General features: G+C 42.4%; 4 protein-coding genes across 4 annotated transcripts in view; all 4 read left to right on the top strand.

Annotated features, from left to right (window-relative positions):
* The window catches only part of slc12a6 (solute carrier family 12 member 6), a 54,060-nt gene extending 39,083 nt beyond the window's left edge, over nt 1-14,977 (top strand). Inside the window, exons 17-26 of the mRNA XM_083788742.1 lie at nt 1,981-2,085; nt 3,119-3,287; nt 4,009-4,204; nt 5,415-5,584; nt 6,772-6,903; nt 7,727-7,834; nt 11,964-12,087; nt 12,186-12,330; nt 12,886-13,019; nt 14,506-14,977. Of these exons, the coding sequence (XP_083644868.1) occupies nt 1,981-2,085; nt 3,119-3,287; nt 4,009-4,204; nt 5,415-5,584; nt 6,772-6,903; nt 7,727-7,834; nt 11,964-12,087; nt 12,186-12,330; nt 12,886-13,019; nt 14,506-14,597 (1,375 nt within the window). The 3' untranslated portion in view covers nt 14,598-14,977. The remainder of the gene's footprint in view (nt 1-1,980; nt 2,086-3,118; nt 3,288-4,008; nt 4,205-5,414; nt 5,585-6,771; nt 6,904-7,726; nt 7,835-11,963; nt 12,088-12,185; nt 12,331-12,885; nt 13,020-14,505) is intronic.
* Nucleotides 14,978-22,314: 7,337 nt separating this feature from the next.
* LOC310875252 (E3 ubiquitin-protein ligase TRIM39-like) lies at nt 22,315-35,860 on the top strand. The gene is made up of 7 exons (XM_083788433.1): nt 22,315-22,679; nt 28,969-29,184; nt 30,627-30,722; nt 33,493-33,726; nt 34,335-34,485; nt 34,728-34,787; nt 34,873-35,860. The coding sequence occupies exons 1-7, from the start codon at nt 22,458-22,460 to the stop codon at nt 35,487-35,489; spliced, it is 1,596 nt and encodes a 531-aa protein (XP_083644559.1). The 5' UTR covers nt 22,315-22,457; the 3' UTR covers nt 35,490-35,860.
* Nucleotides 35,861-41,138: 5,278 nt separating this feature from the next.
* On the top strand, nt 41,139-46,883 carry LOC310875979 (tripartite motif-containing protein 16-like; the record flags this gene model as incomplete). Its single annotated transcript, XM_083789428.1, has 6 exons — nt 41,139-41,150; nt 42,080-42,175; nt 44,925-45,158; nt 45,765-45,915; nt 46,137-46,196; nt 46,282-46,883. Exons 2-6 carry the CDS (start codon nt 42,161-42,163, stop codon nt 46,881-46,883), a joined length of 1,062 nt encoding a protein of 353 aa, XP_083645554.1. The 5' UTR covers nt 41,139-41,150; nt 42,080-42,160.
* Nucleotides 46,884-47,909: 1,026 nt separating this feature from the next.
* LOC310875796 (E3 ubiquitin-protein ligase TRIM47-like) lies at nt 47,910-57,442 on the top strand. The gene is made up of 7 exons (XM_083789169.1): nt 47,910-48,180; nt 50,644-51,036; nt 51,820-51,915; nt 54,995-55,228; nt 55,556-55,706; nt 56,161-56,220; nt 56,306-57,442. The coding sequence occupies exons 1-7, from the start codon at nt 47,959-47,961 to the stop codon at nt 56,989-56,991; spliced, it is 1,842 nt and encodes a 613-aa protein (XP_083645295.1). The 5' UTR covers nt 47,910-47,958; the 3' UTR covers nt 56,992-57,442.
* Nucleotides 57,443-66,438: the final 8,996 nt, after the last annotated feature.

The following is a 66,438-nucleotide window of genomic DNA, read 5'->3' as shown; positions in this document are numbered from 1 at the left end:
CCTTGGTTGAAAAAAACTAAAGTTGTCCAAATTATTATTATTATTATTAGTTGTCAAAATATTCTTTCGTTTTGGGTTCTGAGAGACTAGATCAACCCATTTTGGGCGGGAACCCCTTTTGGTGTTTTAAACATTATCCATCTTATCACGGACGTGAGCGGCATCTGGAGCGCTGCCACAGAGCTGTCTGCTAATCTCATCTGGAGCACTGCCACCAAGCTGTCTGTAATAGAAAAATACACAACCACTTAAACCCTGTATTCTTTAGTTGACCAGAGTCAGCTGGACTCTATATTTGGTCGTCTCCCCCCCCCTCCCCCTCTAATCGCGTAGCCGAAAATAGCCGAAAATAGCTCAGTTGTAGACTTTCGTCCCCAGAACGAACAGCCAGTGTCGACGTGCTGAATGTCATTTGGAGCTATCTGTTAATCTACTCCTCTCGGCTGGGACAGATGGATGTTCTCTCCTCTTCTCATACAGAAGAACCTGTTGGCCTTTCAGCTGGCAAAGTGTTGGAGGAGGGACTTTTGAGGAAAATCGGCTACTGATTCCTTTTTTTATGCAGAGACAATCATGGCAGCAAGACCATTTTTTCAGGAGGAGAAAAACTGATTTTTATTTCATCTGGAATGAGTTCATAACACTTCATAACACATACTGTACTAGAGCATGTCAGAGCTGAAATTGACATATATAATATGAAATAAATCCTTAAACATGTAGCTAGGTGTAATGTTAGAGTCCACAGAAGTGAACCTTTAAAGCCTGTTTTCTCAACTCGCTGTTTCTCTGCAAGACATTACTCTATAAGCCATATCTCCAAAACCGGTGGGTCAAACTGAACAACCAATATGTCGATTTGAAGCTATGATTCCCTAAAATAAACGAATAAACTGAAATTAAAAGAAAATCAATGACAGCCTCGGTATTAGAAACTGTCACATATGACGCTGGCATTACAGCATGTGGGAAAGAGGTTAGACACTTTAAGTAGCAGGTGACATGTCAAACTAGGGGGTTTTCATGATTCTGGATCCATTGCAAGCATTAGTTTTGCACAATAAATGTCCTTAGCCGTCATCACAAAGGTGATGAGGCCAGCACATTTTGGGCACATATTGGGCAAGTGGCTATGGCGACTTTTAATTGTTTTTTGTTTTGTTGTTGTCATAAGAGCTTTAATGATTTTACAATAAAGCATACAAAATACACATGACTTACACAAAAGAAAAGGACAAGAAAGCAGGCAAAAACTATCAACTACCAAATGGACAATTGATTGATTGATTGAAATATTTATTAACAGTTTGCAGAATTACAGTACATTTCAAGCACAAACTCAATACAAAAACTGTTAACTGTGAGTGGACGACCCAATTAAGCATTACACTTGTTTACAAGAGGGTCCACCATGTTCAATTCATCAAAACATTTAGAGACGTACAAATAGACACTTCTATGTAGTTAAAGAACAGAACAGGAATTCATCATAAAGGAAGCAAAAAGGGAAAAGAAACATATACAGTGAGGGGGAAAAAAGGGGGGGCTTGTAGATCTGCTATTTTTCAATAGCTAAATTATAACATGATGTTTAAAACACCAAAAGGGGTTCCCGCCCAAAATGGGTTAAGTGGTTGTGTATTTTTTTATTACAGACAGCTTAGTGGCAGCGCTCCAGACTCAAATGGGTCTGAGAGGCTAAATGTCATCAAACGGTGGTTCCGTGGCTCAAATGGGTCTGAGAGGCTAAATGTCATCAAACGGTGGTTCCGTGGCTCAAATGGGTCTGAGAGGCTAAATGTCATCAAACGGTGGTTCCGTGGCTCAAATGGGTCTGAGAGGCTAAATGTCATCAAACGGTGGTTCCGTGGCTCAGATGCAGGATAAATAATGGGCCTTGATGTGAAAAAGATTGAAAAGCACAGATCTGTAAATTGTTGAAAAGCACAGATCTATAAATGCGTGCTTGTTGTGTTTCAGGGCAGAGAAGGAGTGGGGAGATGGCATCCGTGGTCTGTCCCTCAGCGCTGCTCGCTACGCCCTCTTGAGGCTGGAGGAGGGATTACCACACACCAAGAACTGGAGGTATGGATTGGTACCTATACATGCAATTTACTCACGCACGCATGCACACTAGTGTGAGAAGGGGTGGGCACGTATAAGCTTTTAGCTTCAGCCTATGCCTTTTGATCACCTTCATGTGGCTGTTTTCTTTCTTTCTTTTTTGATGTATAATTTGTACTTGATACTGTGAAGATGATCAAATAAACTAAACACACACACACTCACTCACCACTGAGACGCATTGTAGATCTGCTCTTTTTGAGGAGTGCTAGCCCCTCAGTCTGTCCGTTTGAGCACGGAATGTGACGTTACGTATGATGATAAGAGCACCCCCTCACTTCACACAAGTGTGATTGTTAAAAGATCTTTATTATACATTTGAAAAGTACTCATTCTGAATAATGAGTACTTTCTTGGTACTTTAACCCATTCTGGGCAGGAACGCCTTTTGGTGTTCTAAGCATTATTTTATTTTGGCTATTGAAAAATAGCAGATCTACAAGCTCATAGCGCGGCACCGAGTGCCGTTCTACGAGCTTGTAGATCTGCTATCTTTTGAAAAATCATGAAAATGTGCCACACATCATTTTCTTTCAGAGTGAATGTTGTTAACTCATATCTTTGCTTCTGGGGGGTCCCTGGAACAACATATTTTCAGATAGGGGTAGATAGATAGATAGGTAGATAGATTTTTGGGGGTCCTTGACATGAAAATGTTTGAGAACAACTGACATAGAAACATAGGTTTTTAAACATAGGTTTTTTTCAGAAAACCCTATGTTTTGACTGATTTAGAAGACATTTTGTAGAATCTGCCTCAGGTTTAAATGGATTAAGTACAGTTTGATATACCAAGTACCGGTAGTTTTACAATAACAGAACAATGTAACAGACGCAATTTCAGTATTGAGCACTTTTCCCCACCACTTATCTTCCTTTCCTCTCTCTCTCTCTCTCTCTCTCTCTCTCTCTCTCTCTCTCTCTCTCTCTCTCTCTCTCTCTCTCCCCCTCCCCCCCCTCTCTCTCTCTCTGCCCCCCCCCCTACCCCCCCCAGACCTCAGCTGCTGGTGTTGCTGAAGCTGGATGAAGACGCTCACGTGAAGAACCCTCACCTGCTGACGTTCTCCAGCCAGCTGAAGGCGGGGAAGGGTCTGACCATCGTGGGGACGGTCATCCCCGGGAACTTCCTCCAGAGCTACGGAGAGGCCCTGGCAGCCGAACAGGTATAAACTACAGTTGTTGTAGTTTTATGTAGACAAAATGCACTCCCAGCCTGTGTAAGTAAGTACTGCTGTGGAGCGGTGCGATCGGTTTTGATATCAATAATCTCCGTCCTACTAATTGATTGCCTCGGAACACCCAGACGTTTTTATTTCCAGGGAGAAAAAAAAAGAAGTCTGGGTCTGAGTCCACTTCAATTCGGCATAGAGTAGCGCAAACGTCCATCACTCTCTGCTGATTTCTGATCATCTGCACCTTTGTTAAATTGACACACACACGCACACACGTACACACACACACGTACACACACACACACACACACACACACACACACACCTCCCTCTCTCTCTCTCTCTCTCTTTCTCTCTCTCTCACTCTAATTAATTAGTCTCATGTCGCGCAGCTGTGTCTAGATTCTCCCGGGCCGGGACAGGATAGGTGGACCCCAGGCTACTATTGATAGTGCGGAGAACATGGCTTCACTCGCATGTATGTCTCAAAAGTCCATAGACCACTCAAAGTTCAGGTTGTGTGGGTGTAATTGAGATCTTAAAACCTAAAAGAAAAACGAAAGATAAATGAAAATATATGTCATGAAACCTTTACCTGTTAACCGAACTAAACTGAACTGAGCTAAAGTGCTCCTGGTCTCCTCCGCCAGACCATGAAGCTGTTAACTGTTTAACTGAACTGAGCTAAAAGGTTCTCCTCTCCCTCCCCCAGACCATGAAGCTGCTGATGGACAAGGAGCGCGTGAAGGGCTTCTGCCAGTGCATCGTGGCCCAGAAGCCTCGCGACGGCATCAGCCACATGATCCAGTCCAGCGGCCTGGGGGGCATGAGGCCCAACACGGTGGTGATGGGCTGGCCGCACGCCTGGCGGCAGAGCGAGGACCCCCAGTCCTGGAAGACCTTCATCAGTGAGTAGTAGTGATTATAGTGAGAGTCGTGCAGAGGGTGTTAGAGGGGCAGGGGCTGAAATCCCCCTAAGAGGGCACTGTTGGACAAAAATAGTGAAAATAGCATATCTACAAGCTCACAATGTCCAATGTTTGGAACTATAGCCCATACCGTAGCACCCCGCTTTGTCTCAATGGGATAGTTCCAGTGTTTGGAACTATAGCCCATACCGTAGCACCCCGCTTTGTCTCAATGGGATAGTTCCAGTGTTTGGAACTATAGCCCATAGCACCCCGCTTTGTCTCAATGGGATAGTTCCAATGTGTGGAACTATAGCCCATACCGTAGCACCCCGCTTTGTCTCAATGGGATAGTTCCAGTGTTTGGAACTATAGCCCATAGCACCCCGCTTTGTCTCAATGGGATAGTTCCAATGTTTGGAACTATAGCCCATACCGTAGCACCCCGCTTTGTCTCAATGGGATAGTTCCAATGTTTGGAACTATAGCCCATACCGTAGCACCCCGCTTTGCGGCGAGATGAAAGCGTGTGGCCACTCTCTTCTTCTACGGCTAGGGTGACCAGTTCCAAACTGTTCATTTGAGGGACGCTTGTGTGGGACAAGTGATACACAAGCGATACTTGAGTACCGGGTTAGCAACTTAGTACTTCAGTTGCTATTTGAGTTCTATATTAAATGCCTTGATATCATATTCGACCGTAGGCCTATTGGCTATCATTAATAAACTCCTCTGGTGTCTCACATTTTGTTGTAAAATCATGCTTTATTTTTAATTTAATGCTATTTTAACAGGCTTAAAAACACATCTTGCAGGAAGAGTCAATGAGAGAGCTTTACAACAGAAGGCCAACTATTAGGGGACTAAACTATTAGGGTATTTGAACAATTGCCTGTCAGTCACAATGTGGGACAGGGTCTCAATTTGTGGGACGCCTGAAAAGTCTTGGAAATGAGGGACTGTCCCACGCAAAGAGGGACATCCGGTCACACTATCTACGGCTCTGCATGTGCCGTGGTAACCAACAGCGTCCGTCCGTCCGTCCGTCTGTCTGTCTGTCTGTCTGTCTGTCTGTCTGTCTGTCTGTCTGTCTGTCTGTCTGTCTGTCTGTCTGTCTGTCTGTCTGTCTGTCTGTCTGTCTGTCTGTCTGTCTGTCTGTCTGTCTGTCTGTCTGTCTGTCTGTCTGTCTGTCCGTCCGTCCGTCCTCCAGACACTGTGAGGGTGACCACGGCGGCCCACCTGGCTCTGCTGGTGCCCAAGAACATCTCCCTGTTCCCGGGGAACAGCGAGCCGTGCACCGAGGGCTACATCGACGTGTGGTGGATCGTCCACGACGGAGGCATGCTGATGCTGCTGCCCTTCCTGCTCAAACAGCACAAGGTACGGAGGAGTGTGGATGTCGTCGACTGATAATACCTCTTTCAGCGCCACCTGGTGGTCACCAGTTTAGGCTCTGAGTGCCAATTCTCCCATTATAAAGAAAGAAAGAATTTGTAATTCTATTATGCATGTAATGTGCATGTCATCACCTGTACACCAGATTAGAGGAATTTTCAAAATATGGATGAAAATAAAATAAAAAAATATTTTAAGATTTTTTTTTAATTCCCAAGGGAGAGACGTCTTGACGCCCGTGGCATCCATTACAAAGACGTCAATTAGACGTCTTGACGTTTTTGGCTACTAAACAGTTTTAATATGATGAAATATGTCCGTCGGCTGCCCTTTTTTTTAACGAAAACTAAATGGAAATTGGAAACGAAATGAAAATTAAGCTACGGCGACTAAAACTAAGTTTAACCCATTTTGGGGCGGGAACTCCTTTTGGTCTTAGCATTATGTTATGCTTTAGCTATTGAAAAATAGCAGACCTACAAGCTCGTAGCGCGCCACTCGGTGGCGCGCTACGAGCTTGTAGGTCTGCTATTTTTGAAAAGTCGAAGAACGACTGACATAGAAACATAGCTTTTTCAGAAAACTGTCAGGATGTATAGAAGACATTTTTTTAATCTGATCTCAGGTCAAAATGGGTTAAGTATAATTGACAATTTTGTCAACAAATTAGTTGGAACTAACCTTACCTTTAATATGAATACATATTTATTATGGTATTATTATGGTATTATTAAAACACCCTGAATGCCCGGCGTCATTTGAACCATTTAATCAGCGCGCCCTGCAGCGATTTGCAGGGCGCCCTTTCAAGGTGGAACGACGGCCATCTTGGAAAGTGCTAGAAGTAGCTAGATATAGCTAGAAAGACCCTTTGGAGGATCGCCAACCAACGCAGGTATGATTACTTCTAACGCGACTAGCGACGGGACCGCCATGGGCCGTCAAAAACACAATCTTTGGCTAGAATTGGAATCATCAATCGACGCTCCCAGCCTGTTAGAGTAGAGGTGCGCTTCTGTTGCTATGACGCTAATGTTCCGTCTTTTGATTAATCTCCGTCCCTGGCAATGAGCTAGGGACCTCCGTCTAGGGGCGATATGAGTGTTAAAAACGTGAGCTTTGGGGCTGTTTCTTTATGAAGCCGTGTTAACTCTATCCTCCTCCCTCCTCAGGTGTGGCGTAAGTGCAGCATGCGTATCTTCACCGTGGCCCAGCTGGAGGACAACTCCATCCAGATGAAGAAGGACCTGGCAACCTTCCTCTACCACCTGCGCATCGAGGCCGACGTGGAGGTGGTGGAGATGGTACGCTTGGCTGCTGCTTTTAGTCAACCGTTTATATTCAATGTCTGCTTTTGACGGAATTCAGAGGACAAACAAAATAAATGAACCTGAACCTGAACAAAACAACAAGAGAAGAGTGTTTACTAGCGATGCGTGGGCCGGCCCGTTGCCCGCAGGCAACCCCGCGGGACAAGGTTTTCAGCGCAAATATCGCCGGTCACCCCCCCCCCCCCCCTGGCCGTCATCAGCGCAATGAGCGCATCTGCATTAAATCCTTGCCTGCATTAACGTGCAGACGTGGAAAGTACGCACACACAGAATGATAGGATCTACAAGCTCACAACGCGTCGTCTTCTCTCTCTCTCTCTCTCTCTCTCTCTCTCTGTCACTTCTAGGGCAGGCAATCAAGCAAATGCGATTATGCATGCGAATGATGCGATACTTAAAAAGCGGCAAAGCAAGCAACTGCTCATTTTACTTTGATAACCAGTAATGAGGGCTGCAGCAGGGCAGACTGGTTGGTTTCGTTTCGTAGTGTTTAAAAGTAGATATCCCTCTTATCTAAATCTGGGTAGAAATGTAAAGGAAAAATCAAGGTGCCTCCTCTCCTCTCTCTCTCGAAAAGCAACTGAACTTTCTGTTGAAAAGCCGGTCGTTTTTTTGGTTTTTTGCGGGCAGCGGGGCGGGCGGGTTGTTGATTAATATATTGTTTTGCGGGGCGGGCGGGTTGTTGATTAATATATTGTTTTGCGGGGCGGGCGGGTTGTTGATTAATATATTGTTTTGCGGGGCTAGGTTGGTGTTCACCATTCTCTCCTCTCTCTCTCCTCTCCTCTCCCGACAGCATGACAGTGACATCAGTGCCTACACCTACGAGAGGACCCTGATGATGGAACAGAGGTCTCAGATGCTTCGTCAGATGAGACTCTCCAAGTCAGACCGAGAGAAAGAGGTGAGCCTGAAAGGCGTGCATGCGTGTGTGTGTGCGTGCGTGCGCAACACTGTGGCTTCTACGTATATCATGTCTATGACCATTCATCACCTCACCGGTTAAGTGCACCTTACTATACCCAGAGCCATTGAAATACGACAGAGTTGCGACAACTCCGTTCACTTCATGGGGCTTCAGTCCAATGGCGGCTCTCCTACATAGACTCCTATTGGCTTCAGTCCAACGGCGGCTCTCCTACATAGACTTCTATTGGCTTCAGTCCAACGGCGGCTCTCCTACATAGACTCCTATTGGACCGGAAAGTTGGCAGAATTCACTGGACTCAGTGAATTTTAGTAATGGTTAGCGTTGGGTGACGATACGAATACATCGTCAATCGCGAATATACGAATCCAATCGCCGAATATTTTTATTAGGCGATTTCTCTGGACGATTTAGCCCTGATAACCTGTAAAGTGTGAGCAACATGTGAATCAATTTGGCCCAGCAAAGTAGTAACAGCGGCCGGGTGGAAATCCGTCATAATGGTATGCTCCCACAGTCCCCGCACTCAGCACTGTCAGCAGCATCGGGCACCGCGGCACGGCACTTACGGCAGCCGCCAGCCAGAGTAAAGGCTGGGAGCCGAGGGAGGCTGTAGCCTACATGTTGTTTAAGCTCCATCACAATCCCAATGCGCCACCCGTGAGTGGCGGGGGGGGAAAATAAAAAAACTGTCTACTAGTGTTAGTGTATAGGCACGGGGATCATTCATTAGCTTAGCGTTAGCTTAGCGTGTAGCCAATACTGGTGCAACCCACTGATTGAACTTCATCTCCGCCTGTAATCTAAGTTATTTTTATTGACAACGTGAACGAACCCCGACACCAGTGCTGCAAAAATAGACAGATCTACAAGCTCTCAACGCGTAGCGAACAGCACTTCAAATACAGGCAGGACGCGATGCCTTGAGAGCCTGTGTGGATCAGCCCGGCCGCAGCAGCTTGTGGGCTCCGCTGCTCCGCTCCGAGCCTCCGACGACCGGTGCGGGGAGGGAAGGGAGCAAGTTACCCTGGCTGCGCAGCCTGCAGAAACAGACTGATCTACAAGCTCTCAACGCCTAGCGAACGGAGCTGCGAAAACAGGCAGGACGCGGCGCCTTGAGAGCTTGTAGATCTGGCATTTTTTTTGGTCCCTGTGCAATACTTTAAAACAGCTGTCATGTTGCACACACATGCCTAAAAATGCTGATATTTGTGCCGCCCATCGTCGGAAACAATGTATTTCCAACTCCAGCTTGTCCCTCTCCATCCAGGCTGCATGAACAGCGCTCTGTTTTTCTGCCCCCTCAATGACGCAGCTCTCTGAGCTACATGAATCTGACCTTACCCTGCTCTATACCTTTGGTTCCCATAGCAAGTGCACCTCCGAGATCGCTGGAGTTTTGACGAAGTAAGTCCACTGAGTCCACGACACGTCAAGGGCGTTGTTGAGTAGAACACCTTAGGCGTTAGCAGTAGCACCTGTCCAGTCTCAGATAGATACTGATGTGGTATTGTATGTATCTTAGGGCTTTAAGCAACTAGTCTAGACTATTCAACTAGTCGACCTAGTAAATCCACTAGTCGACCTTGCTGGTATTGGTTGACTAGTTGATGAGAAAAGAAAAAAGGCGTTTTTCGTTTTTGTAGGCCTCGAGATCAGCTATAATGCTAGATTATAGTCACCAATGTACACAGTTTTAAAATGTACAAATATCATAAAACGTTTTTTTTTTTTTTTTACAATAGGTAGTTAAACAACTAGTCGACTAGTAAACTAGGCAACTAGTAAAAATCCCTAGAAGTCCCGTTTTGAGCCCCTCCTATAATTATGCAGCTATTAGTGTAGATTTTCATCGTACACAAACATTACATTCCGATTGACAATGAATGGAAAATCATATGTGGACGAGCACATTTTATGTCTTACACAAAATGTATGTCTTACACAAAATTCCCATTGACAATGAATGGAGAATTTACGTCATGATGTTGTTGCCGAGCAAATCGACATGTTACGATATGATGATGTACGATGATAAGAGCGCCCCTCACTTCACAGGGGTGTGATTTTTTTAAATTCATGTTTTTTGCTCAACCTTGACCTCCAAGAGTGTATTTGTTTACGAGTCAAATGTCGGTGCAATAGCATGTGCAAATATGTCTTGGGGTTTGTTTTATTTTAACCTCCTCAAGTAACAGGCGGGTGGGGCTTTGATCTGTTCTGCACGATTCAACCAAAATAAAAAACCCACCCATCTATGACTTTATTTTGATAAAACAAAACCATTTAAATTGTCTCTGTCTCACCGGTGCTCCGTAAAACCTTGACGATGTTGTCGTTAGTTAGTTCCTGTGTGTTGAATAGACCGTTTATTTTGTACGTCGTGCTTTCTGTAGGTATGTAGAATGACTTGTGCTTCGGCGAGAAGGTGTGACGTGTGACGCGATGTCGCTGAACAAAAATTACCCATTTTCAACTGAAGAAAAGAAATGCATTATAAGGATTTACAATTACGACAACTTAAAATTTAGCCATTCATGAAATTACGTTCAAAATGCTACAACTAAACTAGCCTCTGTATATCCACCTTTTTCCTATAACCCATAAGTCTTTGCGTTTGTGTGTGCATAAGTTCCTCTTTCTCTTGCTGTGTTGCCAGTTTTGCAAGAGAAACAAGTGGCCAGGTCTATGAAAACAAGCACAAATGTAAATAGCTGATCTACAGGATCACAGCGACACATTGTGAGGTTGTACATCTGTTATTTAAAATCATAATATTCTTTTAAACATTTATAATAAAAAAGGCACAATATTTTCAGGTGGATGCAGTCTGTGGACAATTACATGTTAATCTGGGGTTCCTTGACGTGAATAAATGTTGGAACCAATATGGTTTAAACAACATTAAGAAGCAAGCCCAAATAAGCAACTACTGTACACTTTAGAAAAATAAAATAACATCAACCAGCAACTACCAATAACTTATTTGCAAGTGACTTTACAGAAAAGAAAAGTCAAAGATTGCTTATAATAAGCAGACATGGCAACACTGCATGAAGGAAGCAAAAGCACACACATAAGGAGCCCCAGTGCCTTGGCAGGGAAAAGGTGAATAACCAGGCTTTCATTTCCGTTTGCTAAAAAAAAGTTTTCTCTGCTGTTTTCTACCAGGGAGGGGAGGGGCCTGTTGGGAAAAAGTGCTGATATTTGCGCCGCCCTCGTTGAAATCAAACTCCAGCTTGTCACTCTCCAGCGCTGCGTGAACAGCGGCGCTCGAGCGCTCGTTTTTTCTCAACCCCTTCAATGTCGTGTAAAGGCTCATACATAGTCTGGATTTTCGGTGGTGAGGTGACCACCGAACTACGTCACTGAGCCGCGGTGAAGAGCAAACCACCGCCACCGTTCCAGCCCTTCTCTCTGTTTTTACTCACCACCGCTCAACGTTGTTTCAGCTCCGGTGGTCACCTCACCACCGGAGTGGTGGTCACCTCACCACCGGAGTGGTGGTCACCTCACCACCGGAGAGGTGGTCACCTCACCACCGGAGCGGTGGTCACCTCACCACCGGAGCGGTGGTCAGCTCACCACCGGAGCGGTGGTCAGCTCACCACCGGAGCGGTGGTCAGCTCACCACCGGAGCGGTGGTCAGCTCACCACCGGAGCGGTGGTCAGCTCACCACCGGAGCGGTGGTCACCTCCCCACCGGAGCGGTGGTCACCTCCCCACCGGAGCGGTGGTCACCTCCCCACCGGAGCGGTGGTCACCTCCCCACCGGAGCGGTGGTCACCTCACCACCGGAGCGGTGGTCAGCTCACCACCGTAGCGGTGGTCACCTCACCACCGGAGCGGTGGTCACCTCACCACCGGAGCGGTGGTCAGCTCACCACCGGAGCGGTGGTCACCTCACCACCGGAGCGGTGGTCACCTCACCAGCGGAGCGGTGGTCAGCTCACCAGCGGAGCGGTGGTCAGCTCACCACCGGAGCGGTGGTCAGCTCACCACCGGAGCGGTGGTCACCTCACCACCGGAGCGGTGGTCACCTCACCACCGAAAGTCCAGACTATGAATAGGCCTTAACTCTGTCTCACTCTGTGGCTCTGTTCAGGCCCAGCTGGTGAAGGACCGTAACTCCATGCTGCGTCTGACGAGCATCGGCTCCGATGACGACGACGACACTGACGGCGACCGGGAAAAGACGTCGAGCCTGGGAGGAGGAGGAGGAGGGGGAGGTGGAGGAGGAGGGGGAGGCGGTGGAGGAGGGGGAGGTGGAGGAGGAGGAGGGGGAGGTGGAGGAGGAGGAGGAGGAGGAGGGGAGGGGGAGGTGGAGGGTCCGCCTCGACGGAGCATCAGCGGCGGGTCCAGATGACGTGGACGAGGGACAAGACGCTGCAGCATCGCGCGGCGGCGGCCGCGGCGGCGCACTCCGGCTGCTCGACCCCCGAGGGCTTCAGGGACATGCTGAGCATCCGGCCGTGAGTATAGGAGCGCCGTACGGACGGACGTACGGACGTATGTACCGTACGTACGTCCGTTGTTTGTCCTCCATTGTGTGTGTGTGGGGGAGCGCTATAGCAATTTTTTAAATGTCAATGTTTAAACAGGCATAATTCATACTGTAACTCGTTTGGCCAAAAGTCATGGCAGTAGCCTCGATACCCAGGCTTTCATTTCGTCTGCGCGAAAAATTAAAGCCTGGATTTACACATAGGCTGCACTGGCCTAAAAGTGGGAGTCAACCCTTCCGCGTATGCGTCGCTCCAAATGATGTGACGTCAGGGCTCTGAGCGGTGTGCACACCTCACAATAACACCGTGAGGAAATCATTACCAGTGGAACTTCAAACGAGGCTATGCGAGGGAAATGAGGAGAATGGCCGAATAACCCACCACACCGTCTAAGATAAAAACACAACGTGTGCCGACTCTGTGGAAATAGCTTTGACAGTCCGTTAGAATGGTATACTCCAGCAACCACGTGGTTTCTGCTTCTGGCTCGTCAACTGTCCTAATTATCTCCTGCCTCGTCAGGGACCACTCCAACGTGAGGCGGATGCACACGGCCGTGCGGCTCAACGAGGTCATCGTTAACAAGTCTCACGACGCTCGCCTGGTCCTGCTCAACATGCCCGGACCGCCGCGGAACCAGGAGGGAGACGAGAACTGTATCCTTTAACCCATTCTGACCTGAGATCAGATTCATACGAGGTTTCCACTGGACACACACTGGTCTGATGGACCCATTCTGACCTGAGATCAGATTCTAAAAATGTCAGTCGTTCTTCGATAAAAAAATAAATAGCAGACCTACAAGCTCGTATCGCGCCACTCGGTGGCGCGATATGAGCTTGTAGATCTGCTATTTTTTTCAACCCTTTTCACATCAAGGTCCATCATTTATTTATTCTGCATTTGAGCCACGGAACCACCATTTGATGGCATTTAGCCTCTAAATATATTTAAAGATGGGGTGCCAAAGATGGTTTTTCCCACCCTAAAACATGATCATCAGGTCTTATTGTTATATAAGGAGGAAGACTTTTTTTTCCAAAAACGTGTACAGTATTTGTTAAAATGTTGTATGCCTGATTTGCCTGGTGGGTGGTGATGGGTGGTGATCCACCTGAACTGAAGCCGCACCCACTACAGCTGTAGTTGTATGATAAAGGGGGAGGGGTTAGGGGAGGGGCTGATTGTGTGATGTCACTATATTACTGTTTTTTTGCATTGGCCCGTTTGACTGTCAAGGGTTCAGCCTCCAGGAAGAAACCCTAAATACAAAGGGAAGACATCATTGTACATAAAAAACGACTCCAGGGTGTCTAATGAAGTCATAGACACATGAAAAACTGGAAAAATAAATAAAATGTGGCACTCCATCTTTAATAAACTGTGAAACATGCACCTGCATTAAAGATGGAGTGCCGTGATTTTAGTATATTTTTTTCTTCAGTATTTCATGTGTTTATGAGGTGACAGTACTTCATTAGACCCCTCAGGTCTAAATGGTGCATAAGATAATCTTTCCCCGAAGCTGCGCGGGTCCTTAATTACCGCCGTGGGTCCTTAATAACCGCTGTAGAGACCTTTTGTCCTTGTGGTGGTTGATTGAGAGTACCTTTTTCTAACTGACTGGCTTTGTGCAGCAAACTTGACCAAAAAAGGGAAAATGAGGAATGTCCAGACGAAGAGTTAAAGTTGAACTCAAAAGGTTTATTTCATCCAAGTTGAAAACAAAAATAAAGATAAAGTTAAAGTTGAACTCAAAAGGTTTATTTGATCCAAGTTGAAAACAAAAATAAAGATACTTTTAGCATATAAACTGTAACTGAGAATAGAAGGAGGTGTAGAACAAAAACCAGACGTAAAAAATTGTGACCCTCCAATCAACAACACCTGGCCCTCTGATGGCCAGGTAATTCATGTCCTCTCTGCCATGTCTGTAGGGGGCGACAAAGCACACTAACAGGAATGTTAGACATGGCATGATGGCACATACATGATGTGATGGCCTATTGTAGATCGGCTCCTACAGTACAACCGCCGCGGGTCCTTAACAACCGCTGTGGGTCCTTAATAACCGCCGTGGGTCCTTAATAACCGCCGCGGGTCCTTAATAACCGCCGTGGGTCCTTAATTACCGCCGTCCAGATATGGAGTTCCTGGAAGTCCTGACGGAGGGCCTGGAGCGCGTCCTATTGGTCAGAGGAGGAGGCAGTGAGGTCATCACCATCTACTCCTGATTGGAGAAAAAGAAAAAGAAGCTAACCTTCCAGAACAGCCAATCAAACATGAAAGGGAGCAGAGTGGGAGTGTGCAGACAGACAGACGGACGGACGGACGGACGGACGGAGGCAGTTTGAGCTCCTCTTAAAACCTCTCCACAAATCGCCACATAAATACTAAAGAGTGATTGGCTGCAGCTGAGCTAGCCCCTCCCCCTCCCAGCGCCTGCTACCACTGTATGCCGTATAGCGTCGGCTCCCATTCCACGTCGCGATGAGCTGCGACTATACACCAACGATGCCAACGCACTGTCCTTGAATGAGAATAAAGAATGCTCAGCTAGTGTGTGTGTGTGTGTGTGTGTGTGTGTGTGCGTGCGTGTGTGTGTGTGTGTGTGTGTGTGTTTGTGGGGGGAGGGGAGGGGGGGGGGGGGGGGGGTTGGAGGGGGGCGGTGGCAGGGCTGGGCGACATGGACAAAAATCAAATATCAACAAACACTCTTGACCAAATACCTCAATGTCGATATTCTGATGATTATGTCAATTTTTCTTTTTGCGTTTTTTAAAAGAAATAGCGGATTATTATTATTTTTTTGCCAAATCAGCCATATCGTATTACGACGTGCAAAAAATCCCAGACGATGTACCTTTTAGCCTCATATCACTTAAGTCAATATACTATCTATATATTGCCCGGCCTCTAGTGTGGGGTGTGTGTGCGCGTGTGTGTGTGCGTGCGTGCGTGCGTGTGTGTGCAATAGAATGTGGCTCAGTGTATGAGAGAATATAGTTTGGAAAGCAGGTGTGAATTCTCAACGTGTAGAATTGTGTTTGTTTTGTTTGTGTTATTTTTTCTTCTCTTTTTTTTTTTACACAAACATCCTCAGTTTTAGTTTCCTGACTTGTCTTGTGTGTATACAGTAGGTGACGGCAGAGAATCACATACTTCCATTAGCTAACCGTCGGGACGTATGAAGTGGGGGCTATGGTCATGTAGGGTATATGGTCATATAGGGTACTATGGTCATGTAGGGTACTATGGTCTGTGGTCATGTAGGGCACTGTGGTCAAGTAGGGTATATGGTCATGTAGGGTACTATGGTCATGTTGGGTATATGGTCATGTAGGGTATATGGTCATGCAGGGTACATGGTTGCCCTGTTCCCTAAGAAGGGAGATGCCAGGCAGCCTCCGAACCTGAGAGAACTCATTTCAGACTGAGTGTATGTCTGCAATCTTGTTATTTCGGTCATCATGACCCCCGCCCCCCAAAAAAATGCACCCATACTGTAGGTCCAAAAACTAACACTGAGGATGCTGTTGTCTTCTATCACTATACAGTGGCAATCCAGTTCATACTTTATTCGGCATTTGGAACAACATATTTTTGGGGTCCTTTTTACGTGAAAAGACGTTGAGCACCACTGATGCAGAAACATGAGGTATTTCAGAAACCTGTCAGAGAAAGAAAGAAAAAACAACTAGATAAAAAGTCAGTGTTTTGGCGAGGATTGAAGCCAACGATTCTCCCTGATTGGCTTCATAATGACGTCTAAAACCTCAGATTATGTCCAACACTGTTGTTACTCTTCAGGATTCAAATTCAAAACTATCAAAAATAGCAGATCGACAAGCCCATATGTCTGCTGTCGGGAGGAAACTCCAAAATGTAATTTTTTAAGGAAAATGAAAAATATACATTTTTCAGGAAATAAAGAAAACCTTATATATTCTTTAAATAAAGCAATACAGCCTCATCAAAGTTGGTGTTGTGACTTTAGATATTGTCAATTACTTCCATGAGAGGTGGGAGAGGTGGTGGAGTTAGTTGCTTTAGCAGACATTTTGAGGGGTCCAATGGAGTTAAGAGGTTTCGTCCAAAGCACTTTTTACTACTTTCCATTGGATCCATTTTTCCCCCGAAACAACACTGATTAATGTATAAGAAATCACACCCGTGTGAACTGAGTGGTGCAACTCCCCCCCCCCCCTCTCTCTCTTGACTCTCTCTCTCATTAGCAGGCAACAGTGCAGCACTCTCTCTCTCTCTGTTTCTGGCACAACAGCGCCCCTACTGGTACTATGTTCCGGTGCTCCTTAACGTCACACGGACACATAGGTGAACACGGACATTGCTGTTCCTTGGAGTGGTTTTGCACCACTCAAAAATGGAGTTAAGAGGTTTCCTCCCGACAGCAACAACGGGGTTGTTTGTGACGCTGTGGTGTGATCAAGTAGGGTGTTCATTTGTGACAAAAAAAACACAAAAACGTTGAAATATGGACATTTTTGGACATTTTTCTTCCTGACAGCGTTGTTACAAACTGGCTGCATGTTTTCTGTAGTGTGTGTGTGTGTGTGTGTGTGTGTGTGTGTGTGTGTGTGTGTGTGTGTGTGTGTGTGTGTGTGTGTGTGTGTGTGTGTGTGTGTGTGTGTGTGTGTGTGTGTGTGTGTGTGTGTGTGTGTGTGTGTGTGTGAATTAAAGAGAGAGAGAGAGCGAGGTACAGAACTATGTAATAATAGCAGTATAGACTGACACCACAGCGCGTATTCAGGGCGGAGTCACCACCCCCGGGGGAAGTTGTGGTTTGCTCTCGTTCACTGCAATGCAATTAGCGGCATTTCCAAAACAATATTGCGCAGAGTAGCGATTATCAAACGTATTTGCAATGCCATAGGTTGAAAGATCTGTTTCCCGTGGACAAGGCACGCTACCTCCGCAAGTTAGATATTATCGGCATAGATGTTTGTCCTTATGTGATTAAGGATTGGAAAAAGTTGCATTGGCAGCCATAGAAAATTCTTACCCTGGGCTAAAACCGGATGTGACGTTTTTGGGCGTTCCTGTCTTATGTGGTGTCAGTCTATGGTATAGTGTGTGACTGTGGGCAAAAATGAAAGCCTCTGAAAGTGGACAATGAAGTATTTAAAAAAAGAAAGAAAAAAAGGATAACAGTGTTTTAGCAAATAGTCAAATAGTGTGTTGGCAATAGTGTTTGTTGGCACAAAGAACCGTCGTCGTCCATGAGGGGGACCACTGCACTGACTGCATGTCGTCACAAGTTCTCTGTTTTTATTTTTGCTGTGCGTGTGTCTGTGTGTGTGCGTGTGTCTGTGTGTGCGACTGTGCGTGTGTGTGTGTCTGTGTGTGTGTGGCACAATGTGTAATTGATTATATGTGGTTCATTTGGCTCCGTTGCACTCATTAAAGGACCACTTCACCACTTTTCAACCTATCTTCATATAATAGGTCCTCACTAATAATCATGAAAAAATGGCGCAATTGTTTTCTACTCGGTCTGTAGGACATAAGGCACTTCAGAAAACGTCTTCCAGTGACATCATCGATGGGGAATACAAGCTAATAATAACTGCAGGCTTTCTAGTCCTGAAAAGTTGCAATGCGAAAATGGAAGCCATCGTTCTAACGATAATGAAAATCTAAACATTTCTGTAAAAAATATATTGTTTAAAAAAAACTGCCTAATGATGATGTCACTGGAAGACGGTTTCTAAACTGCCCATAGCCGTCCTATGAGACACAGACTGAGTAGAAAAAGATCGTGCCATATTTTCATGATTTTTAGTGAGGACCTATTATATGAAGATAGGTTGAAAAGTGGTGAAGTGGTCCTTTAAGTTGTTTTATATAATGCCACTCCACCCTATACTTCTGTCTGTTCCATGAATATCCTCCCAGTGTGTACTGTACTAGGGATTCACCGGAAGGGAAATTCTTTGGCCCGAAACCTAATACCGAATATAGGAAACAGTTGGCCCGAAAACCAAATACCCCAATATCTTTTTTTTCCTACCATTGCTGTCTTGGCCGTACCTTAAAGCTATAGGCCTACCTGATTTATGGCAAAATAAATGGTTATGGCAAAACGTAACTTAAATAATAATCACCATTATGGGTCCATAAAATATTTATTCAGCTCTTTTCGAATGCATTAATTGCATACACTATTCGGTGATATATTTTCTGCCTATTCGGGGACGAAACCGAATAGGCCGAAAATGCATTTTTACTAGCCATTTTCTGCCGAATATTTTCTGCGGCCGAATATTCGGTGCATCACTAGTGTGTACCATCTCTCAGCTACACAACCTGAACCTTTTGGCATCTCCGGGTGTGTGTGTGTGTGTGTGTGTGTCTGTGTGTGTGTGTGTGTGTGCCTGTGTGTGTGGGCGTGCGTGCGTGATTCTTGGCTCCTACCGTGCTTGTGAGTTCATGGCGGAGCTACGCTATGAATCCCATTCAGAAGCTTCTAGATCCTCCCATATTCAATGTATTGTTGCAGGGATTGTTTTAAAGTTCTCGTTTTTATAGTTTTTATTTGTTTTGTTTTTTTAATTTCATATGGGTTTGTTTTGCTTGTATATAAAAGACAGAAAAATTCCAAGTTTTATCTTTTTTTAATTACATTAATATAAAATTAATAATAATGAAAAAAAAAAACTTTGCTTGAGAAATATGGAAGTAAATAAACCAACTTTGAAAAGAAAAGAGGAAAAAAACCCTCAAGACTACCTGGGTTGTTATTTCATATTGCAATGTTTAGTTTAATTTATATGAAAAGGCTGTTGACATGAAATATGATTAAATGTATTGCTATTTAAGACTACTGTAGGACAGGTCTTCAGGCAGATATTATGACACAAAACAGAACAACAATTAGGGATGTCCCTAATTTTCATTTCCGATCCGATTACCACAATTTCTGTGTTAGCCAATACGGATACCGAAGACCGATACCAAAGAATTTTTTTTTCATATAATTTTTATCCCACGATTTTGTAACCCATTTTTCACCCCTGTGTCAATCATCTAATGTGATCCTGGGCTCTACACACCCTCCACCAACCTAGTCCCCATATATGGGGGACAAGGGGAGAGCAACGGACTTGAACTCATGCTTCCTTCATGCCTGAGTGTCCAAGTTGCTCCTTTACACCTGGTTGGACATAGCGCGTGGAAGGAACAACCAGTTCCTTTCCCCTCCATCAGGCGCCCCGGCTGGCCAGGGGGAGGCAGTTTAGAGACCAGTTCCTTTCCCCTCCATCAGGCGCGCCGGCTGGCCAGGGAGAGGCAGTTTAGAGACCAGTTCCTTTCCCCTCCATCAGGCGCCCCGGCTGGCCAGGGGGAGGCAGTTTAGAGACCAGTTCCTTTCCCCTCCATCAGGCTATATATCTCGTGTTGTTTATAGCACTCAAATGTGCGCTTGCAGTTTGGGGCAACTAAAAAACGAACTCCACATGCCCCAACATTTCATTTACCTGCCATAGTGTCAACCCCTTCCTTACCCCTGTGTCGGATCTGTGGTTAGACTGGCATATTCACCGATACCGACATGACCCGATATGACAAATATGGGCCGATCCGATACTTTACCGAATCTACCGATACAGTACCGAGACATCTCTAACAAAAATCATTGATTATTAATTAACGAAATAGTGTAACGTGTAACGATATAGTAACTGCATCGGAAAAATCGCCAGAGAGCCGGCGCCGGACTCCCGTCCCGCCTCCACCACCACGGCGGTGGGCCCGGTGCAGGGCGTCGGAAAATGAACCAGCAGCTCCATGTCTCGGTCCAACCCGTGTCCCGCGGACAGCCTGACCGTGGCCCGGGTCCGCTCGGCGCCGTCCACGTACCGGGACGGGCTCCAGGGAACAGTTGGACTCCACCCTGGAGACGGGCCGAGGAGAGCTCAGTCGGGGCAACGAAGGACAGAGCGTACAGCGGCACCAGAGAGGCCGGGACGGAGTTCGCCTGAGGCTGACCGCCGTCGCCCCCTTGAGGCCGGTAGCGGGGGTTGAGCACGGTCGTCGGCCTCTTCCAGGGCCAGCTCGGTGACGTATACTCCAGCCTGACGGTGGCGCTCTCTCCCCCCGGAGGCAGGCTGCCCACGCTCAGGGAGAACCACCTGAGCGGCCACCACCTCGCCACGGCGGCCCAGCGCCGGCCAGGGGGAAGACAGAACACGGCCTCCAGGGGGGGCGCTCCTCGCCGTTCTCGTAGCGCAGGGTGGAGGTGACGGTGGCCACGTGGTCCCTCACCTCCACCTCCACGGCTTTCAGAGGAACCGGCTCCTTCTGTGAGGAGAGCAGACCACAGCACTTCACCCTCGCACTATTACACATTCGACTGATATGTATTACAGTATAATTAAATATACTAGAATATACTTATATATAATATACTATACTTATACTGTATAATATACTAGAATATACATATATATAATATACATACAGTATAATATACTAGAATATACATATATAATATAATATATACTTATACTGCCTCCTGCATTATGTGAAAATTCAAAACAGGTGGTACACATGGGCTGTTGAGTGATATTCAATGAGCACTTCACTTCCAAACTATAGCCTGGCTAATAAGCCAGACCGAATCAGCCGTTGGCAAAAAGAAATGGCCATATCCTGCGACAGTGTTGTGTGATATTAGTCTGGCTTATTAGCCAGGCTACTTCCAAACTCCAACACTTGGAACCCCCCCCCCATTCTGTAAACTCATATTGTATGTTATATAGCCTACTATTGATTGTTCACATAACACAACTGTTTATCCTTTTTTATTGTGTACTGTAGAGTAGAGTTTATTTATTTTGGTCATTATAACAAATCAATACAGTGCCTGCTTTTTTTTTGCAAAAGAAACAGACCAAAAAGGTGTAGGCTGACGCCTAAACTTATAGTGCCTACCCTAAAAAACAAGAAAACAAAACAAAAACAGACAAACATAACATAAAACAAAAACAAAGACAGAGAGGACAATACAGTTAACAGGAACAAGACAAAAAAGAACAAAAACAACAAAACAAAACGAGAAAACAAAACATCATATCAATCTATATATATCTATTATAGAACATTGATATGTTTTGTTTTCTCGTTTTGTATGTATCTGTATGACTCCATATTATTATTATTACCATTTTATCTTGTTGAATGACTATTACTCATAGTGCTACAGTGTCTGAGGAGGTCTTGTGGACACAAGATGTAACAATAATAATAATAATAAACCTTGAATTATTGCTGCCATCATCATTAGTTATTACTTATTAGGTGTATATTTGTACATCTCTAAATGTTATGATGAATTGAAAATAGTGGACCCTGTTGTAAACAAGTGTAATGCTTCATGGTGTCGTCCACAGTTAACAGTATTTGTATTGAGTTGTGCTTGAAATGTGCCTGTTTGCCCTGTTATTCTGCATGCTGTTAATTAATACTTCAATCAATCAAAAGTCACCATTCATGCACACAGCTGGCATGCTGTGGCTGCGTGGCACCACACCGCCCTCTAGTGGTGGCACAGAGGAGTTGTGGTTATACAGCTTTAATGTAAGAGGAGGAGGAAGAAGTCATTTTCTGCTGATATGAAAAGGAAATGAACTTTCTGGATATATTATTATAGATAAGATAGTTGAAAGAATAACAACGCTCTCATTACAAAAAAATAAGCAACCCAGCCTTCTTTTGGGTTTGTTTTCATAGACCTGACCGCTTACTCAATACTAGTATAACATAACATGTAACTATGTAAGGAATAAGGTGCATGGAGTCGAACTATACACTCCGGTACAGTAACAGTAGGTGGCGGTATATACCTGAAAGAAATTGGTTGCAACCCGCCAGTGAACCCAAAGAAGAAGACCTACAACAACACACTGGTTAGGAGTTCAGAGGAAACGAAACCTAAATGTGTTGACTTTGTTTCTGTTTCAGCCTCGCCCAGAGTCAGACCTCCTGTTTTTATGAGAGAACTTCTAGTTCTGGGAACTCACGTTAGTCTCAGTCATCAGTCATTCTCCACAGAGAGGTGACCATCAGTCAGTAAAATGTCTCTAGTCGTGGACCAGGACCAGTTGTTCAGTTGTTCTCTGTGCGTGGAGGTGCTGAAGGAGCCAGTGACTCTGCCCTGCGGACACAACTACTGCTTTGGCTGCATCGAAGGAGCCTGGGACCAGGAGGCCGAGGAGAAGAGACTGTCCAGCTGTCCCCAGTGTGGAGAGAGCTTCTGTCCACGGCCTGCTCTGAGGAGGAACCACATGCTGGCTGAGGTGATCATTCTGATGAACTAGAATGACTAGAGAGAGATATATGAAGTAGACTTGGATTAACCTCGCCCAGAGTCTTGGAGTTTAGTTAAAATAGTCTTTGTACTTTCGCACATGAGGTCCGTATATCTACATAAACGTTCATATTTCAAATGTAAAGTGCTTAATCTATGGCCACGGATGTCTTAATTATGTACGGTCGATCAGAAGTACCGGTATATTATTTATTGTTCAATAACAAGGCGTTTAATCCGATCGGTGGCCATTTTCTCTGTATACTTTCAACTGCGCGACCCTATCGCTTGGGAGGTGTATTGCACTTCTGATATGATGTTACTCTTTGAGGAAAAATAGCCACCGATGGGATTAAAATGCTTTTTATTGAACAATACAGACTATACGGGTACTTCTGATCAGCCGTACATGATTGTAACATCCGTGGCCATTGGGTAATCTTTTTATATTTTAAATATGAGCGTTTTGTAGATGTACGTAGCCCAAGTGCGAAAGTACAAAGGCTATTATGAACTCCAAATACTTTAAATTGAAAATAGAGGGTATGCGCATGCTTAAAGTGAATGGCACATCGAGTGGTAGCCCTCCAAGCAGAACCCAAATGCTACTGAAGTTTCTGACATTTGTTCGACCCAGTGCATTGGGTCCTGTTCCACGTCGTCCATGCCACCTGATTAAAACATTTACTGGCTCATGTTTACATGTTAAAACGCCTCCCCGCGCTCTTTGACGATATTCTTCAGTATGAGGCTTTCTGAATATGTAAAGTATAAGTACACATACATACCTTTGCGAATATCTCCTGTGGCGCGGAAGCCGTTAAGTATTTTTAATATATGTTTGCCCGATTTGGAAGCTTGGATTCTTCTTTTCCTTCCTTGTTTATTGACACCTCATTGTACCGCCTATCTGGCTAGCTAGTGGCGCTATAGCTATGACACAGCAGATCAGAGGCAGGGACGTAGCCTCACAAGCCAACTGCACACCGGGAGGCGGTACAATAAACGGTAAACAAACAAGAAGAAATAAAGCGACCAAATCGGTCAAACAAAGATTAAAAATACTTAACGGCTTCCGCGCCACAGGAGATATTCGCAGCTGGATGTATAGCTACTTAAAGTTACCGAATTCAGAATAACTCAAGGAAAATAATGGCGTCACATGCCGCGGGTCCTATTTTAGAGAGAATCTCCATATCCGCATATAGGAATTTCCATACGAAAGTACAGTAGCGAGCAGGGACCCAACGTAAAACTCAACAAAATATCAGAAAAGTTTTACGTAGGGTCCCGAAAGGGGCTAATCGAGTGGCAAAGTGAGACTTTAGTATATTATATGAAAGCTATTATAAGTCTTGTATTAATGCTAGAGCTGAATAATAACATGACTTTACTGATCACTTGGAATGTTATCATGAATGGTGGAGTAAGTAAATGTTTCTATTTTTATTTATTTTTATTTTTCCTTTTTTTAAATGTATCTTTAAGTTGTCAGTCTATTGTAAACAATGAATCTAGCGTCTGTTTAATTACATGCTAGCTAACTCCAAAGATGACGAAAAATCACAGGATGGTTGTCAAAACTAGGTCAAGTGCTACAGGCTGATCTGAAATCAGTACTAGTCTGAACCAGTGTCATGTTCAGGAAGTGAACTTGTACCAAGCTGCCTGACGCATTCAATAATCACTCATATTTGTGGCTTTTGGCTCTGAAGACGTATTAGGCTATGTACTGTTAGTTTACACGTTGGAAAGAATGTATAGCATCATTTATACTGCAGAAATAACTGATATATATATTTTTAAAGAACTCTGAATACTTATGCAAGATGTTGTAAAACAACGTGAGCAGAGGTCAAAGGTCAGAGCAGACACAGTGTTCAGATAACATTATGATCCTGTGACGTGTCTGTCTTATCATTTCTTAATCAGTGTCTACACTACATTAACGGTGGTAGTTACAACGACACACACACACACACACACACAGTGGCGGCAGTGGCTCAGGGGTAGAGTGGCCGGTAGAGCAGCTGGGTGAGAACCGTGAGGTTCCCAGTCCCATCCCTGTGGGATCCCCCAGAGTTACTGTCGAGGTCCTTGAGCAAGACTCTGAACCCCCTAATTGCTCCTGATGTGCAGGTTGCAATGGTTTCCTCTGCCATCGGTGTGTGAATGGGTGAATGCAATGCACAATCTATGTAAAGCGCCTTGGATAAAGGCACTCTATAAAGGTATGGAGTTCATTTAGTGCCATAAATATTTGCACTCGTGTTTCTTAACTTGTATTTATTTTGCGCACCACAAAACATTAACTCACACGTGTTTCATGATTTGTAGATTTTCTTTGCGCCACAAAAAATAAAGTCACGCGTTTTTCATAACTAATGTTTTTTGTGCACCACAAAAATATAATTCACATTATTTTACGAATTGTAAAAATGCAAATGGTGTTTTACAAATCTAAAATTTCTACAAATCTCGTGTGTGGATCACAAATTAATTTGCAAAGTTGCAAAGTTACAAGCTGTGGGTGGTACAAACTACAAAGTGTCAGCTGTGTGACTTCCTCTTGGCTGTGACTTCTCATACCTGTGAATCTTCAAAACACGAATCTCTACTTGCGAATCTCTAGAACCTCATTGGCTAGTGTCAACCAATCAGGGGGTGGGGGGGGGGCGGAGCACAGGGAATTCTCTCAACTACAGCTCACATCTTTGGAGAGTAATAATGGGAGAATAAAATATACTCATGGCTTTAATGATTAGACTATACATATCAGTAGTCAATCGCATAAAGATATACCTTTTAATGAGTGATAGTTGTTTGAGAGTGATAAGCTCTTATAGGACAAACTATAAAAAGTTAATGAAAAGCCACATATAGACTAGTTTAATTCATATGGGTTATCGCTCCCTCATTTTTGTTTTTTACTTACTACCGATTTATCTTGCACGGCCACATTTTAAGTATTTTTTTGTATTTTGTTTGTTTTTAACTGGCTGTTATAGAGCACGGACACGATGAAACAGCATCTATTTGGAATTTATATGGCAGTATGCATCAAAATCATTTCATTTGTTAGGTTATTAGGTATTTGTGTGTACACAATGCACCAGGATACAATTAAATTTAGACCATTGGTTCTCAAAGTGTGGTCTGCGAACCCCCAGGGGTTCTTGAGGGGGTTGCAGAAAGTCCAGAGATAAATTATCAATATAGAAACCAAATGGAAACTTATGTGGTTGACTTGAGTCAAGTGTACTGGAACCAAATGGTCCCTATACACTATACGGGTTCATTTGAGTGTACAAATGGACCCTTGGTTTCATGTGTACTATGAGTTATGGTTGTCTGTGCTCTAATGCAAGGGTTCTCAGCTGTTTTCAGAACATCTTGCCATTCTTTTGAAATGTCTGCATATTTTTTGAAAATGTTACCACATTAATTTGAGGTATCCTTGACATGAAAGTTTGAGAACCACTGAATTAAGATTACATGTTAGACAGATGACAGGTTAATTTGTTTACGTTTCATCCTACATTTTATTACAGTAGGCTATATGAAATGCTACATGAATAACGAGGCGTATGCCCCGAAGGCTTGAAGAGGAGCTTGACAGACTTGTGACAGATCAAATCTGATAAGCCCCAAGCTGGTTACAGACAAGTTAGAGGATCTTTGATCGCTAAGGGATGTCAGGTACAGTGAGAGAGGGTTAGAGCATCTATGTACCTTGTACTGTAGATACGGAAGGCATCTACAGTTGCCAACAGTTAGTTGATGGATGGATGCATTCATTAAATCAACAGTTCATACTTAAATGAGATATACAGTAAGGCTGTTGGGTGTTCATGGTTTTATGTTACACTGAAAGCACTGAAAACACAGCTCTAATTATTAGTCATAGTAATATGTAAAAGAAAATACTTAATTCAACCAACATTAGTGAACATTGTGCAGCATAGATGGCACTACTCATGACTGAGGATGGGTAAAATGCTGAGTGCAAATTCCATAAAATATTTAGCTAAAATAAAAATATTACAGAGGCCTGTTACAATATACTGTAGTACAAAGTTATATTTGCACTCAATTACAATCTGTTACACAAAAGCCCCACTAAACACATTCAGCTTCAGCTGTTCAATAGCAAATAAACCCTATGCCATAGAAACCGGATGGAGTTGTATTTGGCCACTACCCCGTTAATACAGTATGTATTGTATGGGACTGAACTTTACAATACATTATATGCAGCATATTACTTAAGAGCAATCATTCACATTTTATACTTATTTGGTATCCGCTTGTCAAGGATACCTAAAATGAATGTGTGGTAACATTTTCAAAAAATATATTTCAAAAGAATGGCAAGATGTTCTGAAAACAGCTGAGAACCCTTGCATTAGAGCACAGACGACCATAACTCATAGTGTACACATGAAACCAAGGGTCCATTTGTACACTCAAATGACCAAAGACCATTTGGTTCCAGTACACTCAAGTCAACCACATAAGTTTCCATTTGGTTCCTATATTGATAATTTATCTCTGGACTTTCTGCAACCCCCTCAAGAACCCCTGGGGGTTCGCGGACCACACTTTGAGAACCAATGGTCTAAATTTAATTGTATCCTGGTGCATTGTGTACACACAAATACCTAATAACCTAACAAATGAAATGATTTTGATGCATACTGCCATATAAATTCCAAATAGATGCCGTTTCATCGTGTCCGTGCTCTATAACAGCCAGTTAAAAACAAACAAAATACAAAAAAATACTTAAAATGTGGCCGTGCAAGATAAATCGGTAGTAAGAAAAAACAAAAATGAGGGAGCGATAGCCCATATGAATTAAACTAGTCTATATGTTCCCAGGGCTTTTCATTAAATTGTTATAGTTTGTCCTATAAGAGCTTATCACTCTCAAACAACTATCACTCATTAAAAGGTATATCTTTATGCAATTGACTACTGATATGTATAGTCTAATCATTAAAGCCATGAGTATATTTTATTCTCCCATTATTACTCTCCAAAGATGTGAGCTGTAGTTGAGAGAATTCCCTGTGCTCCGCCCCCCCCCCCCACCCCCTGATTGGTCCAATACACTAGCCAATGAGGTTCTAGAGATTCGCAAGTAGAGATTCGTGTTTTGAAGATTCACAGGTATGAGAAGTCACAGCCAAGAGGAAGTCACACAGCTGACACTTTGTAGTTTGTACCACCCACAGCTTGTAACTTTGCAACTTTGCAAATTAATTTGTGATCCACACACGAGATTTGTAGAAATTTTTGATTTGTAAAACACCATGTGCATTTTTACAATTCGTAAAATAATGTGAATTATATTTTTGTGGTGCACAAAAAACATACAAGTTATGAAAAACGTGTGACTTTATTTTTTGTGGTGCAAAGAAAATCTACAAATCATGAAACATGTGTGAGTTAATGTTTTGTGGTGCACAAAATAAATACAAGTTATGAAACTAAATGAACTAAATGAACTCCATATAAATGCATAATTTACACACACACACATACACACACACACACACAACCTGTTTCAGTGCCTTGCTAAACGGCACATGAGCAGTGTTGGGGTAGGAGTGAGTGGCCATTCACTTCCACACCCAGATTTTTTCTGCCGGTCTGGAGAACAGGTGTGCTCCTCTAACATTTATAGGACATTATAGGACTTCAGTTTCAATTGGCAAGGTAAACATGTACATACAGTAGAATGCAGAGAGACAGTGTAGTGTCTCAGTAAACTATAGGATCATATAATGCAGAGAGACAGTGTAGTGTCTCAGTAAACTATAGGATCATAGAATGCAGAGAGACAGTGTAGCGTCTCAGTAAACTATAGGATCACAGAATGCAGAGAGACAGTGTAGTGTCTCAGTAAACTATAGGATCATAGAATGCAGAGAGACAGTGTAGTGTCTCAGTAAACTATAGGATCACAGAATGCAGAGAGACAGTGTAGCGTCTCAGTAAACTATAGGATCACAGAATGCAGAGAGACGGTAAACTATAGGATCATAGAATGCAGAGAGACGGTAAACTATAGGATCATAGAATGCAGAGAGACGGTAAACTATAGGATCACAGAATGCAGAGAGACGGTAAACTATAGGATCACAGAATGCAGAGAGACAGTGTAGCGTCTCAGTAAACTATAGGATCATAGAATGCAGAGAGACAGTAAACTATAGGATCATAGAATGCAGAGAGACTTCGTGACAATAAAGTGAATCTGAATCTATTCGCAGCTTGTGGAGAAACTGAGGACTCCAGATGTCCAGCGGTCTTCCGTCTCTGCCGCTCCGCTCTACGCCAGGCCTGCGGACGTAGCCTGTGACCTTCACCACAAGCCCATGGAGGTGTTCTGTCGCACGGACCAGCAGTTCATCTGCTACCTGTGTGCCATGGATGAACACAAGGGCCACGACACTGTGTCAGCGGCCGCGGAGAGGAGCCACAGACAGGTACTGTAGAGAGGAGCCACAGACAGGTAACGTAGAGAGGAGAGCCACATACAGGTAACGTAGAGAGGAGAGCCACAGACAGGTACCGTAGAGAGGAGCAGGGAAAGGAACTGGTTGGAATAACGTGTTCCTTCCACGCTCTACGTCCAACCTGGGAAACTCCCCCCTGTCAGGTGTAAAGGAGCAACTTGGACACTCAGGCATGAAGGAAGCATGAGTTCAAGTCCGTTGCTCTCCCCTTGTCCCCCATATATGGGGACTAGGTTGGTGGAGGGTGTGTAGAGCCCAGGATCACATTAGATGATTGACACAGGGGTGAAAAATGGGTTACAAAATCGTGGGATAAAAAATATATATTAAAAAAAGAGAGGAGCCACAGACAGGTACCGTAGAGAGGAGCGACAGACAGGTACCTTAGAGAGGAGCCACAGACGGGTACCGTAGAGAGGAGCGACAGACCGGTACCATAGAGAGGAGCGACAGACAGGTACCATAGAGAGAAGCCACAGACAGGTACCGTAGAGAGGAGCCACAGACAGGTACCGCAAGGAAATGCAGGATTTCAGGCATTCAGTTCTGACGGGCACCCATTTTGGTGTCAGCATCATGTTATGCTTTAGCTATTTAAAAATAGCAGATCTACAAGCTCATATCGCGCCACCGAGTGGCGCGATACGAGCTTGTAGGTCTGCTATTTTTGAAAAAAATCGAAGAACGACTGACAGTTTTAGAATCTGATCTCAGGTCAGAATGGGTTCATCAGACCAGTGTGTGTCCGGCGGAAACCTCGTATGAATCTGATCTCAGGTCAGAATGGGTTAAGGTTGACTCGGTTCCACAGATAAGAGCGTGAAAATCTACAAGCTCACAACGCCTCTCAACGCGAGGAGGTGTGAGTTTGTAAATCTGCTATTTTCACAATGTTTGAGCAAACCTCTCATTTTTAATACATGAGAAGGCAGACCTCCTGGTGCTGCACCATTCTTGCTCATCTGTGAATCTCGATTTTCCTCCACAAGAATTGAGATCACGATTGTCATTTCTTCCATGAAAATATTTATTCAAAAAGCATAAACAAAAACATAAGAGTAACTAAAATGAATTGGACAGCCATCTAGTGCTGCACCATTCTTCACAAAATTAGATTGAATCTAGATCTCCATCTTATTTTTGATTAATTGAGCACAGCAGCACTATCACACATCAAAGAGAGAGTAGCACAGCTGCCCCGCTATCGGTGTATAAATGAAGGTATTGTATCAACTGTGTCTTCACGTTGTGTGTGAATCCAATCTTTCTCTATCGGTGTATAAATGAAGGTATTGTGTCAACTGTGTCTTCACGTTGTGTGTGAATCCAATCTTTCTCTATCGGTGTATAAATTAACGTATTGTGTCAACTGTGTCTTCTCGTTGTGTGTGAATCCAATCTTTCTCTTGCAGAAACAGTTGGGGACGAGTCAGAAAAACCTCCAGCAGAAGATCCAGGAGAGAAAGAAGGAAGTGAAAGAGCTGAGAGAGGTCATGGAGAACCTGAAGGTCAGAGTTCACATCAGGCTAGCTAATAGTTCCTGATGTTCTGTTACTTACTGTGACTACTCAGTAGTTCCTGATGTTCTGTTACTTAGTTTAGTTTAGTTAATTTAGGATCCCCATTAGCTGTTACACCTGGCAACAGCTATTCTTCCTGAAATAAATAAATTGAAATAAAAACAACATTACAAATGTATGGCGTCTATATCGTATGACGCCGAGAGGCTAAATCGGGGAAACATTTTAGTTGTCAGACTCGCTGCTTAGTCGTTGTCTGCATGAGAATCACTGCTCCAGGCCAGGGTACTGCTTTTGTTGTAGTTTATTAAAGTTAAAACATTACCACAGTGAATCACAGCATAGCAAATAGCGATTACGGTCAACAAAGTTGGACCTTCCCCGTTCACCCCCTCTCTCTCTCCATTCATGAAAATTCCGCCCTGCCAACAGCTGACTTTCTATGAGTGACGCAGGCCAGTAGCACACAACACCACGTGACCCATATAGCTGTCACCAACAACAGATATCACAAAAGAAATACATTAAAGCATAACAACCACGGTTAGTGCATTCACTCTAGATTACATTAACTGGTATATTGACATAAACAGAATTACAATTTACCATATAATAAAAAGTCCTTCAGTCTTTTCTTAAAATGCCTTTTACCCTTAATTTCTGTGATGCATACTGGTAGAGAGTTCCAGAAAGTCATTGCCCTGTACATGACTGTATTCTTCATTGCATTAGTTCTTGGCTTAGGCACTGTAAATCGACCCATTGCAACATGTCTGGTATTATGTAGAATATGTCTATCACTGGTATAATTAATATTTTTATATAAGCATTTTGGTTTTTTATTTGAACAAATGTTCCTAAAAAAATCCAGCCAGACTGGCAGCTAATCTCTGCTCCACCAACAGCCATGACAGCTTCTGATGATTTAACAGTGTACTAGATCTAGTATTGCAGTTCAGGGCAAGGCGAGCTGCCTTATTCTGGGCTATTTGTAATTTACGCAGGTCCTTTTTAGCTGCATTGGACCACACAACTGGACAATAGTCAAGGTGGGATATCACTAGTGCCTGGATGACCTGGACAGCAGATGTTGGAGTTAAAAACTCAGCACATCTCCTAATCATGGACAAACCCCCTCCCATTTTCTTAGTTATGTTTTGAATATGAGTAGACCATGTTAGATGACTGTCTAATGTAACCCCAAGTAGTTTTGTTTCATCTACCTGCTCAACCGCTAGATTGCTCAGATTCAGATTCAATTTGGGTTTTGACTTGAGCATAATGCTGTGATCCAAATACAATGGATTTAGTCTTTGAGATGTTCAGGACCATCCTATTGTTCACCACCCACTCTGGTATGTTCTGTAGTTCTTAAGAGCTACAGACAGATCTTCCACATTAGTGGCAGACATATACAAAGAAGTGTCGTCAGAATACATGGCTATATTGGCTAAAGGCTCATACATAGTCTGGACTTTCGGTGGTGGGGTGACCACCGAACTACAACATGACGTCACGAGCCGCGGTGAAGAGCAAACCACCGCCACCGCTCCAGCCCTTCTCACTGTTTTTACTCACCACCGCTCAACGTTATTTCAGCTCCAGTGGTCAGCTCACCACCGGAGCGGTGGTCACCTTACCACCGAAAATCCAGACTATGAATAGGCCTTTAGTGATAAAAGCCCCATCCACCTCAATGAAGGAGGAAGCCCTATTAGAGCCCCTACCCAGAGCATTGTTAAAAGTTTTCCACAGCATTTTACTGTCCGATTTGATTTCATTTATCCTTGTTTGATAATAACATTTCTTTTTCTTCCTATTCATTTTTGTAACATTATTTCTGCCAGTCAGCCAGACTGCCAGATTCACTTGCCTTTTTCTTAGCAGTATTTCTTAAAGCCATGCAGTCTTTAATTTCATTATCAATCCAAGGTGCTCTTACAGATTTAACAGTATGTTTTCTAACTGGAGCATGCTTGTCAGCTATTGACAGAAATAACTGCATAAACAAATTCAAAGCTATCTCTGGATTTTCCACTTCACCTACAGTATGCCATGGTATGTTTTCAAGTTCTTCTAGAAATGAGCCCTCCCTGAAGTTTTTAAAGGATCTTTTGTAAATTACTTTTGGAACCGCTTTTGGGATTTCTGCCTTTCTCGTAAAAGCTACTATGTTGTGGTCAGTGCATCCAAATTCAACAGAAATCACCTTTGAGCTTAGATCAGCTGCATTTGTAAAGATAATGATCAATACAGGTGGAGGAGATGCCATTTATTGTTATTTGTGTTCTTGTTGGCTTGTTTACTAACTGTGTTAAATTACATGTATCTGCAATAGCATGGAGGGTTTTCTTAAGTGAGCATGTTGGAGAGAACCAGTTAATATTCATATCTGCAAGTACATACAATTCCCTATTACTGTCTGATGCTCTGTCCACCATTTCACATACACTGCTTAGGTACTGAGAATTGTAATGCGGTGGTCTGTAACAGCAACATAGGTTTAATATTAGGCAAGTGGACTTGTAGCCATAGAGCTTCAATGTCTGTGACTACTCGGTAGTTCCTGATGTTCTGCAGTCCATAGAATATTATGTACGTACAGCTACAAATATTACCCTTGAAATTAAAAGGTTTTAGAACCACTGGTATTGTTACTGTATAACAGTCATGAAGTCCACATACAGTTGCACCAATTGACACGAACACCCATGCGTGCGTGCGTGTCTGTCTGTCTGTCTGTCTGTCTGTTAATCAGAGCTCGGCAGAAGCAGCCGTGGAGGACTGTGAGCAGATGTTCTCAGAGATGAAGGCGAGCGTGGACAGAAGACACAGCCAGGTCAAAGACCTGATCAGACAGCAGGAGAAGACAGCCGTGTCCCAGGTGGAGGACGTCCTGAGACGGCTGGAGGAAGACATCGCACAGCTGGAGAGGACACGCGCTGAGATGGACCAGCTGTCCCACACCGATGACATCACGCATTTCATTCAGGTTCTGTCCCACACCGATGACATCACGCATTTCATTCAGGTTCTGTCCCACACTGATGACATCATGGTTTAGGTTAAACCATTTAAACCACTTTAAACCTAAATATGTTGGTTATTTGAAAATAGCAGAAGCTCACAACGTGTCACCAATTGACACGTTTGACCATGTACTGTACATATTGTATTGTGCTTTTAAATTTAAGAGCCATAAACGTCAAGACGTCTAATTGCCAATTTTGTACCGGATGCCACGGACGACAAGACGTGATCCCTTGGGAATTCCATATTTTGAAAATTCCTCTAATCTGGTGTACAGGTGATTATGCACATTACATGCATAATAGAATTACAATTTTTCTTTCTTTCTTTATAATGGGAGAATTGGCACTCAAAGCCTAAACTGGTGACCACCAGGTGGCGCTGAAAGAGTAATTATATTTTTAATAACACAAACCTCGTATGAGCTATGAGGGTCACTTGACATTTCTTTCTGATGGGGGTCTGTGGCCAAATACATATTAATATAATGGCCCTTGGTATGAAAAGGATTACGAAGCAATATTACAATAATAATTATTATTAATACTATTATGAATGTGTTCTCTCCAGAGCGTCCAGAGTGCGTCCAGCTCCAGTGGACCTCCAGTCTTACCCAGTGATGTCGTGTCCACTCTGAGCTCCTTCACTCAGCTGAGAGAAGATGTGTCTGCTCTGAGAGACAACCTGGATCTGGTCCTCAACACACCCTGGACACACACAGGTTACACACACACACACACACACACACAGGTTACACACACACACACACACACACACACACACGTCAGATGAATGGTCAACCAGCCATCTTAGGAAACAGTTTGTTAAAGTCAGAAGACAGTTGATGTTTAGGCTGTCACGATACTCGATACACCGACAATCCACACGTTCAGAACCAATGCTTTAGTTGAGGTCATTCTTCAGAGTGATGTGTTCTTCATCTGACTAATTTCTTGTCTCCAGAGTCTCCAGCTGATGTTTCACATCCAGCAGAGCCTCAGACCAGAGAGGAACTCTTACAATGTGAGTCCATGTTCAGGCTGAGTGTTTTCTGACAAACAGCTAGATGACACTGACGTTCATCATGCTTCGTCGTGTGTTCTCACAGATTCCTGTCCGCTCTCACTGGATGCAAACACAATGCATGACAACCTCGTCCTGTCAGAGGAGAACAGGAAGGTGACCACCAGAAGACTTACCGCTCGACCGGTGTGCTATCACCCAGATCACCCAAAGAGATTTACATGTTACCCTCAGGTGGTTTGTAGGGAGAGTCTGAGTGAACGTGGTTACTGGGAAGTAGAATGGAAAGATAATTCACGGATTTATATAGCAGTCTGTTATGATGACATCGACAAACATGAGCGTTTTCAGTCGAGCTTTGGATTCAATTCAAAGTCCTGGTGTTTAAGATGCATAGATGACGACTGCTGGTTCACACACAACGGCATCGATACTAAATTGTCAGTACACGGGAACACCCTCGCCAGGGTGGGGGTGTTCCTGGACCACAAGGCAGGGACTCTGTCCTTCTACAGTGTTGGTGACAACACAACAACCCTCCTCCACACAGTTCACACCACCTTCACACAACCCCTCTATGCAGGGATAGGGCTTCACGGCCCCTCTGTTAAAACAGGACTTTATAGTCTTAGTAAGAGCGGTGATAAATATTTTGAGGATTGGGGTGTAACTCATACAGCAGAGGTGTGTAAGATATGGTAGGCATGTTTAACGACACCTGACCCTCGTATTCAGTTGAAAACCTCACCAGTGTTCTGTAGAGAAAGGGGAGATCATATTGTATAGGAACTACTTAGTGGGTTAATTGTAGATGCTTTTTTTTACTGCATTGCACTGCGAGGCGATTTTGAGCTTGTAGATCGTCTATTTTCACGTTTACTGTCTTTATTTGACAATTTGGCCAATTTGGTAAATAAAGAGGTCTTAAAAGACATTAAATTGTAACTTTATAAATGTGCAGATCCCTATACACTTACTGTATAATTACACTGTATACATATCAAGATCCTCTCTATAAACTTATACTGTATAATTACACTGTATACACATTAATAATAATAATCTTTGTGAACCACTGCTGTACTGTAGGCTCTTCAGCTCACTGGGAGGACAGCAATCACAACTTTAGGAGAGTGTTTCTGTCTGTATATTCTTATAATAAAGGTTGGTAATGATGAGAGAGTTGTTGTTATTTTCAACTGTCTTGATAAAATCCAGAAAGTAGATTTCCTTTGTTTTCATCAGCAGAAAAATGACTTGTCCTCCTTCTATTGCTGCCCTGTTAAACTGTATAACCACAATACATTCCTCTGTGTCACCAGTAGAGGGCGGTGCGGTGCCACACAGCAACAGCATGCCAGCTGTGTGCATTAACCCTGTAAGACCCGGATATATTTCTACTTGCAAAAATGAGATTTCAACCTTACTACTACTTTGTTTAGTAGTACTAGGACTTATGTTAAAAAATATGTAAAAAAAAGGAAAAAAAAGGCTTTATAATAATTATATAATAATATAATAAATTAATAATTTACATTTGGGGCATATCTTTCACAATAATGAATAAAACATGTTCTAGACGTTCTATTAACAAAAAAACATATTACAATTATTTTACCTTTTTATTAGGGTTAAAGGTAAAAAAAAAAAAAAAATTGCATTGAGTCCAGAATTTTTTAATTTGTGTGAATTTCAGCCTCTGGGGTGTATTTATATCAATGATGACGTTTAGGTGAAAAAAAATAACAATTAAGTAATTAATTAAAATAAAAATGTTACCGAAAAGAAACGCTGGGTCTTACAGGGTTAAAGGTATCCTTTAATGTTTGTTCAGCCTCGCCCTCCTGTTTTTATGGGAGAACCTTTGTTCTGGGAACTCACGTTAGTCTCAGTCATCAGTCATTCTCCACAGAGAGGTGACCATCAGTCAGTAAAATGTCTCTAGTCGTGGACCAGGACCAGTTGTTCTCTGTGCGTGGAGGTGCTGAAGGAGCCAGTGACTCTGCCCTGCGGACACAGCTACTGCTTTGGCTGCATCGAAGGAGCCTGGGACCAGGAGGCCGAGGAGAAGAGACTGTCCAGCTGTCCTCAGTGTGGAGAGAGCTTCTGTCCACGGCCTGCTCTGAGGAGGAACCACATGCTGGCTGAGGTGATCATTCTGATGAACATCAGACTAGAGAGAGATATATGAAGTAGACTTGGATTAACCTCGCCCAGAGTCTTGGAGTTTTGTTAAAATAGTCTTTGTACTTTCGCACATGAGGTCCGTATATCTACATAAACGTTCATATTTCAATTGTAAAGTGCTTAACCCAAGGCCACAGATGTATTAATTATGTACGGTCGATCAGAAGTAGGGGAGGATGGGGGAAGATGAACCGTCGGGTAAGTTGAACCACCCCCTGTATCTTTAAAACTACACACATGAGTTGTCATGTGACCTCAAAATCAGGACACACCCACCATTTCAACCTGACTGTGAAGATGAGAGACACATGGACAAAGTGGAAAGTACATTTATACACAAAAAAGTGTTTTTTGCTGGTCAAAGTAAAAAAATAAACTTTTCTGGAATAATCATTTTTATATTAAAGCAAAAGCACCCAGGTCTAAACTTATATATCATGCATGTTGGTGATATACCAATGTATAAAACCCATGTGAATCATTTAGCTAAACATTATCCTGGAGCATTAAGCTAGCCATGTTTTGTCAAAGTGGCCATGGGGCAAGTTGAACCAATTCCTTGGGGTAAATTGAGCCAATTTTCTTAATGTGAATCACCATTCATATTTTTGTATTAAGTATTAGCTACTCAAATTATACTGAATGACCTTTAATTTGGATGTTTGCAAATGTTTGCAAATTTGCTATATTGTATTAACAATATTGCAAATATTATAAGGTTCTGAATAACAAACTTTATTTAATTGTCTTTATATTGTTTAAATAATAAATACACAGATAAATAAGACTATTTGCAAAAGGGAAAACTGTTATTAAATTATTTTCAATACGTGAATACATTATCTGTTCAAGTTTAAGCTCTTTACATTAAAATATCATGTGGTTAAATTTTGGATCAACTTACCCCTTACCTGGGGCAAATTGAGCCACTTTTTTTTTTTTTTTTTTTAAAGGTCATATTTTCATGGCCCTTTGTCATAGCTGCTTACTCATCATTTCAATTGATAGAGGACATCCTGAAATATGTGTAGATCATTAGATTTGACTGCCATCTCATTTTGCCTTGCTTCCAGGACAACTTAAGTAAAAAGTGGTTCATCTTCCCCCATCCTCCCCTACCTGTATATTATTTATTGTTCAATAACATGCCTTTTAATCCGATCGCTGGCCATTTTCTCTGTATACTTTCAACTGCGCGACCCTATCGGTTGGGAGGTGTAATGCACTCTGATATAACTCTTTGAGTAAAAATTGACACAGATGGGATTAAAATGCTTTTTATTGAACAATACGGACTATACGGGTACTTCTGATCAGCCGTACATGATTGTAACATCCGTGGCATTGGGTAATCTATTTATATTTTAAATCTGAGCGTTTTGTAGATGTACGTAGCCCAAGTGCGAAAGTACAAAGGCTATTTTGAACTTGACTCCAAAGACTTTAAATTGAAAATAGAGGGTATGCGCATGCTTAAAGTGAATGGCACATCGAGTGGCAAAGCAACAGGCAAAGTGAGACTTTAGTATATTATATGAAAGCTATTATAAGTCTTGTATTAATGCTAGAGCTGAATAATAACGTGACTTTACTGATCACTTGGAATGTTATCATGAATGGTGGAGTAAGTAAATGTTTCTTCTTTTTTCTTTAAGTTGTCAGTCTATTGTAAACAATGAATCTAGCGTCTGTTTAATTACATGCTAGCTAACCTAACTCCAAAGATGAGGAAAAATCACAGGATGGTTGTCAAAACTAGGTCAAGTGCTACAGGCTGATCTGAAATCAGTACTAGTCTGTACCAGTGTCATGTTCAGGAAGTGAACTTGTACCAAGCTGCCTGACGCATTCAATAATCACTTTAATAGTTCATATTTTTGGCTTTTGGCTCTGAAGACGTATTAGGCTATGTACTGTTTACACGTTGGATAGAATGTATAGCATCATTTACACTGCAGAAATAACTGATATATATTTTTTTAAAGAACTCTGAATACTTATGCAAGATGTTGTAAAACAACGTGAGCAGAGGTCAAAGGTCAGAGCAGACACAGTGTTCAGATAACATGATGATCCTGTGTCTGTCATGTGACGTGTCTGTCTTATCATTTCTTTATCAGTGTCTACTCTACACTACATTAACGGTGGTAGTTACAACGACACACACACACACACACACACACACACAGAGTGGCGGCAGTGGCTCAGGGGTAGAGTGGCCGGTAGAGCAGCTGGGTGACAACCGTGAGGTTCCCAGTCCCATCCCTGTCCTTGAGCAAGACTCTGAACCCCCTAATTGCTCCTGATGTGCTGGTTGCAATGGTTTCCTCTGCCATCGGTGTATGAATGGGTGAATGTAATGCACAATCTATGTAAAGCGCCTTGGATAAAGGCGCTATATAATGCATCATTTACACACACACACACACACACAACCTGTTGTGGTTTCAGTGCCTTGCTAAACGGCACATGAGCAGTGTTGGGGTAGGAGTGAGTGGCCATTCACTTCCACACCCAGATTTTTTCTGCCGTTCTGGAGAATCGCACCAAAGTGCAACAGGTGTGATCCTCTAACATTTATAGGACTTTATAGGACTTCAGTTCCAATTGGCAAGGTAAACATGTACATACAGTAGAATGCAGAGGGACAGTGTAGTGTCTCAGTAAACTATAGGATCATAGAATGCAGAGGGAGAGTGTAGTGTCTCAGTAAACTATAGGGTCATAGAATGCAGAGAGACAGTGTAGCGTCTCAGTACACTATAGGATCATAGAATGCAGAGAGACAGTAAACTATAGGATCATAGAATGCAGAGAGACAGTGTAGCGTCTCAGTAAACTATAGGATCATAGAATGCAGAGAGACAGTAAACTATAGGATCATAGAATGCAGAGACAGTGTAGTGTCTCGGTAAACTATAGGATCATAGAATGCAGAGAGACAGTAAACTATAGGATCATAGAATGCGTAGAGACAGTAAACTATAGGATCATAGAATGCAGAGAGACAGTAAACTATAGGATCACAGAATGCAGAGAGACAGTGTAGCGTCTCAGTAAACTATAGGATCATAGAATGCAGAGAGACAGTGTAGCGTCTCGGTAAACTATAGGATCATAGAATGCAGAGAGACTTTGTGACAATAAAGTGAATCTGAATCTATTCGCAGCATGTGGAGAAACTGAGGACTCCAGATGTTCAGCGGTCTTCCGTCTCTGCCGCTCCGCTCTACGCCGGGCCTGCCGACGTAGCCTGTGACCTTTGCCCCGAAAGCAGACGCCACAAAGCCGTGACATCCTGTCTGGGGTGTGAGCTGTCCTACTGCGACGCTCACCTCCAGCCTCACCACAATGTTCCTGCATTTAAGAAGCACCACAAGCTGGTCCCGGCCACGCCCACGCCCGCGGCCCGCCTGCACCACAGCGTGTGCTCCAAACACCACGACAAGCCCATGGAGGTGTTCTGTCGCACGGACCAGCAGTTCATCTGCTACCTGTGTGCCATGGATGAACACAAGGGCCACGACACGGTGTCAGCGGCCGCGGAGAGGAGCCACAGACAGGTACTGTAGAGAGGAGCCACAGACAGGTACTGTAGAGAGGAGCCACAGACAGGTACCGTAGAGAGGAGCCACAGACAGGTACCGTAGAGAGGAGCCACAGACAGGTACCGTAGAGAGGAGCCACAGACAGGTACCGTAGAGAGGAGACACAGACAGGTACCATAGAGAGGAGCAGGGAAAGGAACTGGTTGGAATAACGTGTTCCTTCCACGCTCTACGTCCAACCAGGGAAACTCCCCCCTGTCAGGTGTAAAGGAGCAACTTGGACACTCAGGCATGAAGGAAGCATGAGTTCAAGTCCGTTGCTCTCCCCTTGTCCCCCATATATGGGGACTAGGTTGGTGGAGGGTGTGTAGAGCCCAGGATCACATTAGATGATTGACACAGGGGTGAAAAATGGGTTACAAAATCGTGGGATAAAAAAAATATATTAAAAAAAGAGAGGAGCCACAGACAGGTACCGTAGAGAGGAGCGACAGACAGGTACCTTAGAGAGGAGCCACAGACGGGTACCGTAGAGAGGAGCGACAGACCGGTACCGTAGAGAGGAGCGACAGACAGGTACCATAGAGAGGAGCGACAGACAGGTACCATAGAGAGAAGCCACAGACAGGTACCGTAGAGAGGAGCCACAGACAGGTACCGCAAGGAAATGCAGGAGTTCAGGCATTCAGTTCTGACGGGCACCCATTTTGGTGTCAGCATCATGTTATGCTTTAGCTATTTAAAAATAGCAGATCTACAAGCTCATATCGCGCCACCGAGTGGCGCGATACGAGCTTGTAGGTCTGCTATTTTTGAAAAAAATCGAAGAACGACTGACAGTTTTAGAATCTGATCTCAGGTCAGAATGGGTTCATCAGACCAGTGTGTGTCCGGCGGAAACCTCGTATGAATCTGATCTCAGGTCAGAATGGGTTAAGGTTGACTCGGTTCCACAGATAAGAGCGTGAAAATCTACAAGCTCACAACGCCTCTCAACGCGAGGAGGTGTGAGTTTGTAAATCTGCTATTTTCACAATGTTTGAGCAAACCTCTCATTTTTAATACATGAGAAGGCAGACCTCCTGGTGCTGCACCATTCTTGCTCATCTGTGAATCTCGATTTTCCTCCACAAGAATTGAGATCACGATTGTCATTTCTTCCATGAAAATATTTATTCAAAAAGCATAAACAAAAACATAAGAGTAACTAAAATGAATTGGACAGCCATCTAGTGCTGCACCATTCTTCACAAAATTAGATTGAATCTAGATCTCCATCTTATTTTTGATTAATTGAGCACAGCAGCACTATCACACATCAAAGAGAGAGTAGCACAGCTGCCCCGCTATCGGTGTATAAATGAAGGTATTGTATCAACTGTGTCTTCACGTTGTGTGTGAATCCAATCTTTCTCTATCGGTGTATAAATGAAGGTATTGTGTCAACTGTGTCTTCACGTTGTGTGTGAATCCAATCTTTCTCTATCGGTGTATAAATTAACGTATTGTGTCAACTGTGTCTTCTCGTTGTGTGTGAATCCAATCTTTCTCTTGCAGAAACAGTTGGGGACGAGTCAGAAAAACCTCCAGCAGAAGATCCAGGAGAGAAAGAAGGAAGTGAAAGAGCTGAGAGAGGTCATGGAGAACCTGAAGGTCAGAGTTCACATCAGGCTAGCTAATAGTTCCTGATGTTCTGTTACTTACTGTGACTACTCAGTAGTTCCTGATGTTCTGTTACTTAGTTTAGTTTAGTTAATTTAGGATCCCCATTAGCTGTTACACCTGGCAACAGCTATTCTTCCTGAAATAAATAAATTGAAATAAAAACAACATTACAAATGTATGGCGTCTATATCGTATGACGCCGAGAGGCTAAATCGGGGAAACATTTTAGTTGTCAGACTCGCTGCTTAGTCGTTGTCTGCATGAGAATCACTGCTCCAGGCCAGGGTACTGCTTTTGTTGTAGTTTATTAAAGTTAAAACATTACCACAGTGAATCACAGCATAGCAAATAGCGATTACGGTCAACAAAGTTGGACCTTCCCCGTTCACCCCCTCTCTCTCTCCATTCATGAAAATTCCGCCCTGCCAACAGCTGACTTTCTATGAGTGACGTAGGCCAGTAGCACACAACACCACGTGACCCATATAGCTGTCACCAACAACAGATATCACAAAATAAATACATTAAAGCATAACAACCACGGTTAGTGCATTCACTCTAGATTACATTAACTGGTATATTGACATAAACAGAATTACAATTTACCATATAATAAAAAGTCCTTCAGTCTTTTCTTAAAATGCCTTTTACCCTTAATTTCTGTGATGCATACTGGTAGAGAGTTCCAGAAAGTCATTGCCCTGTACATGACTGTATTCTTCATTGCATTAGTTCTTGGCTTAGGCACTGTAAATCGACCCATTGCAACATGTCTGGTATTATGTATAATATGTCTATCACTGGTATAATTAATATTTTTATATAAGCATTTTGGTTTTTTATTTGAACAAATGTTCCTAAAAAATCCAGCCAGACTGGCAGCTAATCTCTGCTCCACCAACAGCCATGACAGCTTCTGATGATTTAACAGTGTACTAGATCTAGTATTGCAGTTCAGGGCAAGGCGAGCTGCCTTGTTCTGGGCTATTTGTAATTTACGCAGGTCCTTTTTAGCTGCATTGGACCACACAACTGGACAATAGTCAAGGTGGGATATCACTAGTGCCTGGATGACCTGGACAGATGTTGGAGTTAAAAACTCAGCACATCTCCTAATCATGGACAAACCCCCTCCCATTTTCTTAGTTATGTTTTGAATACGAGTAGACCATGTTAGATGACTGTCTAATGTACGGTAACCCCAAGTAGTTTTGTTTCATCTACCTGCTCAACTGCTAGATTGCTCAGATTCAGATTCAATTTGGGTTTTGACTTGAGCATAATGCTGTGATCCAAATACAATGGATTTAGTCTTTGAGATGTTCAGGACCATCCTATTGTTCACCACCCACTCTGGTATGTTCTGTAGTTCTTGTTAAGAGCTACAGACAGATCTTCCACATTAGTGGCAGACATATACAAAGAAGTGTCGTCAGAATACATGGCTATATTGGCTAAAGGCTCATACATAGTCTGGACTTTCGGTGGTGGGGTGACCACCGAACTACAACATGACATCACAAGCCGCGGTGAAGACCAAACCACCGCCACCGCTCCAGCCCTTCTCTCTGTTTTTACTCACCACCGCTCAACGTTATTTCAGCTCCAGTGGTCAGCTCACCACCGGAGCGGTGGTCACCTTACCACCGAAAATCCAGACTATGAATAGGCCTTTAGTGATAAAAGCCCCATCCACCTCAATGAAGGAGGAAGCCCTATTAGAGCCCCTACCCAGAGCATTGTTAAAAGTTTTCCACAGCATTTTACTGTCCGATTTGATTTCATTTATCCTTGTTTGATAATAACATTTCTTTTTCTTCCTATTCATTTTTGTAACATTATTTCTGCCAGTCAGCCAGACTGCCAGATTCACTTGCCTTTTTCTTAGCAGTATTTCTTAAAGCCATGCAGTCTTTAATTTCATTATCAATCCAAGGTGCTCTTACAGATTTAACAGTATGTTTTCTAACTGGAGCATGCTTGTCAGCTATTGACAGAAATAACTGCATAAACAAATTCAAAGCTATCTCTGGATTTTCCTCTTCACCTACAGTATGCCATGGTATGTTTTCAAGTTCTTCTAGAAATGAGCCCTCCCTGAAGTTTTTAAAGGATCTTTTGTAAATTACTTTTGGAACCGCTTTTGGGATTTCTGCCTTTCTCGTAAAAGCTACTATGTTGTGGTCAGTGCATCCAAATTCAACAGAAATCACCTTCGAGCTTAGATCAGCTGCATTTGTAAAGATAATGATCAATACAGGTGGAGGAGATGCCATTTATTGTTATTTGTGTTCTTGTTGGCTTGTTTACTAACTGTGTTAAATTACATGTATCTGCAATAGCATGGAGGGTTTTCTTAAGTGAGCATGTTGGAGAAAACCAGTTAATATTCATATCTGCAAGTTAGTATATACAATTCCCTATTACTGTCTGATGCTCTGTCCACTATTTCACATACACTGCACACTTACACTGGAATCCGGTGGTCTGTAACAGCAACATAGGTTTAATATTAGGCAAGTGGACTTGTAGCCATAGAGCTTCAATGTCTGTGACTACTCAGTAGTTCCTGATGTTCTGCAGTCCATAGAACATTATGTACAGCTACAAATATTACCCTTGAAATTAAAAGGTTTTAGAACCACTGGTATTGTAACTGTATAACAGACATGAAGTCCACATACGGTTGCACCAAGTGACACGAACATGCGTGACTGTCTGTCTGTGTGTTAATCAGAGCTCGGCGGAAGCAGCCGTGGAGGCCAGTGAGCAGATGTTCTCAGAGATGAAGGCGAGCGTGGACAGAAGACACCGCCAGGTTAAAGACCTGATCAGACAGCAGGAGAAGACAGCCGTGTCCCAGGTGGAGGACGTCCTGAGACGGCTGGAGGAAGACATCGCACAGCTGGAGAGGACACGCGCTGACCTGGACCAGCTGTCCCACACCGATGACATCACGCATTTCATTCAGGTTCTGTCCCACACCGATGACATCACGCATTTCATTCAGGTTCTGTCCCACACTGATGACATCATGGTTTAGGTTAAACCATTTAAACCACTTTAAACCTAAATATGTTGGTTATTTGAAAATAGCAGAAGCTCACAACGTGTCACCAATTGACACGTTTGACCATGTACTGTACATATTGTATTGTGCTTTTAAATTTAAGAGCCATAAACGTCAAGACGTCTAATTGCCAATTTTGTACCGGATGCCACGGACGACAAGACGTGATCCCTTGGGAATTCCATATTTAGAAAATTCCTCTAATCTGGTGTACAGGTGATTATGCACATTACATGCATAATAGAATTACAATTTTTTTCTTTCTTTATAATGGGAGAATTGGCACTCAAAGCCTAAACTGGTGACCACCAGGTGGCGCTGAAAGAGTAATTATATTTTTAATAACACAAACCTCGTATGAGCTATGAGGGTCACTTGACATTTCTTTCTGATGGGGGTCTGTGGCCAAATACATATTAATATAATGGCCCTTGGTATGAAAAGGATTACGAAGCAATATTACAATAATAATAATTATTAATACTATTATGAATGTGTTCTCTCCAGAGCGTCCAGAGTGCGTCCAGCTCCAGTGGACCTCCAGTCTTACCCAGTGATGTCGTGTCCACTCTGAGCTCCTTCACTCAGCTGAGAGAAGATGTGTCTGCTCTGAGAGACAACCTGGATCTGGTCCTCAACACACCCTGGACACACACAGGTTACACACACACACACACACACACACACACACACACACACGTCAGATGAATGGTCAACCAGCCATCTTAGTAAACAGTTTGTTAAAGTCAGAAGACAGTTGATGTTTAGGCTGTCACGATACTCGATACACCGACAATCCACACGTTCAGAACCAATGCTTTAGTTGAGGTCATTCTTCAGAGTGATGTGTTCTTCATCTGACTAATTTCTTGTCTCCAGAGTCTCCAGCTGATGTTTCACATCCAGCAGAGCCTCAGACCAGAGAGGAACTCTTACAATGTGAGTCCATGTTCAGGCTGAGTGTTTTCTGACAAACAGCTAGATGACACTGACGTTCATCATGCTTCGTCGTGTGTTCTCACAGATTCCTGTCCGCTCTCACTGGATGCAAACACAATGCATGACAACCTCGTCCTGTCAGAGGAGAACAGGAAGGTGACCACCAGAAGACTTACCGCTCGACCGGTGTGCTATCACCCAGATCACCCAAAGAGATTTACATGTTACCCTCAGGTGGTTTGTAGGGAGAGTCTGAGTGAACGTGGTTACTGGGAAGTAGAATGGAAAGATAATTCACGGATTTATATAGCAGTCTGTTATGATGACATCGACAAACATGAGCGTTTTCAGTCGAGCTTTGGATTCAATTCAAAGTCCTGGTGTTTAAGATGCTTAGATGACGACTGCTGGTTCACACACAACGGCATCGATACTAAATTGTCAGTACTCGCCAGGGTGGGGGTGTTCCTGGACCACAAGGCAGGGACTCTGTCCTTCTACAGTGTTGGTGACAACACAACAACCCTCCTCCACACAGTTCACACCACCTTCACACAACCCCTCTATGCAGGGATAGGGCTTCACGGCCCCTCTGTTAAAACAGGACTTTATAGTCCTAAGAGCAGTGATAAATATTTTGAGGATTGGGGTGTAACTCATACAGCAGAGGTGTGTAAGATATGGTAGGCATGTTTAACGACACCTGACCCTCGTATTCAGTTGAAAACCTCACCAGTGTTCTGTAGAGAAAGGGGAGATCATATTGTATAGGAACTACTTAGTGGGTTAATTGTAGATGCTTTTTTTTTACTGCATTGCACTGCGAGGCGATTTTGAGCTTGTAGATCGTCTATTTTCACGTTTACTGTCTTTATTTGACAATTTGGCCAATTTGGTAAATAAAGAGGTCTTAAAAGACATTAAATTGTAACTTTATAAATGTGCAGATCCCTATACACTTACTGTATAATTACACTGTATACATATTAAGATCCTCTCTATAAACTTATACTGTATAATTACACTGTATACACATTAATAATAATAATCTTTGTGAACCACTGCTGTACTGTAGGCTCTTCAGCTCACTGGGAGGACAGCAATCACAACTTTAGGAGAGTGTTTCTGTCTGTATATTCTTATAATAAAGGTTGGTAATGATGAGAGTTGTTGTTATTTTCAACTGTCTTGATAAAATCCACAAAAAATATGTAAAAGGCTTGATGAAAGTTTTATGCACATTTATAATAATTATATAATAATATAATAAATTAATAATTTACATTTGGGGGATATCTTTCACAATAATGAAAAAAAACATGTTCTAGACATTCTAATGATAAGAAAAAAACATAATTATATTACAATTATTTTACTTACTTTTATTAGGGTTAAAGGTCAAATGTCATAGGTTAACAATTGTTAAAAATTCATAATTAGTCCAGAATCTTTTAATTTGTGTGAATTTCAGCCTCTGTGGGGGGTATTTATATGCAAATATCATGACCAATGGCATTGCAATGAACATCAATGATGACGTTTAGGTGAAAAAAGAACAGAAAAAAATAACAATAATTAAGTAATTCATTAAAATAAAAATGTTACCGAAAAGCAACACTGGGTTTTACAGGGTTAAAGGTATCCTTTAATGTTTGTTCAGCCTCGCCCTCCTGTTTTTATGGGAGAACCTTTGTTCTGGGAACTCACGTTAGTCTCAGTCATCAGTCATTCTCCACAGAGAGGTGACCCATCAGTCAGTAAAATGTCTCTAGTCGTGGACCAGGACCAGTTGTTCAGTTGTTCTCTGTGCGTGGAGGTGCTGAAGGAGCCAGTGACTCTGCCCTGCGGACACAACTACTGCTTTGGCTGCATCGAAGGAGCCTGGGACCAGGAGGCCGAGGAGAAGAGACTGTCCAGCTGTCCTCAGTGTGGGGAGAGCTTCTGTCCACGGCCTGCTCTGGGGAGGAACCACATGCTGGCTGAGGTGATCATTCTGATGAACATCAGACTAGAAGAGAGAGATATGAAGTAGACTTGGATTTATTTCGCACACCAGGCTTTAGACTTGGAGTTTAGTTAAAATAATCTTTGCTCTTTCGCACTTGACGTCCGTATATCTACATAAACGTTCATATTTCAAATGTAAAGTGCTTAATCTATGGCCACGAATGTCTTAATTATGTACGGTCGATCAGAAGTACCTGTATATTATTTATTGTTCAATAACAAGCCTTTTAATCCGATCGCTGGCCATTTTCTCTGTATACTTTCAACTGCGCGACCCTATCGGTTGGGAGGTGTAATGCACTCTGATATAACTCTTTGAGTAAAAATTTACACAGATGGGATTAAAATGCTTTTTATTGAACAATACGGACTATACGGGTACTTCTGATCAGCCGTACATGATTGTAACATCCGTGGCATTGGGTAATCTATTTATATTTTAAATCTGAGCGTTTTGTAGATGTGCGAAAGTACAAAGGCTATTTTGAACTAAACTCCAAAGACTTTGAAAATAGAGGGTATGCGCATGCTTAAAGTGAATGGCACATCGAGTGGCAAAGCAACAGGCAAAGTGAGACTTTAGTATATTATATGAAAGCTATTATAAGTCTTGTATTAATGCTAGAGCTGAATAATAACATGACTTTACTGATCACTTGGAATGTTATCATGAATGGTGGAGTAAGTAAATGTTTCTTCTTTTTTTTCTTTTTTCTTTAAGTTGTCAGTCTATTGTAAACAATGAATCTAGCGTCTGTTTAATTACATGCTAGCTAACCTAACTCCAAAGATGAGGAAAAATCACAGGATGGTTGTCAAAACTAGGTCAAGTGCTACAGGCTGATCTGAAATCAGTACTAGTCTGTACCAGTGTCATGTTCAGGAAGTGAACTTGTACCAAGCTGCCTGACGCATTCAATAATCACTAAGAGTTCATATTTTTGGCTTTTGGCTCTGAAGACGTATTAGGCTATGTACTGTTTACACGTTGGATAGAATGTATAGCATCATTTATACTGCAGAAATAACTGATATATATTTTTAAAGAACTCTGAATACTTATGCAAGATGTTGTAAAACAACGTGAGCAGAGGTCAAAGGTCAGAGCAGACACAGTGTTCAGATAACATGATGATCCTGTGTCTGTCATGTGACGTATCTGTCTTATCATTTCTTTATCAGTGTCTACTCTACACTACATTAACGGTGGTAGTTACAACGACACACACAGTGGCGGCAGTGGCTCAGGGGTAGAGTGGCCGGTAGAGCAGCTGGGTGAGAACCGTGAGGTTCCCAGTCCCATCCCTGTGGGATCCCCCAGAGTTACTGTCGAGGTCCTTGAGCAAGACTCTGAACCCCCTAATTGCTCCTGATGTGCAGGTTGTAATGTTTTCCTCTGCCATTGGTGTGTGAATGGGTGAATGTAATGCACAATCTATGTAAAGCGCCTTGGATAAAGGCGCTCTATAAATGCATCATTTACACACACACACACACACACAACCTGTTGTGGTTTCAGTGCCTTGCTAAACGGCACATGAGTGTTGGGGTAGGAGTGAGTGGCCATTCGCTTCCACACCCAGATTTTTTCTGCCGGTCTGGAGAACAGGTGTGCTCCTCTAACATTTATAGGACATTATAGGACTTCAGTTCCAATTGGCAAGGTAAACATGTACATACAGTAGAATGCAGAGGGACAGTGTAGTGTCTCAGTAAACTATAGGATCATAGAATGCAGAGAGACAGTGTAGTGTCTCAGTAAACTATAGGATCATAGAATGCAGAGAGACAGTGTAGTGTCTCAGTAAACTATAGGATCACAGAATGCAGAGAGACAGTGTAGTGTCTCAGTAAACTATAGGATCACAGAATGCAGAGAGACAGTGTAGTGTCTCAGTAAACTATAGGATCATAGAATGCAGAGACACAGTGTAGTGTCTCAGTAAACTATAGGATCATAGAATGCAGAGAGACAGTGTAGCGTCTCAGTAAACTATAGGATCATAGAATGCAGAGACACAGTGTAGTGTCTCAGTAAACTATAGGATCATATAGAATGCAGAGAGACAGCGTAGTGTCTCAGTAAACTATAGGACCATAGAATGCAGAGAGACAGTAAACTATAGGATCATAGAATGCAGAGAGACAGTAAACTATAGGATCATAGAATGCAGAGAGACAGTAAACTATAGGATCACAGAATGCAGAGAGACAGTGTAGCATCTCAGTAAACTATAGGATCATAGAATGCAGAGAGACAGTGTAGCGTCTCAGTAAACTATAGGATCACAGAATGCAGAGAGACAGTAAACTATAGGATCATAGAATGCAGAGAGACAGTAAACTATAGGATCATAGAATGCAGAGAGACAGTAAACTATAGGATCACAGAATGCAGAGAGACTTTGTGACAATAAAGTGAATCTGAATCTATTCGCAGCTTGTGGAGAAACTGAGGACTCCAGATGTTCAGCGGTCTTCTGTCTCTGCCGCTCCGCTCTACGCCGGGCCTGCCGACGTAGCCTGTGACCTTTGCCCCGAGAGCAGACGCCACAAAGCCGTGACGTCCTGTCTGGGGTGTGAGCTGTCCTACTGCGACGCTCACCTCCAGCCTCACCACAATGTTCCTGCATTTAAGAAGCACCACAAGCTGGTCCCGGCCACGCCCACGCCCGCGGCCCGCCTGCACCACAGCGTGTGCTCCAAACACCACGACAAGCCCATGGAGGTGTTCTGTCGCACGGACCAGCAGTTCATCTGCTACCTGTGTGCCATGGATGAACACAAGGGCCACGACACGGTGTCAGCGGCCGCGGAGAGGAGCCACAGACAGGTACCGTAGAGAGGAGCCACAGACAGGTACCATAGAGAGGAGACACAGACAGGTACCGTAGAGAGGAGCCACATACAGGTACCATAGAGAGGAGACACAGACAGGTACCGTAGAGAGGAGCCACAGACAGGTACCATAGAGAGGAGACACAGACAGGTACCGTAGAGAGGAGCCACAGACAGGTACCGTAGAGAGGAGACAGGTACCACAAAGAAATGCAGGAGTCCAGGCATTCAGTTTAAGGTCGTTTCCACAGATACAATTTGTGAAAATAGCCGATCTACAAGCTCACAGCGCCTCTCAACGCGAGGAGGTGTGAGTTTGTAGATCTGCTATTTTCACAATGTTTGGGCAAACCTCTCATTTTTAATACATGAGAAGGCAGACCTCCTGGTGCTGCACGATTCTTGCTCATCTGTGAATCTCGATTTTCCTCCACAAGAATTGAGATCACGATTCTCACACGTTGTCATTTTTTCCATGAAAATATTTATTCAAAAAGCATAAACAAAAACATAAGAGTAACTCAAATGAATTGAACAGCCATCTAGTGCTGCACCATTCTTCACAAAGATTGCATCTTCTTTTTGATTAATTGAGCAGCACTATCACACAAAGAGAGAGTAGCAGAGCTGCCCCGCTATCGGTGTATAAATGAAGGTATTGTGTCAACTGTGTCTTCACGTTGTGTGTGAATCCAATCTTTCTCGATCGGTGTATAAATGAAGGTATTGTGTCAACTGTGTCTTCACGTTGTGTGTGAATCCAATCTTTCTCTTGCAGAAACAGTTGGGGACGAGTCAGCAAAACCTCCAGCAGAAGATCCAGGAGAGAAAGAAGGAAGTGAAAGAGCTGAGAGAGGTCATGGAGAACCTGAAGGTCAGAGTTCACATCAGGCTAGCTAATAGTTCCTGATGTTCTGTTACTTACTGTGACTACTCAGTAGTTCCTGATGTTCTGTTACTTAATTTAGTTTAGTTTATTTAGGATCCCCATTAGCTGTTACACCTGGCAACAGCTATTCTCCCTGGGGTCCTCACAGAATAATATACATACAAAAATTGAAATAAAAACAACATTACAGATATCACAAAAGAAATACATTAAAGCATAACAACCACGGTTAGTGCATTCACTCTAGATTACATTAACTGGTATATTGACATAAACAGAATTACAATTTACCATATAATAAAAAGTCCCTTAGTCTTTTCTTAAAATGCCTTTTACCCTTAATTTCTGTGATGCATACTGGTAGAGAGTTCCAGAAAGTCATTGCCCTGTACATGACTGTATTCTTCATTGCATCAGTTCTTGGCTTAGGCACTGTAAATCGACCCATTGCAACATGTCTGGTATTATGTATAATATGTCTATCACTGGTATAATTTATATTTTTATATAAGCATTTTGGTTTTTTATTTGAACAAATGTTCCTAAAAAATCCAGCCAGACTGGCAGCTAATCTCTGCTCCACCAACAGCCATGACAGCTTCTGATGATTTAACAGTGTACTAGATCTAGTATTGCAGTTCAGGGCAAGGCGAGCTGCCTTGTTCTGGGCTATTTGTAATTTACGCAGGTCCTTTTTAGCTGCATTGGACCACACAACTGGACAATAGTCAAGGTGGGATATCACTAGTGCCTGGATGACCTGGACAGCAGATGTTGGAGTTAAAAACTCAGCACATCTCCTAATCATGGACAAACCCCCTCCCATTTTCTTAGTTATGTTTTGAATATGAGTAGACCATGTTAGATGACTGTCTAATGTAACCCTAAGTAGTTTTGTTTCATCTACCTGCTCAACTGCTAGATCGCTCAGATTCAGATTAAATTTGGGTTTTGACTTGAGCATAATGCTGTGATCCAAATACAATGGATTTAGTCTTTGAGATGTTCAGGGCCATCCTATTGTTCACCACCCACTCTGGTATGTTCTGTAGTTCCTTGTTAAGAGCTACAGACAGATCTTCCACATTAGTGGCAGACATATACAAAGAAGTGTCGTCAGAATACATGGCTATATTGGCCCTGTCTATGACCAGTGGCATTTCATTTGTAAATATAGTGAACAACAAAGGACCTAAGCAACTTCCTTGTGGAATTCCACAGTGAATATGTTTAGTGTCTGAGAGACTCCCATTATAGTATACTATCTGTGATCTGCTGGATAAATAGCTTTTTATCCACCTTAGTGCAGATAAGGTAAAACCATAACATGAAAGTTTGTCAAGCAATAGATTGTGATCAATAATGTCAAACGCGGCACTAAAATCTAACAGTACAGACCCCACTAGTCTCTTAGAATCCACATTCATTAGACAGTCATCTATTAACTGTGTCAGTGCTGTACATGTAGAAAGACCATCTCTATAGGCGTGTTGAAAGTCAGTATTCAATACATTTTCAGAGAATTATGATTGAATTTGGTTAAATACATATTTTTCCATTAATGTAGCAAGAACTGGCAGAATGCTAATAGGGCGGCTGTTAACCCCTGTGATTTTTGTTTTAGAATCTTTTGGTATTGGAATAACTTTAGCTTCCTTCCATATTTGTGGACACACCCCCCACATCAAGCTTTGGTTAGAAATGTGAGTAATTGGATTAGTTACCAGGTGTATTACCAGGTGTATTAGTTACCAGGTGTACAGCAAGCTTCAGTAACTTGCCATCAAGGTTATCCAGGCCTGCAGACTTCTCACTGTGTATTGAAAGTAACAGTTTCTCCACCACCTCAGAGCTGATGGGTTAAAAACTAAACATACAGGACTTATTATTCATAATTTTGTCTGATATAGAGGGAACACAATGCACATCATTACAAGACATATCCTTTCTTAACCTTTCTACTTTGCTGGTGAAAAGGTTGTTAAAGTATTGAGCTATGTCATATGGCTTAGTGATAAAAGCCCCGTCCACCTCAATGAAGGATTAGAGCCCCTACCCAGAGCATTGTTAAAAGTTTTCCACAGCATTTTACTGTCCGATTTGATTTCATTTATCCTTGTTTGATAATAACATTTATTTTTCTTCCTATTCATTTTTGTAACATTATTTCTTGATTTACAGTAGATCTGCCAGACAGCCAGATTCACTTGCCTTTTTCTTAGCAGTATTTCTTAAAGCCATGCAGTCTTTAATTTAATTATCAATCCAAGGTGCTCTTACAGATTTAACAGTATGTTTTCTAACTGGTTGTCAGCTATTGACAGAAATAACTGCATAAACAAATTCAAAGCTATCTCTGGATTTTCCTCTTCACCTACAGTATGCCATGGTATGTTTTCAAGTTCTTCTAGAAATGAGCCCTCCCTGAAGTTTTTAAAGGATCTTTTGTAAATTACTTTTGGGATTTTTGCCTTTCTCGTAAAAGCTACTATGTTGTGGTCAGTGCATCCAAATTCAACAGAAATCACCTTTGAGCTTAGATCAGCTGCATTTGTAAAGATATGATCAATACAGGTGGAGGAGATGCCATTCATTGTTATTTGTGTTCTTGTTGGCTTGTTTTCTAACTGTGTTAAATTACATGTATCTGCAATAGCATGGAGGGTTTTCTTAAGTGAGCATGTTGGAGAGAACCAGTTAATATTCATATCTGCAAGTTATACAATTCCCTATTACTGTCTGCTGCTCTGTCCACCAGTTCACATACCCTGCTTAGGTACTGAGAATTGGAATCCGGTGTTCTGTAACAGCAACATAGATTTAATATTAGGCAAGTGGACTTGTAGCCATAGAGCTTCAATGTCTGTGACTACTCAGTAGTTCCTGATGTTCTGCAGTCCATAGAATATTATGTACAGCTACAAATATTACCCTTGAAATTAAAAGGTTTTAGAACTGTATAACAGACATGAAGTCCACATACGGTTGCACCAAGTGACACGAACATGCGTGACTGACTGTCTGTCTGTCTGTCTGTCTGTCTGTCTGTCTGTGTGTTAATCAGAGCTCGGCAGAAGCAGCCGTGGAGGCCAGTGAGCAGATGTTCTCAGAGATGAAGGCGAGCGTGGACAGAAGACACCGCCAGGTTGAAGACCTGATCAGACAGCAGGAGAAGACAGCCGTGTCCCAGGTGGAGGACGTCCTGAGACGGCTGGAGGAAGACATCGCACAGCTGGAGAGGACACGCGTTGACCTGGACCAGCTGTCCCACACCGATGACATCACGCATTTCATTCAGGTTCTGTCCCACACCGATGACATCATGGTTTAGGTTAAACCATTTAAACCACTTTAAACCTAAATATGTTGGTTATTTGAAAATAGCAGATCTACAAGCTCACAACGTGTCACCAATCGACACGTTTGACCTTGTACTGTACATGTGCTATTTAAAAAAAGAAAAGTGTAATATCTTTACACTTACACTAACCTTGTCTGGCAGACAATATTTTCTGATGGGGGTCTGTGGCCAATTACATATTAATGTAATGGCCCTTGGTATGAAAAGGATTACGAAGCAATATAATAATAATAATGAATACTATTATGAATGTGTTCTCTCCAGAGCGTCCAGAGTGCGTCCAGCTCCAGTGGACCTCCAGTCTTACCCAGTGATGTCGTGTCCACTCTGAGCTCCTTCACTCAGCTGAGAGAAGATGTGTCTGCTCTGAGAGACGACCTGGATCTGGTCCTCAACACACCCTGGACACACACAGGTTACACACACACACACACACACACACAGGTTACACACACACACACACACACACACACACACACACACACACAGGTTACACACACACACACACAGGTTACACACACACACACACACACACACACACACACACACACAGGTTACACACACACACACACAGGTTACACACACACACACACACACACACACACACACACACACACACACACACACACACAGGTCACACACACACACACACACACACACACACAGGTTACACACACACACACACACGTCAGATGAATGGTCAACTAGCCATCTTAGTAAACAGTTTGTTAAAGTCAGAAGACAGTTGATGTTTAGGCTGTCATGATACTCGATACACCAACAATCCACACGTTCAGAACCAATGCTTTAGTTGAGGTCATTCTTCAGAGTGATGTGTTCTTCATCTGACTCATGTCTTGTGTCTCCAGAGTCTCCAGCTGATGTTTCACATCCAGCAGAGCCTCAGACCAGAGAGGAACTCTTACAATGTGAGTCCATGTTCAGGCTGAGTGTTTTCTGACAAACAGCTTGATGACACTGACGTTCATCATGTTTTGTCGTGTGTTCTCACAGATTCCTGTCCGCTCTCATTGGATAAGAACACGATACACGACAACCTCGTCCTGTCAGAGGAGAACAGGAAGGTGACCAGAGAGAAAAACCCCCAACACTACGCTGATCATCCAAGGAGATTTTCATTTTACCGCCAGGTGTTGTGTAGGGAGGCTCTGACTGAACGCTGTTACCTGGAAGTAGAATGGAATGAGACTGAATGGGTTTATATAGCAGTCGCTTATGAAGACGTCAACAAACATGAGCGTTTTCAGTCAGGCTTTGGATTAAATTCAAAGTCCTGGTGTTTAAGATGCTTAGGTGACGACTGCTGGTTCACACACAACGGCATCGATACCAAAGTGACGAAGCCTACTAGTACCACCAGAGATGTTAATACCGAACCCAATAAAGTTCCACCCAAGGGTTATCCAGATGGGTGGTCTACGTATAGTTTCACTTCTACCAGGGTGGGGGTGTTCCTGGACCACAAGGCAGGGACTCTGTCCTTCTACAGTGTTGGTGACAACACAACAACCCTCCTCCACACAGTTCACACCACCTTCACACAACCCCTCTATGCAGGGATAGGGCTTCACGGCCCCTCTGATTACACAACACTTCATTGTCTTGGTAAGAACAGTTCTGGTCGTCCTTTTACTTATAAGGCTGTATTTCATACAGCAGAGGTGTGTAAGATATGGTAGGCATGTTTAAAGACACCTGACCCTCGTATTCAGTTGAAAACCTCACCAGTGTTCTGTAGAGAAAGGGGAGATCGTAGTGTATAGGAACTACTTAGTGGGTTAATTGGTAGATGATAGTTATGCTTTGATTGTTTATTTTCACACAAAGAAATTATACCAAATTGTCAAATACTGTACATTTAATATTTTTGTTACTGCCTTGCACTGCGAGGTGTTGTGAGCTTGTAGATCGTCTATTTTCACAACGTTTACCCCTGTCTTTATATGACAATTTGGTAAATAAAGAGGTCTTAAAAAGTTAAAAGACATTCAATTGTAACTTTATAAATATGCAAATGTATACTGTATAATTACACTGTATACACATTAAGATCCTCTCTATAAACTTATACTGTATAATTACACTATATACACATTAATAATAATAATCCTTGTGAACCACTGCTGTACTGTAGGCTCTTCAGCTCACTGGGGTGACAGGAATCACAACTTTAGGAGAGTGTTTCTGTCTGTATATTCTTGTAATAAAGGTTGGTAATGATGAGAGAGTTGTGGTTATTTTCAACTGTCTTGATAAAATCCAGAAGGTTGATTTCCTTTTCACATCAGTAGAAAATGACTTGTCCTCCTTCTATTCCTATAACCACAAATACTCCTCTGTACCAGCAGAGGGCGGTGCTGCTCAGGATTGATTGATTGAAATATTTATTAACAGTGTAGAAGCCAATTCACTGTGTTTTTTGATTATTATTTCTGTTATTATTTAGCCTTATTAGCCTAGAATATTCGGTAGATGATTGGCTAATTGATTTATTGTTTTGGGCACAGACGGGCATGCCTCCCAGGCCAAGGGTTTAATTATGGACAGGTGTGGGGGGAGAAGGCATGCACCTAGTGGATACAAGGTTTTTACCAGTAAACATGGAAGACGTTTGTACTATGCTGTCTATGCACTTTATTTGAATTAAACGCAAAGCAAAATAAAGTAACAAGTGGACAATGAAGTTCTTCCTAACTGCGTACACCTAAACCCATAGAATGGGTGCATCAGTGGGTTTGTTATGGACAAGGTTGAAAGCTGACAAACTAGCACTTACAAACAGTTTGCAGAATTACAATACATTTCAAGCACAACTCAATACAAAGACTTAACTGTGAGTGGACGACCCAATTAAGCATTACACTTGTTTACAACAGGGTCCAAACACTCCGGTCCACCTTGTTCAATTCATCAAAACATTTAGAGACTACAAACCCCAAATTAAGTTCCCAACAACGGACAACCACCACCGATTGTTTCAGATGATGCCACACTCTGACGGACCAATGACCGACGGAATTCAACAGATCCGGATACAGTAGGCGGAGGCGGAGCTTTAGATTTAAAATGGAGCTGCATGCGGTGCATAGAGTGTTTGGGGCCTAAAAGGTAAGATTTGTTTGAGAACCGCATGGTTTTTAGCCACCATAACTCTGTTATTGTTTAAACATTAGTGTTGTTAGGACTGTTTGTTTATTGTGACTCTAAATCAGTCAGTTGCGGTAAAGAGAACCGATAATTTTCTGTAGACTTGACTGTTGACATAATATTGATTTATATTATGATTATTTTTTATTTCAGGGTGACAGCTAAGAAAGCAGCTGCAGCTGCGAGGTTGCAGAAACACAGGCAAAAGATTAAAAGTAACCCAGAACTCCTGGAGGAGTACAGGAGAAAAGAAAGAGGTCAGTAATACTGTAATATATATACTGTATTATCCTGTCACATAGTGGATAAGAGATGCCATTTTGTTCTCAGGCATAGTTAGGCTGAAACACTGTCCAAGTAGTGTCACTACTTCAAATCGTTGTTGTATAATGTCAACACCAAACACAACACATATAATGATAGGGATTTTAAAACAATATATTTATAGTTGACGGTTATCGTATGTGACATTTAATGTTAACACCTTGAGGGCCCGGGCCTATTTAATCCATTAATAAAATGTGCCTATCGTCAGCATGGGCCTCTAGGCTTGCTGACGATGGATCAGTTTTCATAGCACTAATTTGGGGCACATGACCGTGCACTTGAACTTGACAGTGATTTACGTCACAGGCTTTAAACTATTGTGTTAGAATAGTATGTTCACAAAACCATATTTATTGGGGATTATCAAATTAGAAAATGTATATAATATGCTTTATACTTTTAGGTATCGGAAAAGAAAGATGGATGGCTCTATACCCAAGACGGATCAGCTCACCGTCAAACGGGATGAAAAGAAAAAAAAAAACAATGGAGAAAGAATTCCAAAAAATACTACAAAGAAGAAAAGCCATGATAGACCTGACACCTCCCTCCAGTAATGAGCCTGAGCCAGCTGTCCTATAACTGACGATAATAATGAACTTTATCACATTTAAATAAACCTTGTGACTGCCATAATTATGTTTTTGTCATTATTTTGTTTGATATTTTACTTATTTGATGATTTGGGTGAAATGTGTGTTCCGGAAGTTTGATTGTGTCATTTCCGGTAACATGACCATATACTTTGGAATAAGCTCAGGATCGCATGAGTTATTGCATCTTCCGTCAATGCTGAGCAGACGGGAGTTTGTCACATTGAACATGGAGCGTACAAAGTTAAAGTCCTGGCAGATCGACAAGCTCATAGCGCGCCACCGAGTGGCGTGCTACGAGCTTGTAGGTCTGCTATTTTTGAAAAATTGAAGAACGACTGACATAGCAGAGCATTGATCACGCCTCCAGGTCTTTAGTTTACTCAAGTTAGGTAATAAGACCTGGTACTTAAGACACGCAAAATACAGCCCTAAGAATCCAAAAGCCACAGTAGTCTCTGCACACTGCCACGACTGAATTGGCCACTGCCAAGACTGAATTGGCCACTGCCAAGATTGAATTAGTCACTGCCTAGACTGAATTGGCAACTTCATTATAGTGGATTAAAGATTTGACACCGTCACACCACGTCATGGCACTGCGCAATAGTTTGATTTGATTACATGGCATATAGTTGTTTAATAACTTTTACTACATGTTGTTATTTTTCTACTGGTGGTTTCCACAGACCACCACAAGGAGATGTCTACTGTATCAAGACAGACGGTCTCCAAAAGATATTCCACATTGTCAGAGGAACGGCGTGTGATGGTCCAGGGATGTGGACTGTCTGACATAAGACCGGTAGTAGTGTTGCACAGGATAGGTAAGTACTGTGTATTTTCTACCATCTGTAGATCACTACTCTACCACTAAAACACAATTAAAACCTTGGTCTGGACCCTATGACATTTAATATCATTATTGTTGTTGCCAGAGGCAATCATACTATAGTATTTGCCTGACTTTCTTTCTTTATTACGTATAAACTTTTTAGGGTCTCTGTGACATAATGTTGGGCAATACATCATCATGCTGTACTTAGCGAGCCAAGTGTGGGCTGTGCATCCATATTTGGACCTTTTTAGTTCAGGTGGCCAGCTGTCAACATTCACCCAGAGGACTAGGATTTGACCATTTGCGATACAGGGCCAGGCAATGGCATCTTTCTGAGGAATAAAATGACACATCACATACTTTACTTTACTTTATTATGGATCCCCATTAGCACTTGCAAAAGCATGGCTATTCTTCCTGGGGTCCAGGAGTCCATGCAAAAGCAGAGACGTTTCTGTGGCTACCAAGGTGGGGGGGGGGAGACACATTTTTTTACAGTGAACATTAACGTTCGTGTTTAGCATATGGCAAGTTAACTGAAGTTATATAGTTGATGCTGAGCAGCTCATTTTGTGCCCAAACCAGAGGCGAACCAGCGGTAACAACCACCACCACGCAGCTGCTCTGAAACGCCAGTCAGTTGCAGTGCGCTGCGCTCCCCCCTCCACTCCTCCTCCAGTCACATAGTAAACTGTAAAAGTGAATTGCCAAGATTCACAAACGCAGCCCTCTTCATAATCAATAAATAGCCTACACACTACACAAACAACAGAATTGTTACTTTTATTATAATAAAAGTGTTAAAAAAGATCAAGGAAAATTACAGAGCCCGAGGCTCGGCCGGTCCGACTAACTTTTTTTCTTTTCGGGCCCTACCCCGAAAACGTCGGGTGGGTCGGGCTCGGGCAGAAAATGAGAACTCTAATATGTATGTATGTTTACATAACATGGGCTTATCATTTGAAACATTTAATTGAAAATCATGTCAAACAAATGCTTTTCTCACTTTTACCTTTACTCCTCACTGTGTCTGAAGAGGAGGTTTCCCCTAACTGGCAGGAGAGGACCCAGCGTGGCGTCCAGGAGGAGCTACGTCAGACATCAGAGCAGGCTGACGTGTCAACGCAGACATTACTTGCAGTGAAGAGTGAAGGTGATGATGATGATGAAGTCAGAGAGACGGAGCCTCTAGCCAGTACCTCAGGTCAATACATGAACCCTACATGGACCCTAACCCTAGATCAGACAGATTTAAATGCAATGAAATCGCACGCGACACAAAATGTGAAAGGAGACTGCAGCAAGCTGTCCCAAGACATTAGAAAAAAGAAGAAGAAATTGTCAAAACATCCTTACGGGAGTCCCGCAGGGAAGAAAATCTTTGTCACACCCTTTGATCATGAAGTGAACGATGAACGAGGCAGGTTGTTTGTAGATTCTGGAGGCTTTATTGTATGCCTATATGGCCCAAAGCCTACGTCAAAGTGACGAAACACACAAAAGAATAATATGATTAACATGAGTATCAAAGCAAACACATAACGAAATAAATCATAACGTAACAAACAAATGTTCAAACAAACGTTATTTACCTCACTGGCTGCCCATAGCTCAAAGGGCATGCGGAGAGGAACCATACATGAACATCATAACAACCAGGACTGCAAAGAAACATAATAAACAAACGATCAATAAACCTTATAATGTTTTGCAATGAGGAACTTAAATGTTGACAAATAACTGAAAGACATGACACCAAAATAACAAAACGAACCTTTCATTGCGACACGCTCCACACGCTAACAAGCGACTGTCTGACAGGCGGAAACGCCATGATTGTTCTGTGAGGCTGTGAGTCTACGCTGTGAGCCTACGCCCTATATGTTGACGTAACGGAAATGGGCGTCATATAAGTGAACTTGAACTCTTGAAGCCTGGTCATTATAACGATAGTGTACATAGTAAATAGATAATATAGAAACGTAGTGAATAGATAATAATATGCATAGTAAATAGACAATATAGAAGTCTGAAGAGGCACACAAGGATGCATAAAGGAAAAAAGCCCTATACTTGTAAAGTTTGTGGCAAAGGCTGGATTAAACCAACTTTTCTAAAACAACACATGAGGGCTCATACAGGGGAAAAACCCTTTACTTGTGAAGTGTGTGGTAAAGGCTGTAGTGATCTAAAAAGACACATGAGGGTTCATACAGGGGAAAAACCCTTTACTTGTAAAGTGTGTGGTAAAGGCTGTAGTGATCTAAAAAGACACATGAGGGTTCATACAGGAGAAACTCCCTTTACGTGTACAGTTTGTGGCAAAGGCTGGAGCACAAACGGTAATCTTAAAAGACACATGAGGACTCATACAGGGGAAAAACCCTTTACTCGTGAAGTGTGTGGTAAAGGCTGTAGTCAGGGGGGTGATCTAAAAAGACACATGAGGATTCATACAGGAGAAACTCCCTTTAATTCTAAAGTTTCTGGCAAAGGCTGTGTTGAAATGAGTGACCTAAAAATACACATGAGGTCTCATACATTGGAAAAGCTGCATACTTGTGAAGTTTGCGGAAAAGGCTACAGTCGAAAAGATCATCTAAAAATACACATGAGGTCGCATACAGCGGAAAGACGCTTTAATTGCACATTTTGCGGCAAAGGCTTTAGTCGAACGGGTCATCTAAAAACACACATGAGGATTCATACAGGGGAAAAACCCTTTACTTGTACAGTTTGTGGCAAAGGTTGTACTCAAAAAGGTGATCTAAAAACACACATGAGGATTCATACACGGGAAAAGCCGTCAGTTTGAGCTCAAGGCTATAGTCGACTGTATTTTATAGAACACACAAGGACTCATACAGGGATAAAAAACATATAGTTGCTATGTGTGACCAAAGGATGGAAGATGAATGGATAAGATGGAAGCTATTAGTTGAACAGTAGCAGATCCTTTTTTTTTTTTATATAAGCCAATTTATGGCCCATTTTTCAAAAATAAATGTGCTAGAGTGCCCAGCAGATGAGGGAGATTTTATACTGAAAAGCCCCGCCTTCCATTTCTCCCCCAAAACCGGGAGGTGAAATGTTCCAACACTACCTTGCGCTACCGCGTCTGATCTCTCTCTAGAAGCGTTAATCTTTCAAACGAGATGCTTGGTTAAGGCGTTAATTGGCATAATGACTAAATTAGGGAGAAAAAAGACAAATAGTTAATTGGCTATTACTCGTAATGAAAGAAAGACAAAATGTGTCATAAAGACAAAATGTGTCATTCAACTTCAATCACTGAGTAGTGCAGGAAGAGAGGAGACATGGGCAGAAATGACTGGATGCCGTGAGCTAAAAACTTGCTTGTGACCACCAAGCTCTGACTTCTGGTGTGCCATCTTCTTAGACCAACATCATTTATGAAAGGTATGTCAAGGTGCTTCTTAGATCAACATCATTTATGAAAGGTATGTCAAGGTGCTTCTTAGATCAACATCATTTATGAAAGGTATGTCAAGGTGCTTCTTAGATCAACATCATTTATGAAAGGTATGTCAAGGTGCTTCAAGGCACTGTGTAAACAAACGGCAGATGATTTACTGTCCAACCTGCAAGCTGTTTGTACATTCCACACCTGAGGGTGAGCATAAAGTGAGCAGACCTTTCTTGAACACGCAACACGACCAGAGCTGTGCATTTTTCTTAATGTTTATTTCTCTTAATGTGCCAAAGTTGAATTACAATTGACACTGCATGTGCCATGACATTTGATTAAATGAGTCATGGTACAGTTATACTGTATATGTCTGTTGTGTTTATTGATGATGTGTGTAAGATGCAAAACTGGTGTTTATTTAATTTGTTTTATTTTCTTCATATTTCACGCTGTGTTCCTACCCTGTACTTCATCAGTAAAGCCTCCTAAATGATTTCTCTGACCGGAGTCTATTCTTTCATACTTGATTACTCACACTGCTGCTGATGAGCCAAGTGACATCAGAGTCACTGCAGCTCGGACTGACTGACTGATTTACTTCATTACCTGACTGACCAGTGGTGGAGGTATTTTTAGTTTACTTGAGTATTTCCAATTCCATCTCGCCGATCTCTGATCCAAATATTGTACTTATTTGCAAACTTTAGTTAATTTGTAGATTTGCAGTGTTCGGTGTTCCTTTACAGATGTAAAAGGATGCTGTGGGTAGGTTCATAGACGGATTGTTGCTAAAATGGCGCCCTCTGGTGGCTGCAGTCCTTCATGATCTAGCTCGACATAATCAAATTTGAACTTATTATGCACATTCAAATGTGGGTGCCCCCACAAGCGGCAATTTATTTTAAATTTAGATTACAGAGCAGCTGTGTGGGGGGGATTTCCAGAAAAATAATTGTCAGTATAGGCCTAAAATGGAGTAAAAGGAGTTCCCTAATTTATGTATGGAAAAACTCATGATGATTAGGCAATGTAAAACAAATGGTGTAAAACAAACATTAAATTATCTTTATTGGTAATGGCATGTAATGTTTGTTAGGGACAAGATGACAAATTTTCCCTTCATTGTTAATGGTGTTTTTAAAATAAACATTGAACTAAAAACAAACATTAAACCTCGCCCTCGAAAACAAGAATGTAGCCCAGGGCATGCTCGAATGATTTAGTTAGGGTGCCGAGTTCCATTATGTGTCTCCACAGTAGCTAAACTGAATTATAAAAGTGTCAGTGAGAATGGAGTTTCTAGGTGAAAGTGATTTTTGTGCCAATATCTGCCATTGAGCCCCATTATACATTTCTCAAATTTGAAATCACTATATTTCTAAAACTATATGAAACATTTCAAAGATTCCTTTTCAGGCAAACATGTTCACCGTAAGATAAACCTAAATAGGTCTGAATGGGGTTTCTAGGTGTAAGTATATGTAGGACAAGTAGCAAGCCAAAGTTTGCTATTGCCATTGAGAATGTATTGGGCATTTACATTAAATAACTCAAACTACAAAACATTTCAAAGTAAAAAGTTCCAGTATGTGTCCACAGTAAGCTGAATTATAAAAAGTGTGAATGGAGTTTGTAGGTGAAAGAAGTGCATTTTTGACCATTGAGCCCCATTATACATTTCTCAAATTTGAAAGCACTATATTTCTAAAACTATATGAAACATTTCAAAGATTCATTTTCAGGCAAACATGTTCACCAAGATGAACCTATAAAGAGGTCTGAATGGGTTTTATGAATCTGATCCATCCATCCATCAATTCTCAAGCAGTGACACATCTCCACCGCCAGGGGGCGAAAAGTATGAATTCTTGCCAAAAGCTCTGATTCTTCCAACACGTTGACCCGGAAGTAAATACGTGTTTAATATTTTTGCGTGTTTTGGGGCTCCGTCTTTTGAGCTAATTTAGAACTTCCTGTCTGAGAGCTAGCTAATTTAAGACATCCGGTTGCCTTCAGAATAAAATAAGGTTATTTAATTAATAATTATTACATTACATTATTAGTATTATTATTACATTACAGTTATTGTAAAGACACACATTATGTTTCTGTGTAAAAATAAGTAATTAAATAACATCAAAAAGTTATCTAAATGGATAAATGCTATTCACTGGAGTGAATATTCTATTATATTCTAAAAACGACTTATAAATCCTAAAGCCTTGTCTATACTTCACTGTGCAACGGTCCTATGCTGGACAATAGCAGATATGCAAACTCACAGCACATCTCATTCAAGACACTGAACTTGCAGATCTGCCATTTTTGAACACACTATAAAGTTAACCATTTATCATGCTGCTCTACGTGGCACTGCATTCTGTGACATTAAACCAAATGGCATTTTCCACTCTATGACACTACTGTTCTACATTTTTGTCTAATAAAATAGGCTATTAATTGAATCAATCAAACTGCATTAACTAACAGAGATACTACTAACCAAGCTATCCATGTCAACATGCTCTATAGGAGTCTCAATAACATGTATAAGTAACGTTTAATGTTTAGTAATTTTAATGTAGCAGAAGAGGCCATTCATTGAACAGAGTTTTGCACAATTTTAACATCCCAGATCGATTGAAATATGAATCTACTGTGCTGTGCTACACCATGATATATTAAGAGTACAATAACATTCCATTGTGAATAAAAACGTATTAACCACAGTGTAATGCTAAAGGTTTCATCACAGGGCTGTCTGCTTCATGTAATATCATTAAAAGTGTTG

The sequence above is a fragment of the Protomyctophum parallelum genome (assembly GCF_964188405.1).
Source record: "Protomyctophum parallelum genome assembly, chromosome: 18".
NCBI classification, from domain to species: domain Eukaryota; kingdom Metazoa; phylum Chordata; class Actinopteri; order Myctophiformes; family Myctophidae; genus Protomyctophum; species Protomyctophum parallelum.
The sequence above is the reverse complement of the archived record's forward strand: the minus strand, read 5'-3'. Positions and strand labels throughout refer to the sequence as shown.

What these genes read in the sequence shown, in the direction of transcription:
- LOC310875796 (XM_083789169.1), top strand. Translation starts at nt 47,959, where the DNA reads ATGTCTCTAGTCGTGGACCAGGACCAGTTGTTCAGTTGTTCTCTGTGC. An exon ending in CGGAGAGGAGCCACAGACAG is followed by an intron (nt 51,037 to 51,819) that starts GTACCGTAGAGA and finishes TTTCTCTTGCAG; the next exon opens with AAACAGTTGGGGACGAGTCA. An exon ending in CACACCCTGGACACACACAG is followed by an intron (nt 55,707 to 56,160) that starts GTTACACACACA and finishes TTGTGTCTCCAG; the next exon opens with AGTCTCCAGCTGATGTTTCA.
- LOC310875252 (XM_083788433.1), top strand. Translation starts at nt 22,458, where the DNA reads ATGTCTCTAGTCGTGGACCAGGACCAGTTGTTCAGTTGTTCTCTGTGC. An exon ending in CGGAGAGGAGCCACAGACAG is followed by an intron (nt 29,185 to 30,626) that starts GTACTGTAGAGA and finishes TTTCTCTTGCAG; the next exon opens with AAACAGTTGGGGACGAGTCA. An exon ending in CACACCCTGGACACACACAG is followed by an intron (nt 34,486 to 34,727) that starts GTTACACACACA and finishes TCTTGTCTCCAG; the next exon opens with AGTCTCCAGCTGATGTTTCA.